At 42.1% G+C, this 72,089-nt stretch overlaps 1 protein-coding gene across 1 annotated transcript; it reads left to right on the forward strand.

Annotated features, from left to right (window-relative positions):
- Nucleotides 1-10,931: 10,931 nt before the first annotated feature.
- MDFIC2 (MyoD family inhibitor domain containing 2) lies at nucleotides 10,932-52,454 on the forward strand. The gene is made up of 3 exons (XM_053378740.1): nucleotides 10,932-11,022; nucleotides 41,949-42,164; nucleotides 52,038-52,454. The coding sequence occupies exons 1-3, from the start codon at nucleotides 10,932-10,934 to the stop codon at nucleotides 52,295-52,297; spliced, it is 567 nt and encodes a 188-aa protein (XP_053234715.1). The 3' UTR covers nucleotides 52,298-52,454.
- The last annotated feature ends 19,635 nt before the right edge of the window (nucleotides 52,455-72,089 follow it).

The raw sequence follows: 72,089 nt of genomic DNA on the forward strand, positions 1-72,089 counted from the left end.
GGGCTGCATTTGGCACTTGATATCCATTATGGCTCCTCATTAAATGGTGTACATCTGCAACATACTAAAACAATGCTTAAAAGTGGATGTAAGATACCCATGACTGGAAGACCCATTTTCCGTGGACAACGCTGCACTGTAGCAGTGACTAAAGCAGACCATGGGCCTCAGTATTGGAAAGTATGGAAATAATAATAAAATCATAGAATGATATAATGGTAGAGTCGGAAGGAACCCTGAGGGTCATCTAGTCCAACATCCTGCAATGCTGAAAATGCACAACTAAAGCATCCATCACAGACAACCACCCAACCTCTGCTTAAAAACCTTCAAGGAAGCAGAACTCACCACCCTCCAAGGGAGTACATTCAAGTGTCAAACAGCTCTTACCACCAGAAAATTCTCCCTGATGTTTAGTCAGAATCTCCTTTCTTGTAAGTTGAAGCCATTGGTTCAGGTCCTACCATCTGGAGTAGGATTAAACAAGCTTGTTCCCTCTTCCACGTGACAGCCCTTGGGATATCTGAAGATGGCTTTCATATCTCCTCTCAGTCTCCTCTTTTCCAGGCTAAAGATACCCAGCTCCTTCAACCATTCCTTATAAGGCTTGGTTTCTAGACCCTTGATCATTTTGGTTGCCTTCATCTGCACCCGTTCCAGCTTGTCAATATCCTTCTTAAACTGTGGTACCCAGAAATGGGTACACAGTATCCCAGGTGTGGTCTGACCAAGGTAGAATAGAACAAGGACTATTGAACAGGACCAAGGCAGAATAGAACAGGACTATTGTTTTCAGCAGTCACGAAATTAAAAGACGCCTGCTTCTTGGGAGAAAAGCAATGACAAACCTAGACAGCATCTTAAAAAGCAGAGACATCACCTTGCCAACAAAGGTCCGTAGAGTTAAAGCTATGGTTTTCTCAGTAGTGATGTATGGAAGTGAGAGCTGGACCATAAAGAAGGCTGATCACCAAAGAATTGATGCTTTTGAATTATGGTGCTGGAAGAGACTCTTGAGAGTCCCATGGACTGCAAGAAGATCAAACCTATCCATTCTTAAGGAAATCAGCCCTGAGTGCTCACTGGAAGCTGAGGCTCCAATACTTTGGCCACCTCATGAGAAGAGAAGACTCCCTGGAAAAGACCCTGATGTTGGGAAAGATGGAGGGCACAAGGAGAAGGGGACGACAGAGGACGAGATGGTTGGACGGTGTTCTTGAAGCTACTAACATGAGTTTGACCAAACTGCGGGAGGTAGTGGAAGACAGGAGTGCCTGGCGTGCTCTGGTCCATGGGGTCATGAAGAGTTGGACACGACTAAACGACTAAACAACAAAAATGTTTTCTTTATCAGCTGCTTCCCCCATCCCTCCCATGGTGGCAGGAGAAGGTTGAGCTGCCAGCTATCAAAGCCACACCATGCCCGGCTCCATGTTTGCCATCCTCCACCCTCTGAACATTGGAGGGCTAAAACCCCTCAAAAACAAAACAAATCAACACCCCCCAAAGTGCCTCAGCCCCTAGGAGTTGGCACTTATACTGTTGATTCATCCTAAGCTTTTTGAAGATGGGACCCACATTTGCTGCCTTCAGCCTGTAGGGTCCTCACCTGTTCTCCAAAATTTCCCAAAGATTATAGACAAAGGTACCTTTTGGGGCAGCTGTACCTTACAGGGTCTGAGTTTTCCTGTTTGTTCATTTCTTTGTTTAATGAGTGTGTGCACTTTTTCGGATATTGGGAAGAATTGTGTATAATAATGTGCCATTACAAAAAAATTTAACCTGGCAGTTTACCTTTCTGGATACATGGGAAGAATATCAGATTTCACAAAGAAATCTGGAGTTTTTAAAATGTAGGAATAACTAAGATTCTTGTTTCGCCTGCAAAGAGTTAAATAAAACTATGCCATCTTCCTGCTAATAATAATAATAATGTGCTTTCTATTGAAATTTGTTCTTTGCATCTTTCCCCCCTTCTCCTTCTCGACATAAGTGTTGGTGTGTATCACTGATAGGAGGTATAAGTTTGCTAGGGCAATTACCCATTACTGTTGAGTAGCTGAGTAGTCCCTTGGGCAAACTCATGCATAATTTGTTTGTGCATAAGATACTGTTAGAGGAGCTGAGGCTGCAGTGACTCCTTCCCTCCTGCTTATGTCAGGGTGGTGGAGGAGGAAATATTATAAGCTTTTCTTCCTTAGCTCCCATGCAGTGCTTCACCTGTTAATTGAACTTAACACTATTTCTCCTTGGCCTTTGTTTCATACACCCTCCTGCACAGAGATATTCTTGTGGCAAGAAGGGTGAAGCTGACAAAGAAGGGCACTAGGGAGGGGAAATATAACACTTCCATCCCTATAAGATACATCGTGGTCATCAGGTCTTGAAACATCAACAGGACATCTCTTTAATTGATTCATTCTGTGTCCCTCTATCTGCATATCCTTGTTATCTTAGCTAAACACTGTGGTCCTCTAAGGTTGCCTTATCTGTGTGGATGTGGAATGAGGCTTGGATTAGCCTGGATTGGTTTAGTTTATAATCAGAATGTAAAATAATTACAAATTTCTTTTTTTAAAAAAACAACAACCCAGCAGCAACTTGCCCTTTAGTGTTTGGCATTTTACCATCACCTCTCAGGTTCCTGCTTCCTTATCTATAACTCAATTCTTTCTCACCCTTTCTTTCAGATAGCAGGCTCTTTCTCACTCTTTTCAGCTTGCCGTTCTAAACACCAGACTCAGCTTGGTTTGTGTGGCCAAATATATTAGCATTTCAATGCAGCTCTTTCTCCTTCTGCTGCCCTGAATCTGATGTTTTGTTTTGCGAAGGGTTGTTTGTAAATAAATAAATAGTTTGAAAATATTTCTTTTTCAAAATATGTTTTTTATTAAATTTTCTGTTTTACAATTTCAGATAAACATACTTAAGATATCAATGACTTCCCTTCTTCTCTTTCCATGGTTCATTTTACATATCTTATATCCCTGCATATTTTACAAAAAACTATACCAATCGGTTTTCCATTATTACATCCATCAAAACTTATTTACACTGTTGAATTTATCTTAATGCTGCCAGCGTTTTCAGCTGTGCACAATTATTTTCCATATATTCAATAAACGTTTTCCAATCTTCTTTAACCGTATGTTCTCTTATTCTATATGTTAAGCCTGCAAGCTGTGAATATTCTGTCAACTTAAGTTGCCAATCTTCTTTGGTTGGGACCTCGCTCATTTTCCAATTTTGGGCTAACAAAACACAGGCTTCAGTTGACCTTTTCTTAGTTTGCAAATATTTCTAGGTAAGGATGCCTGGAAAGTATTTATGGTAACCATGTTACAATACTACACCCTCTGAAGCTGCAAACAAGAGAGCAAATGTGGGATATCTCTGAAGCACCCAGAACCAAAGTGAAGACCTCTGAAATTATTCAAGGTGCTTTGCTGATTCAGACATTAAAAACATGCAGACAGTAACAGCATCCATGTGTTAGGTTGGTGCATGTAGCACCTACTCAGTACAGATTGGAGCAGGGCCATATTTTTGGCTCTACATTCAGTGTCAGGTCTTCTTTTTTTAATCAACCACTTGTTGTATGCAGTTGTATATATAGAAGGTAACTTGTGTGGTCCTCCTTGTATGTAGGAGTTCCAGGCAACTGGGACACCTGCACAACCAAGTGTCCCAATAATGCAGAGCCTGTATCTGTGAGCTAGAATGCTTGTGCTGATGGAAGAATTGCCATAATGCCATTATATATCATTTATACATTTGGAATAGTGCCTGCATGTGGAGTTGTAATTTAGGAGTAAAGGGAAGATGACTAAGGCTGCAATACTAAGCACACTTAATAGGGGATAAGCACCATTGTGCTGGGACGTGGGTGGCGCTGTGGGTTAAACCACAGAGCCTAGGACTTGCCAATCAGAAGGTTGGCGGTTCGAATCCCCGCAACGGGGTGAGCTCCCATTGCTCGGTCCCTGCTCCTGCCAACCTAGCAGTTCGAAAGCACGTCAAAGTGCAAGTAGATAAATAGGTACTGCTCCGGCGGGAAGGTAAACGGCATTTCCGTGCACTGCTCTGGTTTGCCAGAAGCGGCTTAGTCATGTTGGCCACATGACCCGGAAGCTGTACGCCGGCTCCCTCGGCCAATAAAGCGAGATGAGCGCCGCAACCCCAGAGTCGGTCACGACTGGACCTAATGGCCAGGGGTCCCTTTACATTTACCATTGTGCTATACATCCTTAGGACTGGGCTATAAAGCTGTGCACGAAATATCAGGAAGGAAGCTCCATTGAACTCAAGGGAGACCTAATATCTGCCTCACAAACTAATGTAATTATCATTTGGATTTTGCACTTTTATTTTTTTTACACAGTGGTTTGTTCAATAAATGTATGAGAATGCATTAAACATCAAATTTTTATGACTTGTTGACAGGAGCACCTAACCATCTTTGTATGAAAGATCTTGCAGTATCTTGGCTGCAGACATTTTGGAAGGTGCAGATTGGTCTTTCAGAACCAACATGACACCTGAGGTCATTTCAGTCAGTTTGAGCAAGAAAACTGCTATTGGAGTAGATTTGTAACAATGCATTAAACTTGAATTTGGAGGCCTACTAAAGAAGGCACTTGATAAGGGTAATGGAATTACAATGAACCACAGTGACTGCTTTGAGGAAGAGGTCTGTGGTAGGGCACATGCTTTGCACCCACAAGGTCCCATGTTTAATCCAGGGTATCTCTAGGTAGGATTCAGAAAGATCCCTGTCTGAAGCTACCACTGACAAGTCAGTGTTGAACAAGAGTAGACAACACAATGCCATCCAGATGCTGTTGGATTCCAACTCCCACCAGTCCCAGCCAGCATGGCCAATGATCAGAGTTGATCTGGAGGGCACCACATTGGCTACCACCACTGGAGACATTTCTCAGATAATATATATTTTTTAAAATTGTATTTCAATTTTCAAAAGTTTACAAATGCACACCTTACAATCACATACTTTCAATACAAATGCATATTAGACTTCCCTCCCCCCCTTTTGTAGTTTCTTGTCTTATTTAAATTTTTAACACTGCATTTTCCACTTTACGCCATTTTTTAGTTATTCTACAATTTATCTCGATAATGATTTTAACTGCTTGATTTAAGTTAACCCTACTAATGCAGTTACTTGCATACCATAATTTTTCAGATATTCCACAAATGTTCCCCAATCTTTAATAACCCCCCTCCTTGGTTACTTGTTGTTGTTGTTTAGTCGTTTAGTCGTGTCCGACTCTTCGTGACCCCATGGACCAGAGCACGCCAGGCACTCCTGTCTTCCACTGCCTCCTGCAGTTTGGTCAAACTCATGTTTGTATCTTCGAGAACACTCTGTTGCCCTCTTCTCCTTGTGCCCTCAATCTTTCCCAACATCAGGGTCTTTTCCAGGGAGTCTTCTCTTCTCATGAGGTGGCCAAAGTACTGGAGCCTCAGCTTCACGATCTGTCCTTCCAGTGAGCTCTCAGGGCTGATTTCCTTAAGAATGGATGGGTTTGATTACTTGTTACTCACTACACCATTTCAGCACAATTCGTCAGTTTAATCAGCCACTCTTCCTTGGCTGGTTTCTCTTCAGAGCGTATAAATCTTTCACCACTCCTCAGATAATATTGACAAGTCAGCATGCTCATCTCTGATCAAGTCCTGGGTGGCCACTGTTGTCCTCCCCAATAGCTCAGCCAGAATTATTCAGCAGCACCTTCAGGTTTAACAGGTTGATGATAGGACAGACAAGATGCCCATGGAGAGGAGAGGAACAGGAAAGGTCCAGCTTTATTTCTGCTCAACTGTTGTGTAATTGTCCCGCCTTACCTTTGTTATGACGATACTGACTACATAATGTGCTGCAGCAACGATATTTGACTGAAGAAAAAAGTTATTGCAAACCACTTTCTCCGCATCAGTAATAGAACTCAGAACAAACATGAGCCTTGGGAATAAATTGGAAAACACAATTTGCTGTTAAGTCATTGATCGAGAAGTAGAGTAGTGTTTCCTCTTTGGAAGTTAATCAGACACTCAAAAGGAGTACTCTGGAAGCTCTTCAAGATGTATGTGCAAAGATAGCTGCCCCACCCCACCTCAGGCACATTATCAATATATTTTAACTCTGAATTTCCATTAATTATTAAAAGATATTCAGACAAGCCAAGCAGATATTCTAAAATGCACACCTCAAATATTTCCCACCTAAAATAAAAAAAGCTTGAAAAATGGATGGTGCTGTCCATTAGGAGGCTGCTTCCATGGACCAGGAATATTGATGGCAAGAGTGCTAATGATTGGGATTTTGGACTTCGATTGCTAGGATTGTGCTGTTCCACAAGCAGAATGTACCAGAAAATGGTACCGCAAAGCAGGTGCTGTGCTTGGGATTTCAACTCAGTTGCTGCATGCACGGAACAAGGTCCACTTAAGCAATGGGACTTCCTTTACTCCCCCCCCCCTCCATGTGTCCTATATATCTGCTTTGGAGGGTTGGTGGCAAACCCATAACATGGTGTGCTTTGTTTTGTTTTGTGTGTGTGTGTAGAGAGAGGAGGAAGGGGGGAATGTCTCAGAGAAGGAAAGCGGAGGGTAAAGTACACATGCGCCAGAAATTCATTCATACAACACTTAATGATAATTCAGCACTACATCTGAACCAGGCCAAAGTCCGCTTCTAGATGCTCTGCAAGATACCACATCCTCAAGGGAGGGAGGGAGGGAGGGAGGGAGGGAGGGATCTGTTTCTATTCCTATGCTCCATTTTCACCTGGTAGAAGAGCATAGGATCAGTCATTTGCCTTAATCCTAAACACATTTACTTGGAATTAACTTCCATTGATCTAAATAGAACTTAATTCCCAGTAGGTGTGCTTAGGATCAGGTTATTATCTAACTTGGCTATCATCCATCAACTCAGTCCAGCTCACTTGAGCAGTCGCTGGTACAGTGGTAAGTCGGGTTACGAGCTTAATTCGTTCCGGAGGTCCATTCTTAACTCGAAACCGTTCTTATCCTGAGGTGCATTTTCGCTAATGGGGCCTCCCGCTGCCACCACCATGCTATTTCCTTTCTCATCTTGGGGCAAAGTTCTTAACCCGAGGTACTACTTCCGGGTTAGCGGAGTCTGTAACCCAAAGTGTTTGTAACCTGAAGCGTTTGTAACCCGAGGTACCAGTGTACTGGGTACAAATGAAAGAAAGAATGAGAGAGCAAGAAAGCACAAGTATCCTGCAGGGACTTATATTACCACAGGCCTGAGTTTGAACAAATTGTTCCCCTGTCAAAAATGATACGAAATAAAAATTCAGCTGCTCTAATGTTTTCACCACACACACACACACACTTCACTACTAACCAGAGATGGTAGGTTGCCCATGAAGTTATAGAAAGAAAGAAATAATGCACACATACACACATAGCAAAAACATTTTTTCCCTGCAAGTGAGAATGACATGTGATGCGAGAGTAGAAGCAGCTTCTGTCATAACAAAAGGAATATGTTATTATTTATTGGACAAACATGAGTACATGGATCTGGGATTACAATATTGGGCGGCAAATGCCATACAGGATTTTATAAATATTGCAGGAAGATAACACTGAATTTATTCTACGATAAATAGTTCCAAAACTCACATCTTGCAAAGGAGAATTGGTACTTGCTTTCTGTTTGGCTGCACTTGATCCAGCTCCTGTTGAATTTCAAAGAAGGTGTAAGAGTAGTCCACTATATATGACCTTGAATCTGACCTTCAAGGAGTCATCACAGATCACAAGAGACTAGCCTAATGCAAGCAGGAGGAGAAGGGAAAGAAACTGGAGAATAGTTAGGTGCAACATATTGGACTCTGCTGCTGAAGCAGAATAGTTTTTTGTAAGCAGCCAAAGATTATTATAACTTGAACCTGTTAAGTCTCATTTAATTTTCAGCTTTAATTTTTTATTTTTAAATCATTTATATACCTCTTTATACCCGGGGGTCTCAGGGCAGTTCACAGAAGAAAGCCCCCAGCCAATTTACCTACATCCATAAGATGAACCACGATTGGCTAGATTTCTATGCAGTTGTTCAGTAAGAAGTAAACCCATGGCTGGCTTCTAGTTTTCTGTCCAGAGTTCAATAGGTATGGGTTGAATATGCTAACTGGATTTAATAGAGCCGAGCCAAAAGGCTTTTTGTTTGGATAATTCTCGAAATGCAAAATGTGCACTTTCAACCTCCACAACTCCAATATTGTCTATTATTATTACCGTATTTTTCGCTCTATAAGACGCACCAGACCATAAGATGCACCTAGTTTTTGGAAGAGGAAACCAAGAAAAAAAATATTCTGAATCCCAGAAGCCAGAACAGCAATTGGGATCTGGCTTCTGGGGTAGCCTCTTGCTGTTCTGGCTTCTGGGATAGCCAGGCAAAGCCTCTTCAGGGCAGCGGGATGAAGGCTCCCCCAAGAGCCGCACTCCCTTTAAAGAGCGCACGGAGCATGTGTGCGGCTCTTGGGGGCTTTTCCCTGAGGAGGGAGAAGGTAAAAGCCCCCAAGAGCCGCACACACGCTCCATGCGGCTCTTTAAAGGGAGCGCTGAGCACAGCCTCTCGCCTGCATTCACTCCATAAGACGCACACACATTTCCCCTTACTTTTTAGGAGGGGGAAAATGCATCTTATAGAGCGAAAAATACGGTATTTTGTCAAAGGTGCAGAGACTAGAAAGAAGTGAGAGGAGAAAAGCACCACAAAGCTAGTTTTTAAGGCCACTTGTGCAGCCCCCTAAACTAGCCCACAGAATTCAGGAATTGAGCTGTGGGGGGTAAAAGAACCATCCCATCTGCAACCATTGAGAAGCTCTCCAACCAGACTGCTTAGATGGACTCTCTGTAAGCCCCTTCCTGCTCATGTGACTGACAATGGTTCCATCCAAGCCCCACACCCATCTGCCTTCTTGACCAGTAGGGCTGCCTTTCTTAGAAACAAACTCCAGCTGCTTCGGTAAACTCAAACATGAACAGCTTTATTGAAGTATAGTAGACAGGGAACCCTGCTTTCTCTTAGGCTGGAGAAACCCAGCCAGATGGACAGGGTATTATTATTATTATTATTATTATTATTATTATTATTATTATTATTATTAGCCCCCAAGCCCACATTGGCTTCCTCCTCCCACACACTTCTACAGGAAGTTCCCCTTTCAAGCACTTCCTCTCAAAACAGGAACTAACTGTATACACACCTTTAGTCATACTGGCTGCATGAAAGGGTTGCAGATAATCCAGGTCCAGCCTTGATTTCAATGGTGTCGTGCAAATATACAACAGCTTGATACTTGACTCGATCAGGACCTTTGTTTTTCAGATAGCTGTTCAAAGAAATATCACCCATTTCATTTACTTTTATTTTTTACTCTGTGAAAACAGGAGCCTCCAGATGTTGCTGAACCATGACCCCCCAAGAGCATGGTCAATAGTCAGGGATGATGGGAACTGTAGTCCAGCATTCTCAAGGAGGGCCACAGCTTCCACGAGTGGTCAACAACGTTCAGATTGGGCACAGCTGATCACGTGTCTCTTCCTTTATACAGAATCACTGCCAGATGAATTGCAGTTTTTGGACTGTTCTTAGCGTTGTTATGTAGTTTCTTCAAAAACCCAACTTTTTAACTAGAAAAGATTGTTTTTTAAAAAAATCATTTTAGCACGAAGTTGGCTGATTCTGGCTGCAAGTCAAATCTGACACTACGCAGCAGAGGAAAGAGAGACTGCCGTGCTCATCTTTTTAGTTTTGTCAGTGTAAGGGAATGCTGGACATTACACAACCTGGGAGGTTGCAGACTAAGCAAAGGCTCCTGGACCTCATTATCTTCACCTCTTTTGCTTGGAATGTACAAGTAATCCTATGGCAATGGTTGAGCTAATTGGACTCTGAGAAGATGAAAATCAATTAGAAGAAGACTGGACAGCCCAGTGTTATTGTTTTTTCCTAGCTATCCGTGGAGGTAAACTACAACAGGAAATCCAGATAATACTCAGCAGGCTAATGTACACACATAACACTCCCAGGTACTGTAATTTTTCATGCTTTGGGGGCTGGTGATTTTCATTAGGAGAGATAAATGGCTGGGGATGGTAGTAAAGAAAATTTTGGTTACACTTTAGCTGAACTTCTCTTTATTGATATTTATTTGTGAGAAGCTTAATAGCTTGCTTTATTGCTGTTTAGAATCACATTAAGCAGGCAGAGGGGTACATCCTACCCAAGCACGGCATATCTGCGTGCTGTAATTTACTCGTAAGTATTATTAATACAACTCAACGTGAAATTGATAGGAGTGCCATCGAAGAACGCATGTAATATTAATAAAGCGCTGCGAAAAGGCATATTGGTTTAATGCAAGAGATGTTACAGCATACAGCATCTTTAGAAAAATAAGGGGAAATGTGCTTTATTTAACATGGCACAAACTTCTTAGTATATAAATATAGGGAATGGGAAAAACCCACCCAAAGCTAAATTCTTTTAAGGTTGCAGTCCTGTATGCACATACCTGAAAGTCAGTCCCATTGGAACTTACTTCTGAGTAGACATGCAGAAATAAGGTTGTGCTGTACAACTGCCATCCTAAACACAGTTGCTAGGGAGGAGACTATACTGAACTGAGTGGGACATACTTACTTCTGAGTAGACATGCTTAGGATTACACTGCACATTGCATGGATTGTCGTGGGATATAATTAAGTCTTTAGTCCTATACCTGCATACTGAAGAGCAAGCACTGCAGAGCTCAGTGGGACTTTTGAGTAGAGAAATCTCTGAGGCATAAAGTGTTTTAACTCTGCAGGGATTGCTTCCACCATGTTCAAACTTCAAACTTACTGATACTATCTTACTTCCGTAGATGTCAGAAGCAGAGACAGACAAAGCGAAAATTAGAACAACACCGAGCTTTGAAAATGACCAGCAAAATACTTCAACGTTGTTGAAAGAAGGTGAGTTGTACTGTTTATCACTGGAAATACTTCCTAATAACAGTAATACTCCACAACAGAGTCTAATTCAACAGTGGTTAACTCCTACCTCCACAGCAGTGGCAAGTGAATTTTGCTTATTCTGGGGCTTGGCCTAAAGTTTAGAGAGTCCTGTTTTTCAGTAATCAAATTTTTCATCCTGAGTAAAAAAATAAATAAGGAACGTTTCAGGTGCCCCATTGGAAGTGGGCCTAGTTTCTAGATATAGTGATATAAATCAGTCAAAATGAATTTTTGAAGCATCTGACATAAAGTAAGGATGCAGGAAAGAGAAATGCTATCTGCGAAATTATGCTTGGCAAAAGTTTATGGCTGGAATGCAAATAACGACGTTAAAAGATTTAATGGAAGATGGCTGCATGTCTTGGTGGCATTTGGTTTGCTGTTGCTCAGATTCATTTGAAAAATACATTAGAATTAGAAGGAGCAAAGGAGAAGAACATGTTTTGTCTCAAAAATACGCAATGTTTCGACATAGCTGCATGTTGTTCTCACATCTGCATGATAATGGAAACAACAGAGTTTTAAACTGTGGCTGCCAAAAGACTAACACATTTAGTCTGAGAGGATGACAGCGCTATCCTGGTTGTAAACTGCAGGCAGCAGCATTGAACGTTCATGGTGCACATAGTATGAAAACGTCTTTTGTCTATGAAAAGTAATGCCATGATGTATTTATTTATTTCCAGTATGCAGGGCCGGATTTAGCTTTGATGAGGCCCTAAGCTACTGAAGGTAGTGGGGTCCTTTATATAGCAGGTGGGGCCCATTACTTACATCATAGGAGCCTACACAATACAAAATACTGTTGCTGTATGTTGGCTTTATTTGTTTTTTATCTTATATTTTGGAAATGTACATCTAGGTTTTTTTCCCTTTGAAATTTTTCAAGAGAGTGGGGCCCTAAGCTATAGCTTGTTTAGCTTATATGTAAATCCGGCACTGCCAGAATGTATAGACTGCCTTTCACCGTAGACAAAGCCTAGTCTTCAAAATGCTACAGGTCTCTCTTGTTTTTGCTACAGTGGCATTAGCGCAATTACTCCTGTGCAATAGGTATACTAACTAAGAGAGCAACTCCCATTATCTTTGCTACTGGAGGGCGAATAGCATTTGGTGGAAGGGCCTGACCACCGGCAGGGGACTCCACCACTGTAGGGGCTTTCACTGTGCCAATGGGAAGTGCAGCACATGGGAATCTGCTGCTGATGGTGCTCCAAAACAGGTCAGTAAGGTTATAATATTGAACTAAGACCTGGGAGACCAGGGTTCAGATCTCCACTCAGCCATAAAGCTCACAAATTAACCTTTGGTCAGCCATTGTTTGCCAGCCTAACCTACCACACAGGTAGTTGTGGAGGTGTAGAACCATGTATGCCACCTTGAACTCCTCTGAACTGTTGGTCCCCCACCCTTGATGAATGTATTAGCATTGCAGATCAGAGTGGTCATCAGTAACACGTAGCTGTTTTCAGTTTGCTTAGTTTGTAACATGAAATGTGCAGTGTACCACCTCTGGGTACCAGAGTTTCTTACCTGGAAGGTTTTCCTGGATGCCTACAGAGGCTGATTTGGGCTTATTGGTCTTGAAACACATATGACTTGTTTTAGGAACATACTGAATAAGAGATTGGTCCATCCAGATCTTCAGGGTTTCAGATAGGGGATGTATCCAGGCCTACAAGGAGATGCTGGTGATTGGACCTGGGACTATCTGCATAAACGGCAGATGCTCCACCTCTAAGCTTTGGCTGTTCCCATAGTTCTGTGGTGTGATGGGAAAGGGAGATGTAGTTCTGGCTTCTCTATAGACAGCAAGCTACCAGTCATCAATGTGAAGGCAGGGATAGAACCAGACGATTTGGGGCACTGGGTGTGTTAGGAAGCAACTAGCAGAAAGATGAACAGGATTCCCCTCTCTGCTGCCCCAATGTTTTATTAATGGTTTTTATGTTTATTTATTTGTGCTCCACACCACTTAAAAATATTAGTTTTCAGGTCTCTCAGCAAAAAGAGTGAGTTGCATAGTAGAACCTGATCCTGTCTGCAAAAGCAAGAAAGCAGTATGTTCTTTTAGCATCCAGTTTTAAAGGAAAGTTATTTTTATTCCTGGTTTTGTATTGATTACTTGTGCCTTCTAAAAACAACAACCGTGAACCACACAGTGGAAGAAATATGCCATAAAGATATGGCGTAGTAGCTCTCTTTATATAGTGCCTTGCGCCCTCAGAGCTTCCAAAACATTTTGCAAAATAATACGTTATGTGCTGCGAGTGCCATCATTGTGTGCACTAGTAAGAGGTTGTGATCTTTATAATGTATCCATTAAGTGTTTATTGGCTATAAGGTCATAACCCGCTTCATTCGTGGAGGAAATGCTGAGCCGAAGACAGAGCCATGCACTTTTTGAGGAGGTTGTTTGATATTTGATTCCAGTAGCATCAGCCCCTGAAAGAAGAAGGAGAAGGAGAAGGAGCCACAAATGTAGGACACGATCCAGCCAAGGTTAAGCCCTTTGAATTCCCATCGGCACAAGCTGTTGTTGCTGGAAGAGCAGATTTTAAATGGGGGAAATTATAGAGACTAGGTGTTTTGCAGTCCGTCTCCTAACAAAGCACTGGCATGTGTTATTCCAGGAGCAAGCAAAGTGTTCCCTTCCAGATGTTGTAGGAATACAACTACCATAAACCCCAGCTACCACGACCAATGGCCAGGGATTATGGAGGTTGTAGTCCAACCACACATGGAAGGCACCCCTGTGCTATTTTAAAGGAGGGCATGCAGTAGAAAATTTAGGAGGACCAGCAGCGTTGGGATTTTTACATATGAACACCAGAAGCTATCTTATCATTGGCCCACCTAGCTCAATAAGACAATGACTCTTTCCCAGCCGTACGGGGAGATTCTGGGGATTGAACCTGTGACTTTCTACATGCGATGCAGATGCTCTGCCACTGGGCTATGACCCTTCCTGACAAAATGTGGTGACCTGTGGACACTGTTGGAGCTTTTTGGAAAGTATGTGTGTGCATGCAGCCAGTCATTCAGAGGAAAGAGCCAGGTCTTTCCCCCGTTTTAAACCAGCTTGCTTTCTTAGTTAACTGAAGTTTGGAGCAGAGATGTATTTTAGCAAAAGATTGCTAGTGGCAGAGTTACTTATTCACGGGGGCATCAGGTAAAATATTTAAACCACAAGTTGTGTAACCTTAGGTGACTCCTCTCCACTTTAAAGAGCAGGGCAAAATGTGACCGAAAAGTGATGATGCCAATCCCAGAGGGCTAAAATCTCTGGAAGATGCCTTGTCAGCTTCGGGCCTATGATCAAGTGAATTAATCAATGCAACCCTTCCTTTAAGTTGTAAAAAAGCAGATTTAAAGACTCCCTTCCAGTGGGCACAGAGTCTATCAAATGTAGCATACTTCCAGCTTGCTGCTATTAATTGCAGTTTTATAAGCTGAGTGGCTCTTGAACTCTGCAATGCAATCTCCTGGGAAGGGAAGGATTTCAAATGCACTCAGAGAAACAATGTTACAGTAACTAGGGAGGTGTAGGAAATGCTTCTGTTAGGACAGCACCAGCCAGACAGCTGTGCTGTCCAGCCTGATAACTTCCCAATACTGGCTGTCTATTTTAAATAATGTTTCATTGTTAAAACTCTTTTGACTCCATCTAACTCTCACTGACCCCTGCCCACCTAGCAGTTTGAAAGCACGTCAAAGTGCAAGTAGATAAATAGGTACTGCTCCGGCGGGAAGGTAAATGGCATTTCTGTGCACTGCTCTGGTTTGCCAGAAGCGGCTTAATCATGCTGGCCCAGTGGCGTAACGTGGGGGGTGCAGGGGGGCCCGGCCGCACCGGGCGCAACATCTGGGGTTAGGGCAAATCCACGGGTTAGGGGGCGCAAATCCACGGGTTAGGGGGCGCAAAATACTTGCCCCCTCAATTTGTTCTGGGCTTCTCCCCAACCACCTTGAGCAGATTGGTGGAGGGTGGGAGCGCATGGGCGTAAGGCAAGCAGAGACAAAGCAGAAGTTCTATTGCACAAATGGAAATCCCTACACTTGCTTTTTTGGTTATACTGCCCATAGATTCTTGTGTTTCCTTTTCCTTTCCATTTCCCAGGCTCTGCTAAATTTCTCTGCTTTGTGTGTGTGTGTTTTTTTAGAAATGCAAAAAGGCCACCGTAGTGCCTCCACCCTCCCCACTCCTGATCAGGTTCAGTGCTCCAGGGTACAGATGGGGATTTAGCTAGCCCACTTGCCATGGTCCCTGTGAAAATTTTCCAGACCCTGGGATCAGACTCCCCTCTTTGTGGCTAGGAACCAGTGGGAGGGGGGATTCCCCTTGGGGCCAGCCCTACTGGGAACACTTCTGCAAGGAGTGTGCATGGCCACTACCCCTCTGACCCAAAGACAACTCAAGTCTTCCCCGCTCCATAGGAACAAGCCTCTGCTACCAATGACTGGGCCCTTTTTAAATGATATGCATTACATAGTGATACACATCTCAGCTACTGAGATGGAGCTGTAGCTCCTATATAAGGCTCAGTCCTGAAAGGAACTGCTTCTGAAGCAACATCTGGGCTCTCTTCTCATGCCTGAGCCTTGCATGGAGCTGTCCAGTGTGCTTTTCTCTGGCCTTGCCTCATCTCAGCTTCCATCAAAACACCATCTAAGCTCCCATTTTCAAAAACATTTGGCCCTTTCCAAATCTTTAAACTTCCTTAGTAATCTTGCCATTTCCAGCAGAACAAGGAACCAGAGGAGGCCTGAAATAATTAATCTTCCCAGTAGAATATTTCTGCTACAACTGAGGATTTCACACAGGTTCCCTGATATTACCTGTTACAACTTTTTTAAAATGGTAGGCTTGGATAGTAAGATATGGGAGGAAGTTTGGAGAAGGAAATTTTCTCCTCCCGCCCACATTGTGAAAGATTCTTCACATGCATGGCAGTAGCGGTTAGGATGACGCTTAACTGACCTCCCAACACCAGCATTGCTGAGGCCTACTGGGAGGAGCCAGGGATGCGAGTGGTGCTGTGGTCTAAACCACTGAGCCTCTTGGGTTTGCCAATCAGAAGGTTGGTGGTTCGAATACCCGCAATGGGGTGAGCTCCCATTGCTCTGTCCCAGCTCCTGCTACCCTAGCAGTTTGAAAGCACACCAGTGCAAGGAGATAAATAGGTACCACTGTGGCGGGAAGGTAAAAGGCTTTTCAGTGTGCTCTGGTTTCTACCAAGGTGTTCCATTGTGCCAGAAGCAGTTTAGTCCTGCTGGCCACATGACTCGGGAAGCTGTCTGTGGACAAACGCCGGCTCCCTCGGCCTGAAAAGCGAGATGAGTGCTGCAACCCCATAGTTGCCTTTGACTGGACTTCACTGTCCAGGGGTTGTTTACCTTTTACCTTACTGGAAGGAAGATGGGGAGGTCAGAGTGGCGACAATGCCACTGACTGCTACTGTACTCCGACATAGCTGCACCCCATTCCACATCGTTCAGGAGACACTTTTAGGAGGCTTGTGGGGCAGGGAAGGAGATTAAAAACATCTCTCTGTACACTTATCAAGCTGTAGTACTTAGAAGATGATACACTGCAACTAAGTGAAGGATCAACCAACATTTACAGACACAGTATTTTCAGAATTGGCAGAGATGAGGCTTAAAAGTTGGGTTTTTTTCTTTTCAGGATGGGAAATTGGGATGAAATAGACCACACACCACTATGGGAGCAATGTGTGATTCAAAGCTGCTGATGCTACTATTGTTGTTGTTGTTATTTTGTCACTTTTGACGTGGAAGCATCCCAAAGCTACTTGTGATCTAAGAAGAGAAACAGCAAGTAAACAAATATAGGGACAAAAGTAAAAGAAGAACCTGAAATTGACACACACACACAGAGAGAGAGAGAGAGAGAGAGAGAGAGAGAGAGAGAGAGAGAGAGGGGAGATCTAACCAATTCCACTAGAAAGACAAGGGAAGTAGTAGTTGGGTGTTTTGGGCTTCTCTGGCCAATTTTTTTTCTTAAAGGCCTCATGGCTGACAATGCATCTTTGTACTAATTACTAGCACAAATTAGACTTCACTTCAGCTTTGCTGGAAAATCCCTGCAAGCAGTTTGAATAGGAAGGGGAACACTTTCTTTCGACGTTGATGGAATGGCTCAGGTGCCAAGTTTCTTCTGCTAGATTCCAGAGATTACTTAGTGGAGACAGGAACACAATTTAGCAGTGTTGCCGCATCTATAATTAAGAGGTAAATTTGTAGCCTGGCTTCTTATATTATTTAATCATGAATTACTCTCTAGACTATAAATAATAAAGATGATATTAATCTCTTACCATTAAAATAAACCAGTCTGAAATAAAACTCCTGTGTGTTTGTGTTGTGTGAGAGTGAACTTTTGCATCAGACTCCGACTCTGACTCAGTCCAAATCTAACCAAACACAGGTGAGGTTGCACCATCATGCCCACCACATGGTGGTGGTAAAGCCTCTCCTCCTCCAAGAGGGGAGGTGTTGTGGGCGGGATGCGATTTCTGTGTCACACAGGGGGCGTTACGCCCCCTGCCCCACTCACCTGGCTGGTGCACCACGCCCACAGGTAAGCGCCCAACCGGGTGGCTTGGAGGGGGTGTGGTTTGCAGTTTAACTTACTGCTGCACCAGCCATTCCACCTCATTTTCCGCCTTCTCGTCGCAAGTCACCCACCCTCCACTCCCTTAGAGCTTAGGGCTTAGTTTTTCTCTTGACCTTGCTATGGACCTTAGGTTGGTCGCCCAGGTTGCCCAGGGGGCCTGGTAGGAATTTTTCCAATTAGCATTAGGCCTTTTGGTTTTTTCGCCTACCTCGTAGCAATCGCCACAACTTTCTTGGTATTGGCGGTTAGGTTAGGCATTGGAATGTGTTGATCGTGTGTTGAAGGGCTAGGTGTGGCCATCGCCTACCCCTTCAAATTTGGGTATTCCGTTAAAGGAATCCGGCGGTCGTGGATCCTGTCCGATGCCTGTGTGGTGGGGGGCCATGGCACGACCCTCGGTGACATCAGGGGAGAGCTTATAGTTGTATTAGCATCAACAGGCTTCTGTTGAATAAACCCCCTTTGGGCTCACCCCTCTCCGAGTGGGTGGAGTCAATCTGTCGTGGTCCAATGCCTAAGCCAATTCTCCCTTGCTGTAATCAATAAAGTTGTGGCCTTTTATTGCCCATTAACCTTATACTCTGTGTTTGTGTGTCTTCATTCCACAAAGCGGGGATCGGGTCCTCAAACCACAAATAAAACTTACTTCTCTGGCACTGTTGCACCTGCAAGTAGCCATCCAGCAGAGCTTTTTTCAGTGGTACATGGCCTTTTGTCATCTAGCTAAAAGAGCACTGTTCTGACACCCTGTGAGGCCTATTGTAACAACTTTGTGAGGCATAAAACCACTCAGATTCAGACAGAGCTGGATGCCACAGTTAGAGCTAGCCATATGGCTGAATGGGTGAGTCCAGGGAGGGACTGAATGGAGAAGAGGGAGCTACCATCTGTCTTGAATGAGGCAGTGGTGTGTTGTCTCCTTAAGATGACTTCCCAGGATATTAACAACTTCTTCTTCTCCTCCTCCTCCTCCTCCTCCTCCTCCTCCTCCTCCTCCTTCTTCTTCCCCTCCTCCTCCTCCTTCCATATAACCTGTCCACCTCACTGGGTTACCCCAGCCACTCTGGGTGACTTCTAATAAAATATAAAGGGATAAAACAAAAATCAAACCACACTGAAATGTGGCTGCTTGTAAGGGAATGCAGCTGATAAATGTTCCCTGCCACTGCACTGCAGAGAACCATAGCTGTACTTTTGCTGGCCTGTGCCCAAAGTTGGGGGACAGCCTATCGAGTACAGTACAGTTCACTGTTGTTGTGCAAAGCCCGCCTGTGCTTATAATTTGGCAGCAACTGAAGTCCTGGCTTGACTTATGCACTACTTTCCATATGTTCCTGCCTGGGCGTTGTAATACGCTTTATACCGGAGAAAATTACATTCACAAAATAGGTGCAGCAGTAGAACCCAGGAGTGTGCACTTTCTCACAGGCTGCTAGGAGCCATGACCCAGAGGGGACCTCTGGTAGGGCTGTGATGCACTAGTTTTTAACCATCATATCTTAAAGTACAACCATGTAAAAATAAATAAAGTTGAAAACTAAGCAGTGGTTTTCCAGTATGACGCAGCAGCATTACTTGAATTAGGCCAATTTACCACTTATGATAGCAGTAATGGGACTAAAAGCCAATAAAAGTGGTCTGTTCGTTCAGAGATTGGCTTTTATGGCTTACTCCAAATATTATCAAGCGAATCAAAAGCTGTCATCATAGTGTCTAAAAAGCCTTCATACCTTGTAAGCAAACAGTGTGACTTTGACAAATAATCATTAATATGCCTGCGTGACGCCAAAGCCAAGAAGAAGGAATAAAGGGAAAACCTGATATTTCACTTTACGTAAGTCATTAAAATAATTTTAACTAGATTTCAAATGAAACAGTTTTATGCGTAAAATGACTTAATTTGTACCTTTCCGTCCCATTGTATATAATACTCAGACAGTGGAAAATGTCTGGGTCCCAGAGCAACAAAATGGGTACTTCGATATCCCTTATAGTATCGCTGCCAATTCTGGAAAACGCAGCAGGCACTACTGACAGAGCCCTTTCACAGTGACAATGCAGCATAAACAATATTAATGCATGAAGTTTTGTACCTTGCAGATAGTGGCTGTGACAGGGAGAATTGCAGGCACACCCCTTCCTCTTTGCTGGTTAGGGACAGCAATGTCTTCCCCCAATACCCTTCCTCTGCTTATTTTCCCAAGTACCTACATTCTTCATTCTTCCTTCCCTATTAGGGATGGAAAGATGTGTCCATTTTCATTCCTTCACTTCCTCCTCCCCTTCACACACACTTCATCCCTTCCCTTCTCAAGTTTTGGGGGCTTCACCAGTCAGCTTCGTTTTGTTTTGAGGGGGACTGCTGTGGAATTTTGGAATCTTAGGAAGTCTCTAATCTGCCCCCAAATGTCCTGTTAATGGTACAATTTGACTCGGAAATGTGAGCACCTTCGCCACTTCCCTCCAATTAGCCTTAAATATATATATATATATTTGCATTTTAAAAACCAAGCAATTATCCTTGTAATTCAGGATATGCAGAGAGCCGGTGCGCTCTTCTAAAATACGGCCCCTTCTCTTTCCATTGTTCCACTGCGCATTACTTTCCTCAGATTTCTCCATCAGCTGAAGTTTTGACACTAATGTAATACTTGAAAATATTTTCCATTTTTCATATTGATATTTTTGACCCGTGCACTCTGCATTTATTAATGGCAAGTTCCCTTCCTCAAGACATTGTGATAATGGACTGAGAGATATATGCTTGTTATCCTTAAAAGAACTGCCAACTTTAATGGATGAGAAAAATCTGAATATGAGGGGTTTGGAGTTTGGCAACACAACCTTTTTCATAGTTTCATTGCCCCCCCCTCCCCAGTTTCCCAAATCGTTTTGTTGACGCCAAATTCAAACATTGCTATAGGGAGGGAAGGAGAACTTTCAGCTCCAGGTGTTGCAAGACTCCAGTTCCTATCATCCCTGAGCTGGCTGTGAGCTGGACCTGGCAGCCATTTAAATTTCCCACAATGCCATGGACTGGCACTATGTCAGGGGCATAGTTTAGAAATGTAAATGGCTGAGACAAACACCAGATACTGGATTGGCTTCAAGGCAAATCCCAGCACTGGTAGAACTGGCTGGGGTTTGGGGGCCTGGCAGTTGCCAGAGGCTGGTATTGAGAGTGGGCTCCATAGCTGTGCGAGCTCAGAATGGGATAATACCATCTTTGGTTCCCTGAGCTCATTGGAAGGAGGGAGACCTACAGATGTATGAAAAACATTGTCCTAAATAAGCTAATTTTAAGTACATGCACATGTTCCTATATATGTTTGCTGTCTCCTCTTTTAGCTGCTTATTCATATTATAATTTGCTAGAATACAAGAAGCTTTACAAATAAATAATTGCAGCAAGTGATTAAGGAAGCAGTTTGAACCAGGTCCCCACCAATGCCATGTACACATGTTCTCTCCTTCCTTTCTCTCCAACAAATAGATGTTTTAAGTAGTTTTAATAGTATCCCTTTAATATTGCCATCAAAATTCACCAGAGTTCAAGAGCAGAGCAAATTTACATCTGTTTAAATAATGGACTTGACACTGATATTACATCACAGCTATTTTAAATATAATCATTCTTCATAACACCACCTTCCATGTCACTGCTCGCAAAGAAAGGGCTTGATCCTGCTTCCATCAAAGTCAACAGCAAATCCCCCCCATTCGCTTCATCAAGAAAGGGATTGAGCACTAAATGTGAGATGCAAAACTGGCCTTGCGTTGACTCTTTGGGCTTGACATTGTTCACTGATGCACTCAGCGATGTTAATTCCCTCCACTTCAAGAATTACTGGATGGATTTCTATGCTTTGTATTATTTAGCCATTGAATCAAATGATCACTATGGTCTTTCTTCCGTCTGTAAAAACATGCGAAGCCACATATATTATTGAGATTCTCTGGGGAGGAAAGGCTAATCAAGTGCAGAGCTTTGTGTTTGCTGGACTTGGGGTGGATTATTCTGGTGCCGTTCCGATGCCCTGTTTCCTGGACTGCCTCTCGCTTCAGACTTGGCAGCGACAGAAATAAAGGCATGACACCAAGTCTATGGAGCAGCAGCAGCAGCAGAGGCAGCTGCAAACATGTGGGGTGGGAGCCATAGAAGAGTGGTGCAAAACTCTATTCACACAGTGAAGCTTTCCTCTTTCCTCCCTCCTGAGTACCTGTAGCTGAGCTGAGGGGCAAGGGAGACTCTAGTCTAGGGGAATGGGGAAATCAGAATGATTTAACAGGGCTGCCTTGCACAAGCACAAGTGCTTGCTTGTACATGCAAGGCATCTTTGAGACCAAGCCAGTGGCAGCAGGAACAGGGTTTTCCAGAAGCACAGATGCTTCTTCTGCCCACTCCTGGCTTTTTGCTGCTCTCCTTCTCCCGGCTGTTCTGAAGTCTTCAGCGGGGTTCTTATCAACACACAGGAAGCAGAAACTTGAGAATCCTGTTTTACTCACCATTCCCAGGTTGCCCCTTTTCTTATATCGACTGTGCAAGATAGATGTAGAGCTTGTTGCTATGAATCACACGGAGAGTTCACATAGGCTGTGATTCAGAGAAGTCAGTTGTGTGCAAGAGAACTGTGCTTGTTGAGTGAGGGGGATGTAGGAGTGAAAATACAGACATTTCTACATGCGTACATGATTTCCTTTGTTTCTTCAGATGCACTGAATCTTAGAATTGTAGAATTGGAAGAGACCCTGAGGATCATCTAGTCAAACCCTTTACAATGCAGGGATCTCATGTAAATGACTTTTGAATTGCAAGCAAGAGTAAGAATTGAAGGGCCACCACTCAGTGGCTAAACATCTGAAGAAGGACCAGCATTCCAGCAGGTAGGGGCTCTGTCTGGAAACCCGGAGAGTTCCTACCAGTTTGTGTAGACAATACCAAGCCAGAAGGACCAAGAGCCTGACTCAGTATAAAGCTTCTCCTTATGTTTCTTGTGTCTCAACTTGATTATACTGAGGGGGGAGGAAATCATGCCAGAGGCTAATTCAGATTTCTAAGAAGGGGTGGCGATACCTGACTGTTAAGCAGCATGTCTTAAAATGTGCACCCTAGTCTCTCACACTTTGCTCTTTTTAATATGGAAAAAAAAATTCAGTAGCTGGCACTGATGAGCTGAGATTACCAATTTTGCACATGATGTTTTAGAATTTATTTCCATTCCTCCATCAGAAACACCTGGTCTTGTGCTTATTTAGGAAACCATTTAGCTTGGATGGTGGAGGGGGCACATGTCTCAAGTGCTCAAATGGAATGGAATGGTGGTTATCGGAATGAAGGACCTTGCTCTCTGTGCTGGGCTGGTGATTTTGTTGCACCTGTGGTTTGTTCTTTTTGCCATTATTTGGAAAAGTCATCAAGCAGGCACCACCAGTCCCTGTTTATGACTTTGGCTCCATGCAAACTAATCCAGTTATAGGACCCCAAAATGTTGTTTTTCTCAGTCTGGAATCATTCTCCACTGGATACTTTCAGTCCAGGTTGGTTCTAGATTTTGCTGTCCACATGGATAGGTGTGGTTAATACACATTTGAAAACCCTTCCCTGATTAAGTAATCCACACCTTTTTCTCCCTGCACATGTTGCAGGTGAATGAAGAAGGAAGTGGCGATTGTGATCTTGGTAGACGCCCACCCACAACACCATTGGACAGGTGTGGAGACTTGACAGGACCATCTGCTTTCAAATGGACACATTATGGAGTAATGCAGAACCAATCTGCTATCTGCTTACATTTTTGAAATAAAACGAGCTTCTTATGAAGCACTTTTCAGGGGCAAAAAGATACGCAGTGGATCTTGATTGTGTATATAGAAAAATCAGCCTTCGTTGATTCTAGAACAAAACGTGCGTATGCAGCCTTCAGCACCCCACAGTATTCAAGTCAGCCACTAGTTTAGAACCATTCTGGCTCAATTCATTTTGCGCTTGCAAAGACATTTCTATTTTCTGAGGCATGTGGCTAGATGTTTTGTTGTTCTCATGATACTGTGATATAAATTTGATTTATTGTTGTGCTGGCTGGTTTTTTTTTTTAAAAGGTTGTTTTATTTTATTACGTGTTATATATTTTTATGTTATATCCTGCTCTGGCATTGATTCTAATGAAGAGCAGGTGATAAATTACCAAAGAAAGGTAAGTAAATAATAAATTATAGCAAACTAAAATTACAAAACTGACATTATGCGTATGTACTATGCAGGTAAACATGAAAATGAAGGCAATTTAGTCAAGTGACTGACTGCTTTCACTCTTGGAAATAACCTTTAAGTTGATTAATTGGGGGGGGGGGGAGAGACTAAGCTTTTAAAGGATACTCTTCTGGTACATTGTGCACAGAAGGAAGAAATCCGAAAGTTAAAAGATTCACACCTTTATAAAAATTCTAGTAGAATGGAAGACTTGGGGCTTGATGACATGTGGTATTACTGAAGTGATTAAATACTAGCCATGTGTAGTGGGAGATGATTGTCTCCAAGAATGCAGCCTACAAGGAGGAGAGAATGTAAGACTACAAGAAGAATCTGGAGAGATCAGGCAAAAGACTCATGCCCTCCCTGCCCCACAGATGACTGATTGTGGTGCTCCGGTAGATGGAGAGATTGGGCAATGGTAAGGAATTCAGAGAGTTGTAGTCTAAAACACCTGAAAGTTAGGGAAGGCAGACCTAACCGCATGCCTTAGTTACTTCTCTGGGTGTTGCCAGCCTGTCTGTTTTTTAATCTATTCTTGCTCCTGGTCTGCCAGATCCTTGACTGCTGCTCTGGAACTTAACCATGCCTAGTTTTGACTGCAAACTTGCTTCCAGTTCATCTGAGCCTTGATTGCTTGTTTTGGAACTTCTGCCCATCTGAGACCATACACCTGCTTATGGCCCCCTTAGACCAGCAGCCAGCTGTCTCTGGATCTTGGAATCCCAATTCCTGGAATCCTGCAAAGACTTGACACCCATAATCACATCCCACCCCCCTTTCTAGCACAGCTACTTTCACCCTCTATCTAAAAGGTTTCCTTCGAAAAGTGAAGGATACTCAAGACTAACTTCTGCTGCAGTACAAGCAGCTATGACCAGATGAAAAAAAATGTGGGCACACCTTTGCGTCAACTCACAGTCATATCCTGAAGACTATACCCTGAATATCACATCATATTCAGCCCATATCCTCTTACTCTAGCCAGTGTGGTGTAGTGGTAAAGAGCAGTGGACTCGTAATCTGGTGAACCGGGTTCGCTTCCCCGCTCCTCCACATGCAGCTGCTGGGTGACCTTGGGCTAGTCACACTTCTCTGAAGTCTCTCAGCCCCACTCACCTCATAGAGTGTTTGTTGTGGGGGAGGAAGGGAAAGGAGAATGTTAGCCACTTTGAGACTCCTTAGGGTAGTGATAAAGCGGGATATCAAATCTTCCTCTTCCTCCTCTTCTCACATCCATCAATTTTTGTTTTAGAACAACATTATTTGTGCAAATAGGGTCCAATGACAAACATGCCATAGAAAAAAAATGTCGACACTACCAATCCTTCCACTACTTTTTAGAAAAGGAAAGAAAAAGTTTAAATATAGATTACAAAATGTCACTGTGATGGCATTGCTAGCAGAAATAAAACACTTGGTAAATATAGTGTTAATCTTTTCTTCCTTAAATGAATCATTTTAAAAAGCTATTAAACTAAAGAGAATGAGCATAGTTTTCTAGTAATGACTTCTCTTCTTCAGAATGAAATTGGTAAAAACCCTGATTGCAGATCTATATCCCAAAAGGCCTAGGAGTTTGGGGGACTAGCTGGCTGGCGGGAGGTGATGATCTATGCTATACTGTATATCTAAGTGCCACATCCTTATATACTTGCTATATTTACAGATATGGTTGTATATGTATCTTTATTTAAAATCTCATCAGGTTTCTTCACCCTCCCCTTCTCATTCTGATGCTTAAAAACAATGTTCTCTCCTTTTCTTAATATATACTTTGATATATGTATATACACACACATATGCTAAATATAAGTACAATTTTATTCATAAGCTCACATAATGATTCAGGCTGTGATTGTTAATAAAAATGCATTTCTAACCATCAAATTTGAGTCTATTATTCTAAGTTAATTGCATTTGCCCTAAAGAGACTTGAAACTGGCTGTCAGCCTATTTGTGTCAGTTTCATTTTATTCATCAGTCAATCTTGTCTTTTCTTTTCCTTTTCTTTTTTTACATCCCATATATTGATCAAATAGATTTGTTAGCATGCCTGTGCAGCTTTGGGGAGGTGTGGGGGGAGAAAGTTTATGTTATCCATCAGGTTTATTTGATTACTGTATTACTTTGCATATTATCTTAATTGATATTTCAGTAGCAAATAAATGCCCTTTTTGATGGTCCCATAAGATTCCTATTAAATATAAATCACCTTACCTGTGACTTGGATGTGGATACAGTGAAAGGGAAAAGCACACGCAACACATAAAATATATTACATTCAACCTGCACCGTTTCTGCAGGTTAAAGAATAACAAGCTTGTGCTCTAATTTGTGGCACAGAAGTTTAGTTCTTGCCAGTTGGCTACAGAGAATAAAAATATGAAGTAGCCCATGTGTAACCTTTAATTAAAGCTCTGTAACCAATTAACTAATTCTTAATTTTCCCAGCTGAAGCGTTCTTTATATCTAACATGCTAACATGCTAACACACAGTGGTAACCCTTTCTCTGTTCTGAATTTCTTATGAACACACCATTAGTAAAAATCATAGCAGGAAATAATGTTGGTGTAAAGAATATCAAATGTTGTTTCTACTGAATTTAGAAACATAGAAAAGAACCACTTCACACAAAGTAGTATCAATCCTAACTTCTCCTCCATGAATTAAGTTGAGTTCACCTTCCTCTTTCCTGTGTCCCTTCCCCAATTTCTGGGAGTTGCAAAAGGAAACACATAGGAATTATGTGGGATGTATTGGTCTGCAGATGGAGAGAAGAATTGACACCACTTGCTCCCCACCCCCCAACCATTGCATGAATGGAAGAAAAAAAACCCTAGGGTGCAAGCCTTTTTATCAGGACCTGGGGTAAACACAAATTGATCTCTTTGAACAAAAACAACAAAAACCCTTCCATTTCTCAATAGTATACATAATATGTTTCATAAGGTAAAGATGTAAAGAGACCCCTGACCGTTAGGTCCAGTCGTGGCCGACTCTGGGGTTGTGGCGCTCATCTCGCTTTATTGGCCGAGGGAGCCGGCATTCAGCTTCCGGGTCATGTGGCCAGCATGACTAAGCCACTTCTGGCGAACCAGAGCAGTGCACGGAAACACTGTTTACCTTCCCGCCGGAGCAGTACCTATTTATCTACTTGCACTTCAATGTGATTTTGAACTGCTAGGTTGGCAGGAGCTGGGACCGAGCAACGGGAGCTCACCCCATCGCGGGGATTCGAACCGCCAACTTCTGATCGGCAAGTCCTAGGCTCTGTGGTTTAACCCACAGCGCCACCCGCATCCCATAATATGTTTCATATGCCTCCCTAAAATGGTGGCTTTATTTACTGAATTTGGAGAGGACTCTTCATAGCGATCCCAGGGCACTTCCCAATGTTACAAAATATGCAACCATGTTAATTTAAAAATGAATAAATAAAACACAGTGGAGATCCCCCACTCACCATTGTGCAGCAGCCCAAGCCCACCAGCACTTCAGTGACAACTGCACCCCGTCCCTGCCCCAGTCGAAAGGCCTGGGGTTGTTGGTATGGAAGAAGGTGCCCAACCTGGTGATAACAGGAGGTAGCTGTAGCCCAGGGAAGTCTGGAGTGAAATTCCATCTAACCACATTCAGTTGAGCATGAAATCCAATCTCTGCAATTGGAGAAGCGTGTTCTCCTTCATGGAGAGCACGTGTTGCGGTGGGGGCCGCCAGGACACTCCAAAGTTGGGGGCGGGCTAATTGATCGTTGGCCACTGATGCGATTGGAGCTTCCCTTGTTGTTGGGAAGAAGTTAATGTTGCCATTTGTTGATTGACAGCCAGAAATGCTAAAACTTCTTGCACGAGGCTAGGGCTTCCTCTTTTCGCCCATGCATCGGATTGCCCGTCCCCCCCCCGAATTAGGGTTGTTCGCTTTGACCTTGCTATACCTGTCATGGGGTCGTCTGCTCTTGGGGCAGGGGCCCGGTAGGCATTTTGTCCATCTGGCTGATTGGCTGGGGCCATTTGGGTTTTGCCTACTGCGTAGCAAATCGTCACAATGTGTAAGGTTGAGGTTAGGCATTGCTTTATGGTTTGGTTGGTTGAAGGGCATGGGTTGGCTGTGCCTGCCTCTCTAATGCTGCTGCTGCAAGGGATTCCATTAAAGGAATCAGGGGCTAACTATTGCTTGTCCACTGTGTCAAGGGGGCTCAGGCCATAGCAATGAGCTCCTGGTTGCATTTGGGGAGAGCTGAGGGCAGGTTCCCTGCTCTGTCGCTACCCCCAAGTGTATTCCCCTTTTCTGACTTTTGCATCGTGCGGAGGCAGATAGTTGCAACCAATGCCTAAGCAACCACTCACATTTTTTATTTTAATAAAGTTGTGGCCAAAATTATGCCAAAAACCTTTTTAAAAAATTCTGTGTGATGTGTGAGTTATTGGGGTGGCCCTGGGGACCTCGACATGCAATACTGAGCACTCAGGATTCTAATCATGTTCAAAATCTTCCTGCAAGATTTTGTTTAGTGAAATGGTCGTGGAACCAGCCAACATGCATAGGATTACTGGGGGCAGTGCACCAGAGCTTTCCAAATTTTTCAAGTTGGCAACACACTTTTTAGACATGCATCATTTCGTGACACAGTAATTCAGTTTTACTAGCAAACCGGGGGGTTAAGCTAACCCGTTATAAGACACGAGGAGTGTTTGTGTGACACACCTACACGCTGCCGCCGACACCCTAACATGTCGCGACAAACAGTATGAAAAGCTCTGCCCTACACAGTTTGAGCCCTCACACATTATTTTGAATGGCTACAAGTGACTGGTTAATTTGGAGCATCATAGAACGCTCAAGGTGGAATGCTGATATTTTGATCCATGGAGAAAGGAGCCTTTAGTGAGTGATGCAGCCTGCTTGTGAAGCAAAAGCAATATGCCAGAAATACGTGTTCTTTCCCCCATGAACAAGAATGAATGAAGATCTTTAAGCAGACAAAAATTCACATAATAATTGATCTGGGTATATGTGTGTTTGTGTGTGTTCCCACTGAGCAATGTATTTTCAATAGTCACTTATAAATCTTGGTTCATGCAGAGAGGCTCAGATGACACTCTGCCACACAGATCTATGAATGCAGATGGTTTTCTGTGTCAATCTGTGTGTATTCTTCAGTGTGCCAGTTTTTAGAAGAGTTCCTGATCTTTTACTAAGCAGCCTCAACCAGCACAATCTTCATTTTGTTTAAGGTCTCCCGGTTTTTTGTCAGCACCCCATTTCAAGGGAGGTACATTGTCCATATATTTTATTTATTGTATTTTTAATTACAACATTTACATGCCTCCTATTTGCAGAAAGTTCTCTGGGTTGTTGTCATGGCACTGCGAGGCAAGGGATGTCCAGAGTGAGGAATGAAAAAAAAAATGGTCAAAAGATGATAAGTTAGGGAAAAGGCATGTTTATCAGTCCTACATCTCCCAGCTACTCCTAGGTGTGCACTCAATGAGGCAGTTACAACAACAGAGAGATCCCACCCTGACCTCATTGAATGTATCTCCCCCACCTGAGCGGTGCACAAGCAGGCAAATACTTCACCTGCGTGTAACCTGTTTCTGCTCCTCTTACTTCAGTCTTCTTCTGGTCCTGGGAGACGGTGGAGCAGGAGAGGTGGGGACAGGAGGAGGAGGTGTGCAAGCCCTTGACTCTGTACCAGCCTGATCTTTGTCTCCCTCCGCCGCCACCTGTTCTTCATGCTCCAATCCTGCAGTTTCTCCTGCCTCTGATTCTCATCTCCTGGCTACTACAGGGTCCCCCAGCTAACTGATCCCTTCTTCCTAGTTAGTCTCCAAGCCCCCTTTCCCAGTGCCCGCTCATCAATATCCATTCACTGCTCCTCAGGGTCCAGGCAGTCCCTCACAGTGGTTCCCCTGTGATATCTTAAGCCTCAGAACTGCTATGGAGAGAGTGGGCATTGGAATGTCGGCTCTGAACTCTGAACAGAAATCGGAGACCAAGCAATGAAGAGTCTTGCCGTTTATTTTCAAAACCTTGGACCATCTAGTATCTACTCTAAAGAGGAACAGCTGCAGGCGGTGGGGAGGATACCACCTTCACCATTTCAGAGCAACAAAGGAAAGGGGGAAATGATTGCTACATGAAAGGCATTTCAAAGACCTCCCACAAAACGCTGGTACAGAATCCCTAGTAGATTCATGGCAAGAGAACTGTCACACTAGTAATCCTCAACAGACTTTAGCAATACATTCCCATGAACAAAAGGCACACACAAAAACAACCCCAATAAAGTCTCATGTAAGATTTTGAGGCAAGAGATCGATAAAAAGGGTTCCTCAATTCTGCAATCTAAAAAACCCCCCATGTTTCCAGCAAAGACAACGTTGAAAACTGTTGTCACTGTTATTCTTGCACCTTCTCTGCTCCATAAAAACTGCTATTATCTTCAAAAATATCCCATGAGATGCACTTTGATGACCATCCAACCCCATTTGTGCTATCCAGACCCCAAGCAAAGCACAGACTGGCTTGCTGAAGAGGGTTAGAAAGAATGTGGTTTGTTCCAGTGAGAGAATTTGAAGGCTGCTTTTGAGCTGTGTTTTGAGGGGTTATTCCTTTACATGATACCCTGACACCCCTGCTTCTCCAGGTGCCTTCATGTTTATAAACATAGTAATTTTTCTTCTCTTTTCCCCCCTCCCCCTCCATCTCAAGGATTCACCAACCCTATTTCCCAACCTCTTCGGAGACCAAAGTAACTGCAGATTTTAAGCATAAAGTGCAAACTAGAGGTGAATTTAAGTGATTCCAAACAGTTTCCACAGACAACCCCATGTTTTAGCACATCACAATAATCTAACGGGTGCTATCTGTGAACAGATAACAAAACTCTACTGAGCTGAATAAGACATGCTCTCATGCTGTGTGTGTGCAGAAATACATCATGAGGTAGCAATATGCAAAGCCAGTGTAATTTAAGCTGTTTTAATTTAAACTGATGCAAATTATAGCAGATCCAAACTTGATTCAACTGCAGAATTGCTGCTCTACTGCTGACTGAGTCGACCTAAGTTTGGTAGAGGGGAAACAAGCCTTTAAAATGGTAGAGGGGAAACAGAATGGCCATTTTTTCAAGGCTTAACACAGTGTAAGATCTGCTAGTCTCAGTTTAGCCCTGGCTGAGCTATGATCAAAGAGTCATGCTATCGTATCTCTGGCTGAGCTGAGGTTGGTGTCTTATACCAACATAGCCCAGCTGAACCTGCTGGCTGAGGTATCCTAACATGGCAGATCTAGGGTTAGGATTATGCCCTTAGTCTAAACTACAACTCTTTTAAGTAGCATTCAAACCAACTGATGATCACCCATTGTGCTCATAGCAGAGGCAAGATGTGAACCAAGAACTTCCAGGACTGCACTATCTTGCATGTGTGTGTCTTACGAATCGCCCCAAGAGAGGACCAAAGTGGATGCAGATTTGCATAGGAATGGCATCTTATAATTGTATAAATACCGTGCAAATATATGATTAGCATGATTTAAACAGAAATGCAATGCATCTCACCATAGTGGGGAAGAGGGTGACCAGGTAATCTGTGTGCTAGCTCAATCGGCAAGGCCTCTGCTCTAACTTTCTTACGGTTCTTTCTCTTTAAACTGGACATGGACCAGACCAACCCATCAAACAGAGGACTGTCCTCCAAGCCATTAAAATAGAAGGCTGTCTTTTATAAAGTAGGGAACATGGTTATGTTTACTTGACTAATTTCACACTTCCATTCTGGACTTTTTGTTTGTAAAGCAGGTCTAACACAACAACCTTCCTGATCAGCTGCAACGAAGCAAATCCTACGGTGAAATGGAGGCAACTCAGACTATATTTTTGGAACCCCCCTCCCCCTTTCCCAACACACCTCTTTTGTTCTGTCAATCTGAACAGAAGTGCTCATGTGATGTAATTTAGAACGGAGCTCGCTTTAAAAAAAATTTTTTTTCAGAAAAGCTTTCAGTCAGGAAAAGCTTTGGGAGCTCTGGGGGTATAGCTTAGCTCGAAGAAAGAAAAAGAAAGCAAGTTTGCATTGACAGCTTGATCCCAGAGAGAGGTGGCTGGCTGCTTGTCTAACAGGTCCTCTGGGTCTTGATGAGGCAGAGACAGAGGAACAAGTCATATTAAGTGAACGTGTGCTGCCAATGTTAAAGGAACAATTACCATTATTCTGCATAGTTCACTGTTTGCTGCTGCGATTTCCTTCAATAAAACCTCTTTTCACTTGCCAATTGGAGCTTGTCATGTAACAATATTTCTCATGCACAATACACATCGTAAAATGCCCTTGTGTTTTTAATACATTTGGAGTCGTGAACAATAGCAGTATACTGACAGCAAAAAGTGCTTGCTTTGAATATATAGCAGATACGAAAAGAGGGAGAGGGAGAGCAAGATCCCTCTTTTCAAGTGGGAATAAAGGTGGGTTTTGCCTAATTTTGATACAGAAGCAGAGTTACATCTTATGCATGACTCTCCCTTGGCGTTACAGCTCTATACAGGCCATAATTTAAGAGACGCCTTTCTTCCAGTAAGAAGCTGGTACACCTTCCTCTTAGAGAGGTCCTCAGAAGGACTACTTCCTGTCAAATAAGCACACCCCAGCCAGACGTATAAATACCACACAACGAAACAAAGCCTAGTTTAAGACAATTTCAAGCCTGCGCTGTGAGTAACTGCTAAGTTTCCCATCAGATTTTTCAGCCCAGTTTTGCACATTCAGGATAGATGGTTTCGGCAAGCTTCAGGGGAAAAAATATAGGAAGGATTGATCAGATCCATTTTTATCAAGTAGACAGCCATTTAAGAAAACACCTTCCGGCAGGCAGAACTAGCAGTTCAAATGACCTTCAGCTCAATTGGATTGCAATACTGGGTCAGTTTGTACTGCAGCCATATGTTGAGCAGATTTTGAGTGACTGTAGTACCTGCTGTCTGAACTGATGGCTATAGCCACCAGTTGCGCCTTCTAGCAATCTAAGCATCAGGGCTGGTGCCAGCACCAAGCATACTCAATAATGAATATTTTCCAGCTCGACATTCCAAGCAGTGCCAAGATGTTGGATCTTTTTATTTCCCACAATGTTGCTAACCAAATTGCATTCTGGGACATCACTGGAAACTGAAAGAACAGCCAAACACTTTTTGCTGTTTGGGGTGCTGTCACCGCAGCCCACCAGCAAGATACTTTGCCCAGGGCAGAGGAGGAACAAGGAAATCACTAGGATTTCTCATTGCACCTTCCTTGCACCTCTTTACAGTCAGACTAGGCCGGGCCTCCCCAGCCACTCTGGGCAGCTCGCAACAGAATATCAAAAACACAATAAAACATCAAACATTAAAAGCTTCCCTAAACAGGGCTGCCTTCAGATGTCTTCTAAAAGTCAGATAGTTGTTTATTTCCTTGACATCTGGTGGGAGGGCATTCCACAGGGCATTCGAGACAATATAATCCAAAATAGAAAACAGATTTAACATAAAGTCAAATTAAAAGATATAAATTAAACAGCAATCAACACAAGAATTTTGAAACAGAAACACAATTCACAGTAAAGCCAAAATTCTTGAAAATTGTCTTCACAACCTAAAAAAAAGCAGGAATGAAGCCAGGCATCTTTCTTTGGGGAGGTCATTCCAAATACCAGATGCCACAACTGAAAGGACTCTATCATGTTGTATCTCAGGTGGTGGCAGTACATGAAGATGCAACAATCTCTTTAAGGTTATATCTTAACCCTTATTCCACACAAAGGAAAGTGAGCCCTCCCAGCTGTCACCTGGGAGTCCCCCCATACTCTGCCCCTTCATCTTCCACCCATCACCTTCCTGTGTGTATCTTCATTAACCCAAAGTAGGAAACATTTAAAAAACATAAATATAAGGGTAAAAGGTAAAGGACCCCTGGACAGTTAAGTCCGGTCAAAGGTGACTATGGGGTTGCGGTGCCCATGTTGCTTTCAGGCTGAGGGAGCCGGCGTTTGTCCACAGTCAGCTTTCCAGGTCATGTGGCCAGCATGACTAAACTGGTTCTGGTGCAACGGGACACCGTGACGGAAACCAGAGTGCATGAAATGCCGTTTACCTTCCTGTCACAGCAGTACCTATTTATCTACTCACACTGGTGTGCTTTCAAACTGCTAGGTTGGCAGGAGCTGGGACAGAGCAACAGGAGCTCACCCCATTGTGGGGATTCAAACCACCAACCTTCTGATCGGCAAGCCCAAGAGGCTCAGTAGTTTAGACCACAGCGCCACCTGCATCCTCTTACATAACTATAGATAGAGTTAGCAGAAAGGAAAGAAAAACAGAAGTCATAGAAAAGGAAAAGAAAAGAAAAGAAAAAGAAATGAGAAGGGTTTCCGATTCTCCGCCTGCCAACTATGTACATAATGATTATTCAAAGTATTCAAAATATACACTCCAGGATAACCTCTAGCTGTGTTCCAGATAATATCCAGCTGTTCCTTAATCTGCTGGGCTATGTTCTCCCAATCTTCAATCCCAGGCATCTCAAGTTCATTCATTGTTGGGGGGTTGGAGGAAAATGTTATTTCTGAGGCTCACCATGGCCATGATAACCTCCTGACCCCACCCCGACCCCTGGCTTGCCCCAGATAGCAAAATGGGGGAGAAAGAAAGACAAGGACCTGGCGCCTCACAATAATAAGTTGTGTTTGTGAAGGTTTGCATTAGAAGAAGAAGCCAGGGGGCTCTCAAGAGGGTGAGCAACAGCCGTATGTACCTGCTTGTGGTCAGTGTGGACAATACTGAGCTAGTTGGAGCAATGGTCTGATTATGTGAATAGCAGCTTCTTATGTTTCTTCGCCTCAGGCAGCAAAATGTCTTTGGCTGGGCTGGTCATGTATGCATTCACAAACACACACATGCACTACTGCAAATCTTACTCCTTCCTTTCTTAACTCTGTGCTTGTTAAAAAATTCAGGTATTTCCCCCCTAAATGCTAAGCTTTATTTTTTTATTGTTAAAGGTAATTTTAAAGGAAGAAAAAGAATATAAACAATATATAGTGACTTTTGACACTCCATTGCTTTCTTAAACGAGAATAATAAAAATTTGCAAATGAACAAAAGAGTGGGAGGAAGCTATCTGATTTACAATGTTTTTGAGATAAAGAACACTATAAAAAAAGATCAATGTGAATAATAAAGCATTGTTAACTGAGTCATGACATTTCTATTCTCAGGGAAAATCTGAAGAGTAGAACTCTGCAAATGAGCACCTTCTGCCATTTTCAAAGTGGGAGGAAGACATATAATTATAATTTTTGAAGTGATGAGAGTTTTATTTAAATTGCAGGGGGGAAATTATTGAAAAAACATATCGACATATCAATATTACGTAAATTGCTTTAATTTTATTAAACTGAATGTGGGAGAGAGAATCTTTTCTTAACTTCCCTTTCCTGCCATCCTCTCTCTCTCTCATCTCTCCACTTTTTATTTTGTAGGAAGTCTGGCTACAAAATGTCTTCCAAGAGAGATATTTCTTTATTTGAAAAAAGGGGGCGGAGGAGATGAGACGAAAGAGCTCCAAATGTCAGCCCTACCATATATTTATTCTAATACTTCCAGTAGCTGAGACCTATTAAAAAGATACATATTTTCAAAATAGGTTTAACCTTCTGTGTCTCAAGTGTCTACCTTTAATACTTTTAACATGTCACATTGTAATATGTGCAACGTTAACATGCTCTTTTAAAAAAAGAAAAAGAAAAAGAAAATGTATGCAACAGAGATTACTCCAGAAAGTCAAAGTTACACACGTGGTATCTAATGCATATTGTCTGTCGGAGGGTTTTAACTCATGGGACAAGAAGTGATAAGTGACCAAAAAATAGAAAAATCAATTTGTAGCTAAAGCAGCCATATAGGTTCACATTCGGCTTGGTTTTACTTGCATGTTGGTCATTGCACATTACTGGCATTACATATTATATGAACATTATATAATTGAGGTTTTTGCATACAGATGGGCAATGCTACACAATGGAAAATCAGAGTTGAACACTTATCTGTTTAATTTGAATTTCAGCTTTTCATACATAGAACAGAGATGAAATGAACTGAATTTCTTAATAAAATGAAGCCTTTTTTGTCAGACAATTTCTTTGCAATCTATTATTATTATTATTATTATTATTATTATTATTATTATTATTAAAAAAACAGCAAATTTTATTTTGCCAAAAATGGCTATAGTGCTCTTATCACATACAAAAGCTGGGACCTTTTCTCTTTGGAAACTAAACATGCTTGGGTTATTCATCAGAAGGATGGGAATAATTTGAAAGGCCAAGTTTTATATGGGGATGGCAGGTGGTTTCTGAGGATACATTCATGTGCACAGGATATAGTTTAATAACAATGACGTTAATGGAAATGAATGGGATGTGAGATTTGGATGGGGACAAAGTGCCACCCTGTGATGCCTGGATGAAGGGCACTATAGAAATTTAATAAATAATAAAAATTAAAGTTAAAAGTCCACCAAAAACATTCTAATCTACCCAGTCACTCATATATGAACTTAAAAGGTGACATCAAAAATTCACTTCCGATTATATGTTCCTTACATCAGCTCTTCCCTGTTACTGCATTAGCAAATCCAGTAAACTCAAACCAATGTGAATTACTCATACATCATCATAAATCAAAAGAGAAGGGGTTTGCATGGCTTAATGATGTCATAAGCAACTCATAGTATATTTATAGGCTGGTACAGTTTCCTGCTTCTATGCTAGTAAAATAAACACTTTCCAACCCCCTTAACATCCTTTTGCTTCAATATAGGAAACAGAAAGGTTGCGAGTGTATGAAAACAAATCACAATTTGTTTTCAATTTCAGATCACAACCACATCTTCATTTCAGTCTTCTAGTTTCTGTTGGAGTTTGTTTTTCTATTTTCTTTGCACCATGACAAATATGTAGCTTACAGAATTTCACAGGTATTCAGTCTGAAAATGAGACCAGGGTGCTGCTTATGTGCTTACACACATATGTCTTTCATCTCTTTCTCACACATGCACACTACATGCATACACACTTGAATTGTAATTTGTTGTAGCCAAGTATTTTCTGGAAACTTGGTGTATCCACAGTGGTTTGCTGGTTTTCTGTGAACATATGTCGCAATCTGACAAGTGGAAGCAGGTGGAAGCAAACTTGCAGGTGCAAGTAGAAGTGATTTTGAGCCCAAGCTAGGTTTGACTTATAAAGCCTTATAAACAATACCTCACAGATCACCTTTCCCTGTATGAAGCTACTTGGACACTGAGATCAATATCTGAAGTCCTGCTCTGTATCCCTGCCTCAAGAGAATGGACCGTTTCCATGGTTGTCCCCTGATTGTGGTATGCTCTCCCAGGGAGGATTTATCATCCCTGCTATTGGGCAATATATATTGATTGATTGATTGATTGATTGATTGGTATCAGGCATTTGGACAGCACTATTGGTCTGGCTTTTGGTGGTTGAAAAATGCAAGTAAGTGTGAATTTCAAAGGACAGCTGTGTTTTGACTCACCTGCTGTTTCAAGAAGTGCAGCTTTGATAGATTTGGCTACAGATGAGAGCTGAATCAAATCAGATGAGACCTCCCATCTATAATCCAGAAAGGTCTAGAGTCTAGAACAGGGGTGGCTAAGCTGTGGCCATCTATATTTTTGTAGAATCAAAGAATCATAGAATTGTACAGTTGGAAAGGACCATGAAGATTATCTCGTCCAATCCCCTGCAATGCAGACATTTCAACTAAAGTATCCCTGACACATGCCATCCAACCTCCAGTGAAGGAGAGTCCACCACCTTCTGAGGGAGTTTGTTTCACTGTTGAATAGCTCTTACTGTCAGAAAGTTCTTCCTGGTGTTTAGCTGGAATCTCCTTGCTTGTAACTTGAACCCATTGGTTGAACTCCAACTCCCAGCAGTGTAGCCAATGCTCAGGAATGATGGATTCAGCAAGATCTGGAGGGCTACTAAGCAGTCAGTCCTGCCCTAGACAAAAGTTCCCATGGGGTTGTTATTGACCTGGCCAAAAGTACTTTCCCTTTGAGGAAGAAGAGTTGCCCCAGAATAACAAAATGAATGTGCTGAAGGAAAATTAATGAGTGTAAAAATAATATTTCACCCAATAAGCCCTCCCTGTCTTATTACAAATACTCTGAAGTATTATGTTCTTAAGGAATGACCCCTGAATAGCATTTGTTGATTGTATCCTTGTTTATTTTTCCACCAAGACAGTTGCACCAGCTCCCTCCCTCTGCAAGTTCTCCCTATTGTAATTCTGAATACAGCAGATCATCCAGGTAAGATTCTGTTTGTGGAAACACATGAATAATTGTGTAGCATTGTCCCACAAATAATGTCACCCATACATACCTTTTTTTTAAAAAAAAAATATTTTTATTAATATTTTCCAAGAAAATTTACCATAATCAATACTAAATAAAAAACAAAACCAGAAATTGCATTTTACATTTCTATTCCCGCCCCCCCCCCAGCTTCCCCCAACTTCCCTTTTTGGTTTATCACTTATTCATTTCTTCTGTGTGTAGTTTTATATATTGAAATTATATATTGAAATTGAAATCATACCTTATTGACATATTCTTAACATTTTACCCTCATATTTATATTTTCTATTTCTGTTTGTTACTTGTAAGTGTCTTAATCAAATCCTTAATCACTCATACATAAGATTGCATCTATATCAATCTTAGGACATCATTGAAACAGTTGATTGTTTTCATACCTCCTGCTTTTTAGCTACAAAGAAGGTAACCATCATTTTGGATAAACATCTGGCAGAAGAGAATCGTACTCTCAGTAAAGATTGATAGATGATATTGCTGCTGCAGTCAGACAGTAAAAAATTTCTAAAGTGTGGAATCTTTTCGAGAAGCGTTGCAAGCTTAGTTGTCTCAGAGGCTGTTCACTGGAGGCCTTGAAGCAATATCTGATGTGAAGTGCATTGCCTCTCAACATCCAATTCTCAACTCATAGATGAAGAAAGTATTTAGTTGTTGTTAGCTACCCTCTCTTCACCCTAAGGTCCCAGGGTAAAAGGTAAAGGGACTCCTGACCATTAGGTCCGGTCGTGACTGACTCTGGGGTTGCGGTGCTCAACTCGCTTTATTGGCCGAGGGAGCCGGCGTACAGCTTCCAGGTCATGTGGCCAGCATGACTAAGCCGCTTCTGGCAAACCAGAGCAGCACACGGAAATGCCATTAAGGTCCCAGGGTGGGTCACAACAATTAAAACAAAATGTTAAAAACAGTTTAAAGCAACTTAGATATAAGGTGATTATCCCTTTCAGGCATGGGCTCATGGCCATCAAGCATGCGCTCCTAATCCTCTTCTAAAAGTGTCCTTCTGGCAAAATTATTTGCAGACTAGGCTACCAGAAGCTGAAGACAAACTAAGTGGTATAGATGTTCTTGGTTTCCTATAGTCTTAATTTCCAAAGGAAAGGGAGTGGGGAGGCTGTCTTCTTCTTTGGCGATCACTTGTAGCCGAGTAAGATTTTAAACACGGTTTAAAAAGTGAGTCCGTAAGTGACTGTGGAGGCCAATTCTGGATCCACATGTCCTTCCACAGTGGGGACATTGGTTTCCGGGTTGATCATGGTGAGGATTTGCCAAAAGTGCCTTCCTCTTAGCACATTACTCCCTACTCCCTTTTCAAAGTCCATGACACCTTTGGTAAAGGCTGTTCTCCAAGTGGAGCACTCACAGGCCAGTGTTTCCCAGTTGTCAGTGTTTATACTACATTTTTAAAGATTTGCCTTGAGAGAGTCTTTAAACCTCTTTTGTTGACCACCAGCATCACGCTTTCCATTTTTATGTTGCATAACTCTTTATATTAATTTGTTTACTTATTTACTGCATTTCTATGTGGCTCTTCATTTTAGCAGTCACATTCAAGCAACAATTAAAATAGACAAGAAAACCATTCATAAAACTATAATTCCTATTAAAACCAACCAAACTTCTCTAGCAAATAGGTTAACTCTACTTTCAGCTGGACATAGCAGACCTCAAAGTCCAGGGTGGGGGGAAAAATATGTGTGCCCCAGTAAGGAAGGCTTTGAAATACAGTGGTACCTCAGGTTACATACGCTTCAGGTTACAGACTCCGCTAACCCAGAAATAGTGTTTCAGGTTAAGAACTTTGCTTCAGGATGAGAACAGAAATCGTGCTCCAGTAGTGCGGCAGCAGCAGGAGGCCCTATTAGCTAAAGTGGTGCTTCAGGTTAAGAACAGTTTCAGGTTAAGAACGGACCTCCGGAACAAATGAAGTACTTAACCCAAGGTACCACTGTATGCTTAAAGTCATATCAAGGTGCCACTTAGTTTCAGTATTGTTTTGCTGACTCCTGTCAATAGCAGTTGAAGGGAAGCTGATCTGACTCCTGAGTTTGCAGACCGTTATTAATCTGTATCAGTTAAGCCGGACTGTGTGCTCTGATTGTTAGAAACTGGCATTTGGAATTGGACATCCTGCCTACATTTAATTGTAACTTAAACTGTTGTTGAGCTAACATTTAACTGTCCATTAATAATAGCAACTAAGCATTATATATTTTGCATGTTTATTAGACTTCATTTATTTCATCCCCCCATCCCTCCGCACCTATTATCATAGCCATAGAATACCGGACTCTAAATGAAAGAGGTAACCATGTGATTTCATGCTGGCCCGCTTCCTTTATATTTCCATAGGCACGTTCTGCAAGCATTAGATTGATAAAAGACACAATGTAGATGGGCCCATGGCTGAGCTGAGGGTAATTGCATTTTTAAAAAATATGAAATGGAGACCTATAATTGTGCAATGCTTTCTCTCGAATACAATGTTTTCTGGAAGACAGGATCCTGCTTGTCATAGCAAGTTGCTTGTTATGGTGATTGTACTAGGACTTGATCTTGCTCTAACAAGACACGTATAACATTACTTAGTGGAAGCTTTTCAGAATAAGAGCCTGACAGTAAAATGCACTCTATTTTCATTCTTGAACAAACAAAAGTCCTTGAATGACAGCTTTTTTTCTTACCCTTTTCTTTGAGGGTGTTGTAATGGGGAATTCAGGTTAAATCTATGCCTTTTATACTTCTCATTTTGATTTCCTCTCCAACAGCACTTGAAGGATAAAACTCACCTTGATGCACAGGGCAGCTTGTGGATATAGCAAATGCTAATCTAGCATTTACTGATTATTTCCTTCTGATTCTCTCCGTCTAGTGCCATTGAATGCTTAAGTGCATTTCTTGGGCCATAGTGGGAACACTGGAAATTGCACAGAATTTGAGCGTGTGCTTTAAAAGGGGGGGGGGGGGAGTTACACTTTAAATTGAGTGTTGCTAAATTTTCCCAGAGCCAAATTGTTCTTACCTGTGCATCTTCTAAAAACAATGATGGGAAGGGTCTCTGGGACTTGGCCTCAAAGGAACAGGAGCAATATATGACTGTGTGCAAATGAAATGGATCTGAGGGGAAATCTAGTTGAAGTTTCCTTGCTTAATTTGTAAGAGGTGTCTGGTTAAGAGCCTGAACTTCTGAGTCAATTCCCTGTTTCCTAATCCCAGGACATCTCTAAGTCAAAGTTTGCTAGCCTCATGATCTTTGTCTATATGTCAGTGAGTAACAAGATTTATAGATTATTGTTCTGTTGTGTTTTGTGATGATGATGATGATTTAAATAAATAGCCTTGATTTTTTTTCAATAAAAGTGCTGCATTAAAATGTTTCTGAATTACAAATATATATACTTGAGCCCATTACACTATGTTAGCTACAGCAGCAACTACCTGAATCTTGTCATTTTGTTGATGGCATTGGGACTTTGCATACGACATGTGTGCTATATATTGGAGCAATCTCTAAATGTCTAAGCTTCCTGACCATTTTTATTATCTTTTCCACTCTAGAAAATCAGCTAGCAATTAAGGATGAGAAGCCTATGAAAGGTATTGTTCTCAGCTCAGTATCAGAATTCGGCATCACGGACGTGCCATCTAAGGACACCAAAAATGAAAGAAAACTGTCAGAATCTAGTGCATCTACACTGTCGTCCCTGGAGAAATGCAGGACACAGTTCAGCTACCTTGAAGATGATGCATCTGTCCACGAGAGGGACAGTAATGGTACGTTTTGAAAACTGTGCAGAGCCCTAGACGTAATCCATTTAAGTGCTCTGTATACACACACACTCATGAGGAAGGGATTGAGATTGTGAGAGGGATCATGAAAGATGACATTTTATAAGCAAAGCTGCCACTGCTTACTAGGAGAGGTGAGGCAGCAGCAACGTCAGGGCTGCATGGAGCCAAATCAGTGTTTCTGCTGGGGCGCTGTGCAGCCCTGACCTCACTGCTACCTTTCCCCTTTCTGCCAGGAGGCTATTGCTGCAGTTTTGTCCCAATAATAGATCCACTCTTTCCACCATTAGAAAGAGTAAGGCAGCCACCTTAGGTGGCAAGTGCTTAGGGAACATGCATACGTGTGTGTGTGTGTGTGTGTGAGAGAGAGAGAGAGAGAGAGAGAGAGAGAGAGAGAGAGGCTTTCCATCTGCTGCTCGCCAACACATGAAGACCTCACGGCCAAAATGGTTTCCACCCCTTCTTAAGATGTTATCATCCTATCTCCTGCCATCTCCATTGTGAAAAGAAAAGTGGTATTATACTGAGTTGGGGCTGCATCTGACTTCCTCTGCTCCTGGCTGGCCCTACATTTCTGGTTCCTGAGGCTACATTTCCCCACCAGGTTCTTCTTTGCAGTATACCCCGCGGAGGACCTTAAGGTCCACAAATAACAACACTTTGGAGGTCCCAAGCCGCAAGGTGGTTAGATTGGTCTCAACTAGGGCCAGGGCCTTTTCAGTACCGGCCCCGACTTGATGGAACGCTCTGTCACAGGAGACCAGGGCCCTGCGGGATTTGACATCTTTTTTTTTAAAAAAAGATATTTATTAAAGTTTCCAATTTTTTATACAAACAAAAAAACAAACAAAAAGATTAAAAAAAAACATATAGTTCAAAAAACATACTTTTCAATAACAAATTTCTCTGACCTCCTCATACCTCCCCTTCTTGTATTCCATTTCAGGTTATTTGTTCAGCAAATCCCTAACTTAAAGCATTACAGCTTATAATATCACCTTATTTTCCTTTTTTTTCCATCCATGTTCCTTTATATCATTACAGCTAGAAACCACACAATTTCAATCCAACATCATTTAACATTCCTTAATTTTGCAATATTTCTGTAAATAGTCCTTAAATTTTTTCCAATCTTCTTCTGCCGACTCTTCTCCCTGGTTACGGATTCTGCTCGTCATTTCTGCCAATCCCATACAGTCGATCAGTTTCATCTGCCATTCTTCCAGAGTGGGTAGATCCTGCGTCTTCCAATACTTTGCGATGAGTATTCTTGCTGCTGTTGTAGCATACATAAAAAAAATTCTGTCTTTCTTTGGCACCACTTGGCCGGCCATGCCCAAGAGAAAGGCCTCTGGCTTCTTCAAGAAGGTGTATTTAAATACCTTTTTCAATTCGTTATATATCATTTCCCAGACACGTCCACCAAAGGTGAAAGAATGTACCTTCATTTTCCTTACATTTCCAACATTTATTATCGGGCAAATGATAGATTTTTGCAAGCTTGACTGGGGTCATGTACCACCTATATATCATTTTCATAATATTCTCTCTTAAGGCATTACATGCCGTAAATTTAATCCCAGTGGTCCACAACTGTTCCCAGTCAACAAACATAATATTGTGTCCAACGTCTTGTGCCCATTTAATCATTACAGATTTCACCGTCTCATCCTGGGTATTCCATTTCAGCAGCATGTTATACATTTTTGACAAAGTCTTAGTTTTGGATTCTAACAATTCTGTTTCCAATTTAGATTTTTCCACCTGGAAACCAACTTTCTTGTCTAAATTGTAAACCTCCATTATCTGGTAATAATGAAGCCAATCTCGCACTTTATCTTTCAGTTTCTCAAAACTCTGCAATTTCAGTCTGTCCCCTTCTTGTTCCAAAATTTCCCAGTATTTTGGCCATTTGGCCTCCATGTTAAATTTTCTCTGAGCCTTAGCCGGGATTTGACATCTTTCCACAGGGCCTGCAAGGTGGAGCTGTTCCGCCAGGCCTTTGGTTTGGACTCAGTCTGACCCTTATGTTTCCCTCCCCTTATGGTTTTGATTTATGGGCTACTACTAAAATGAGGCTGCATTTTAAATTGTATTTTAACCTGTATTTTTAACCCGTATTTTAATTAACTGTTTTTCTTTTTCTTTTACATTTTATTGTAATTTTATTGGTGTTAGCCGCCCTGAGCCCAGTTCTGGCCAGCGAGGGCAGGGTATAAATAAATAAAAATTATTATTATTATTATTATTATTATTATTATTATTATTATTATTATTTGGTACTTCATGTTCTCACAAGCATGTTGTGTGGGAACATTGGGTTTCCATATTTTTGCTCAGCCGCAAGAATTGTGCTGCCATTCTCTGGTGAGTGAGTGATGAGCTCAGCCTTGCTCACAACCCTGGAGCTGCAGGGGGCATGGAGTTCTTGCCCACGGTTACAAAATGCTCTCCGCCCTGTTTCCACCTTCAACAAGCTTGCCACCAGGTGTATCAATGAGGCAGGAGGAAAGGGCTGAGTTTATACCCCATCCATTTATACCCCGCCCATCTGGCTGGGTTTCCACAGCCACTCTGGGCGGCTGCCAACAGAATATTAAAAACACAATAAAACATCAGACATTAAAAAGTGCCCTAAACAGGGTTGCCTTCAGATGTCTTCTAAAAGTCAGATAGTTGTTTATTTCCTTGGCATCTGATGGGAGGGAGTTCCACAGGGAGGGCGCCACTACTGAGAAGGCCCTCTGCCTGGTTCCCTGTAACCTCACTTCTCGCAGTGAGGGAACTGCCAGAAGGCCCTCGGAGCTGGACCTCAGTGTCTGGGCTGAACGATGGGGGTGGAGACCCCTCCTTCAGGTATACTGGGCCGAGGCTGTTTAGGGCTTTAAAGGTCAGCACCAACACTTCGAATTGTGCTCAGAAACTTATTAAGACTGATTTAACAGTTAAAAATAAAAAATAAACAAAACATCCAGTATTTCACTGTATTTACTGTTGGCCATTACCATGTGATCTGTGTCTCAATGGGTATTGGATTGCTCCAGGATGTGGCATCAATCCTGACTGCCTTGTTCCTAACTTTCCATCTGACTTTCACTTTTTACCCATACCCCGAGTTGCCACCCAAAATTATGTAAACCCTTGTCTGGACCCTGGAAGTCCTCTGCCAGTCAGTGTAGGCAATACTGAGGTAAATGAACCCATGGCCTCACTCAGCATAAGGCAGCTCCCTGTGTTTCTGACACCTACCGTATTTCCGCGAATCCAATGTGCCATCGAATTTATGCGCAGCTCAATTTTCAAAACCTTTAAACCAAAAAAGTATTTGCTATGCCAGCGGTGTTTTTCAAGCTTGCAATCGAATCTAATGTGCCATCACATCTAATGTGCACCCTGATTTTCACGACCTAATTTGGCCCCCCAAAAGGTGCACATTACATTTGAGTAAATAGGGTATAAAGATTCAAGTCTGTTGTGCTATGGAAGCCCAGTGCTCCTTAGCTCCTGCAGAGTGGTGTGCCTTTGTTTATACTGCCTCTAATTCCTCAATTTTAAACATTCACAGTCCAGAGGCATAAAATGCCCCAGTATAACATCTGGGATGTGTTTGGCCCTTGGATGAAAAGTTGCTGATGTTGCACTTTATAAAGCAGCCTTGGAAGGGATTGCCATCAAATAGATGGATCTTGTCACATCCATCATATTAATGATCCTTGAACGAAGAAGTACTAAGTACAGATCAGCACAATAAACCACAATGCTCCAAAGCAACCATTAGGGTCGCATCTATTTTATGACTGATCTCTCGCAATAATTGGAATTCTCCTATCTCCCGTAACAGGAAAACATTTAACCATTGTGGCAACTATTAAGGGAACGGGCTCAGCAAATGTAGATGCCCTCTACCAAACATAGCCTCGTGGACCGCTTAATTTAAACCACAGCAAAGATAATTATCAACATGTTCAGCTTATCTAACGTGGATCTCTGGCTAAAACATGTTGCCTCTGAATGCTTGCAGCAATTCACACATACCTGAAAGCACCTATCGATTTCCAAAGAGAGCTTGTGCACACGCTTCGAGCACTGATACATTGCAAGGGGTGGGGGCTTAGAGCCTTCTCTGCCTTTCACTTTAACTTAAATTGAAGGGACAACTCCGTACACACAAATGGACACGCATCTTTACCGCTGAATAACATTGACTAGTGAAATCCGTTTATACAGAAGTACTAGGAAAGCACCAAAGTGTGTGCGTGTGTAAGTAACTCTAGATCAGGAGAATTATATAAGGCTCTCAGTCGCATTCAGCTGCTCTCACTTTAAGTTGCAGCAAGTGGGGTGGAAATCATTAACCATAGGCATGTGACAAATCGATCAGGAGGCAGATTTAGCCTACCTTTAATGAAACATGGGGATAAATGATAATTATCTTGAGATAAAACATTACCTCGGGGTTAAACCTTTCAAAATTGCAATGCATGCAGAAGAAGAAGGAAAAACTTAAATCTTTGTTTTAGAGACAGTCACTAAAATGCAATTAGTGCACAACACAAGCACCGAAATAGTTCATTTTTGTTGAAGTTGGGCACATAGCCCAGTGCTACAATTGGAAGCTAGAAGGCAAGTCACTTTTCAGCCCAGCAACATCACTGGAAAAATCCTACATCAATGTTGTACGTTTGGATCAGGTTACATAGCAGCACAAATCAAGCATGGATTGACAGCCAGGAGCCACCGAGAGCATGGAAATGTAGGGTGAAGTCAGACCAGCAGCATTATTAAATATACTTCTTTTTGTAATAATTAATCTACCAATGGAGAGGTGAGGTCATTGTTCTTATTGAGATAAATGCAATAACGTCTTCCCTTTTTTGCGAGCAGTCTGGAAAGCAGAAGAGAAAACAGAAGGGTTGCATCTGCGTTGCTGTAATTTGTGGCTAATTTATTTTCAAATATATATAAACGAATGCATAGAAATGAATGCTTAATTGCTAATAACTATTATTTATTATACATCGCCCACTTAAAATGAGGGGAAGGGGGAAGCAAAAAGGCTCATACATGCAGATTTTGCAAAATATGTTCTCTCCATTAGCACGGTTTCATGGCGTGTGCTCTGATGGGGATTTAAAAGCATCTTTAGTGTACGGCACGGTCTATGTGCTAAAACATTACTTTATTATTAAAATGTTGTGCTTTTTGTGTGGTACTTTCCCCCGAATAATGGGCAAAGTCTTAAGAGCAATATCCATTCTCTGATTAAAATTATGCAGATGCCAACAAGGTTAATAAACTGAAGATCGTGCATATTATTAGGAAAACAGAGCTTACATTTCAAGTAAGAACTGAAAAGATCCCTAATTGATGAGTAATTTCAAATTTGATATTCCTTCTATCTTGGTGCAAAAGGGTGTGGGGGAGGGAAGAATTTCATAAATATATAGTACCTAAAAGAGAAGAGCCTTAATTACACCATGGACTACTGGATAAAATGATTACATTTTCTACACTGTAAATTCATACAATTAAATGCAGCAGTGTCACCTTATAAAATGTTTCAATTTGATAATTATTTCAGTTCATTTACTCAGAAAAAATACAAGCATGAATTTACTAAGTATCTCCCAAATCTAGTCATTTTCATTCTCCGGGACTGACTTGGAAGTTACTTTTGCTTGTCTGAACTTAAATAGATCCCTGACAAATTTAGATAACTATTAAAATTGATAATATTATGGGTGATAGCTTACTAATAGAAATTAATTCAATGCTGTGCTTCTAGGGTTATTACCTGATATTGTAAAACTACATTTTAATATAACATTTGGGATGTTTAAGGAAGCTTTTGCATGGCTCTTATTATTTTTTTAAGTACTTAGGGGTGAAATTCTTGTTTAATACTGCTCGCTGCGTTAAAGAGATTGTGATGTATAATGAGACTTCTATGCATAAATGCACATCAAAGTGTGATTACAGATCACAATTAACCAAGTGGCAAGACAGTGTAGTCTGCATATCGCCACTTGGCAATCTCTATAGCCCTGCAAGCAGCAGGAGACTATACCATTTGCCTGCTTCTTCAGTTGCACAAAGGTGCAGGTGTGTGTTAAAATTCTTCTAACCACTTCGCAGGATAGTGCAGATTAGCCAACTTAACAGAACATTAATGTGCCCATTATGGCGGTCTCATTATTGACTCCTAAACAAATAAATAAGATGACTTGACATTTTCTCACTGATGTGAGAACATGCAGTATATACACTCTGTCTATGTAGAGCCAGTGGAGTAGTGGTAAGAATGGCATATTAGGACCTGTGAAACGAGAGTTCAAATCCCCTCTCACCCATGAACCTCATGGGGTGACCTTGGGACGGGCACTTAATTTCAACCTTACCTACCTCATGGGCTTATTGTGAGGATATACTGGGGCGGGGAAAGAACAATTTTATTTTATTTATTTATTGAATTTATACACCGCCGGAGGTCGCTGGGTGGTTCACAAACAAGATCACAGATTAAATCAGATTAAAAACAATAACCCAATACCCCCCACAAAAGAGCCACAATGTAAACCACCTTACATTAGGTGGGATGCAATTGCCCAGGCAAATGCATTATGTGACCCATGAGAGCAGCAAAATAACCAGACTGTACAACATTGATGCAGGTGGTGCTGTGGGTTAAACCACAGAGCCTAGGACTTGCTGATCAGAAGGTCGGTGGTTCGAATCCCTGCAACGGGGTGAGCTCCCGTTGCTCGGTCCCTGCTCCTGCCAACCTAGCAGTTCGAAAGCACGTCAAAGTGCAAGTAGATAAATAGGTACTGCTCCGGCGGGAAGGTAAACAGTATTTCCGTGCACTGCTCTGATTCGCCAGAAGTGGCTTAGTCATGCTGGTCACATGACCCGGAAGCTGTATGCCAGCTCCCTCGGCCAATAAAGCGAGATGAGCGCTGCAACCCCAGAGTCGCCACGACTGGACCTAATGGTCAGGGGTCCCTTTACCTTTACCTTTGCAACATTGATGGGATAAAATCAGGCCAAATCTTTATTGACAGCGTGCAAGGTAAGGGTTGGCATGGCATTGGGTCCCAGGATCAGTTCCATCATTCCACAAGCCCCATGTTGATAGAATGGATCTGCCAGGTTTGGACAGCTCCAAACCCGTAACTTGGGAGTTGGTCAGTGCTGAACTTTGCCATGGTGCAAGTGAAGCAAGCAAGGTCTCACTGGGTGACCAGGGTGCAGATTCCAACCAGGCAAATACCACAACCCGAGCTTGGGAGTGTCATGGTCAATTCTGCCCTCAGGCCACTTATGCCTCTGCTCCCCCCCTTCTATGTTGATTCTACTCTCCCTCATGCAAACAATGTTCTTCTGCCTAACAAAGGAAGGCCATAATTTCATTGAGGGAAAGATGGAAAAACCCAGCCAAGTGCCAATTGAGATGAGCAAGAAGAGAATCCTTTCGGGCCCTGTCAAAACCAGTGACCCAAAATTGCTCAGTGAAGGCTCTAAGCCAAGGCCGGGCAGGCGGGAATCTCTCAAGGCAAAAGCTTCTAAAGTCATACCTCAGGTTGAAGTAGCTTCGGGATAAGTAGCGTATTTTTTGTTCTATAAGACTCACTTTTCCCCTCCTAAAAAATAAGGGGAAATGTGTGTGCATCTTATAGAGCAAATGCAGGCTGCACAGCTATCACAGAAGCCAGAACAGCAAGAGGGATTGCTGCTTTCACTGCGCAGCGATCCCTCTTGCTGTTCTGGCTTCTGAGATTCAGAATATTTTTTTTCTTGTTTTCCTCCTCCAAAAACTAGGTGCGTCTTGTGGTCTGGTGCATCTTATAGAGCGAAAAATACAGTATTTTCGGGTTGTGCACTACGGTGACCCGGAAGTAACGGAGTGCGTTACTTCCGGGTTTTGCCACTTGCGCATGCGCAGTCAAAATGACGCCACGCGCATGCGCAGAAGCGGCGAATCGCGACCCGCGGGCGCGGGTTGCGTTCGCTTCTGGATGCAAACAGGGCTCTGGAGCAGATCCCGTTCGCATCCAGAGGTACCACTGTATAGGCTTTCCCCTCCCCTTTGCAAGGGCTCATGGGACAGCTTTCCCCCCATGAGCCTATGGCACAAACAAGATACTCATCTGCTTGTGCACACACAGCGCTTCCCTATATGAAAAAGTAAGTAACATGCAGTTCAATAGGAATTATTTCTAGGTAAGTGAGTATAAAATAAATAAGTAATAATAATAAAACAGTAGCGCAGTGGTCTGCTTCCATTTCATCCCACCTGTAGCTGCCTACCCAGGCACAAAAGCTAGATGGTTTTGGCAGAAATTCCAAATGCGTAAACTCCCTAAAATTGCAGAAAACACCTTTTCTTGAAATCTGCACCTCTCCAAATTTTGTAATGCAGCTTTTAAACCAAAATAAATGTACCAAAATGCATTGGGGGGGGGGGAAAGAATGGTTAAAATGCATGCATTAGTGAGAATAACAGGAAAATGCAAATTTGGGGAAATCGCTCGCAAAAGATGTGTATGTTAAGAGAAATGCACACTAAAATGTTGATGGTTTTTTGTGAGGACTTTCATGGGGAATTCAAAATCAAATGCCAAAATCTTGAAGAAGAGTGGGGAAAAGAGAAATGAAGAGAGATCAAAACTGATTGGTTCATCCATTCCTAGTGAGAGAACCAAACAGATGTGGGTGCAATCTAGTGCACATTTCAGCAAAATTAAGCTAATTTAACTGTGCCCTGGATGCCACCCTTAACTGCAAAAGATGGGGTTATTTCTTCCTTTTGTGATAATCCTTGTCATCGTATCAGTCACAGCCCTTTAAAAAAAAAGTTACAGTGGTACCTTGGTTCTCAAACTTAATCCATTCCGGAAATCCATTCCAAAACCAAAGAGTTTCAAAACCAAGGCACGCTTTCCCATAGAAAGTAATGCAAAATGGATTAATCCATTCTAGACTTTTAAAAACAACCCCTAAAACGGCAATTTAACATGAATTTTACTATCTAATGAGACCATTGATCCGTAAAATGAAAGCAATAAACTGCAGTCTCACAAACAATCAATCAGTAGCTGAAATGGGTTCCACACAGTCACAAAAACTAAACAAAAAAGAGCTGCAAAAATGAAAAATAAATAGCAAAAACAGACAGACCTCAGCGTAACACTCAAAATGGAAGTGTGGCACTCAAATCAGAAGCGTATCACTCAAAACGGAGCACGTTCGGCTTCTGAAAAAAGTTTGCAAACTGGAACACTTACTTCCGGGTTTGCAGTGTTTGGGTTTCAAGTTGTTGGAGTACCAAGGCATTTGAGAACCAAGTTACCACTGTAATGGGCCCATTTAAGCTGCAAAGTGTACTGAATTTCTGCTCCATCCCTGCTTGATCCACCCCTCTCAGATGCATGTGCAGAGTGCGGCATAATTACTAATCAGGTTGTGATCATTTTAACACACTGAAATGTTGCTAGTGAAACATTCCTTTAAATGCCTATTACTATTTGTAAAAGTTTGAGAGGGTTTTTTGCTTTAAAGAGGTGATAGATCTGGAAATGCAATGGAAGCGCATTATGGTAAGAAAAATGTGAAAGTAACACAGAACAGATAGATTTGGACATCCCTAATTTGGAATAATTAAGGGGTATATGTGCATGTATACATAATAACACCCACAAGAGGCGCTCTGGATATCTGGAGCCCATATTAATTTAGTTTCTGGTTGAGTTCAGGAAAGTGCGGGAAGTCTCGCTTTATCATGCACTGGCTGGGCAACAATGTTCATGGATTTTTGCCTCCTGTGAATCTCACTCCTTGCTCTTCTCCTTTTGAAAACAGATGAATGTGCCACACTCATCTTGGCCTGCTTGTTCTGCCAGTTTTGGGACTTTCTGTTCATGTTGCCCGATGTCTGTGAAAATTGGTTGACCAATGTGTGCTGCCCTTCCCATAGATATTACCAAACCTCAGGCGACGACACAAACAACGGCGACTGCAGCTGTGATTGTGACATTGATTGCAGCATCCTTGAGTCTTGTCATGAAACCAGCGAGTGTCTGGAGCTGGCCCTGGAGATCTCTCAAGTCTGTTATCACTAATGTAAAACAGTTGGCGGCATGTCCAAGAACCATCCCTGCTGAAGCAGACCTAGTTCCCCGAAGGATATACTCGTTTAAGGCAGAATAATAGCAGTAAATAATAAATAAACAACATGTATGAAGAGATCCTGTTTGCTAGCCGGGGTTGTGTCAATGCATCTGGTTATAAATCTTGTACATTCTGTATAGCAGCACAAAGAAGATTCCGTTTCTTTAAGGATTTCCTAACTGCGGCGCATGGAGGGCATGGAGGAGAGAACAGAAGCCATGAAATTGCCTTCAGAGTTTTGCAACAGATTTTATGAATTGTATGTTTGTTTGTTTTATTTAGAATGTATTTTGGCTGCCCAATCAGTGCATTCTGCAGGGTTCTCAAAGTGTTCAAACAATATACTAAAACATTGCTAAAAACCCCCCCACACAATCAGTTCAATTTTTTTTCTAAAAACCAGTGCAGGTAGCATTACAGATTGTTACTACTTAGCAGGAAGTCGGGTGCGGCATCTCCAAAGGGCCTGGTGAAATAAAAAGCTCTTCAATTGGCACTAGAAAGATCTTAATGTGGTGCCAGGTGAGTCTTTTTCAGGAGAGCATTCCATAACAGGGGTACCACCACTGAAAAGGCCCTCTCTTCAGCAACCACCTGCCTCATCTTTTGAGGGAGGTGAAGAACATCCCATGCCTTTAGCAGGAGGTAAATTTTCAGGTATATGACGAATTCTGGCAAGTGGTTAGAAGTCATCTTTTTCTCAGGGTTACACAGTGAGGCCAATTGCTTGTTGTTTTAGGGTAGACAAAAGAAAATAGTTCTTTACCCAACACTTTATTTATTTGTATTTATTAGTTCTGGCTACCTTTTGTAGCATAGCCCACCACCCAAAGCAACTCAAGCATAATAAACACACACAGACAAAAGAATTCAAACCCTAATAAAACACAGCAGCTAAACAGTAAATTGACACTTGAGCTAGATGTGGCAGCAGTGTGAATTTCAGCAAAGCTATGCAGGCAGGCTATGAATTCTAAAATAACTTTTTTAGCTGTAGAACGATAACTTTTTAAAAATTTTGTTTTCTTATTTTTTACAACAATCGCTCCTCCTCCCCCATATGCAGGAGAAATTCTAGCATTATTTTTAGGACTGGAGTCAGCTTATCTTCCTAATGGATTTTATATATAAACACATATTCCACATTGTTGGTTATTATCAATAATGGATGATGTTACATCCTTTGATAATTAAAGATTTATTCATATGACCTTTTACAACACACACATACAGGCTTTGTTTGGGTCAAGGAAAATTAAACAAATTAGAAACCAGGTACTCATTACAGCAAAGGTGTCTTCTAAAGTGAGTTTTAAAGAATGTGCTTGGGTTTGTTTCTTTTGCAGAACGTCAACCGTGTTTTCACATTAGAGGTTTTCACTGTATTATAATGTGTCATACCTATTTGTGTCTTCTTAGTGGAGACTGACCTTAATAGAAAATGAGGCCACATTTAGGGAAGAAGTTGCTCTAAAACATTTCGCCAGGTACCGCCCCATCCTGTCCCCCATGACCATATGAGCCCTCCAAATGTTTTGGGACTACAATTCCCATCATCCCTAACCTCTGGTCCTGTTAGCTAGGGATGATGGGAGTTGTAGTCCCAAAACATCTGGAGCGCCAAGTTTGGCCATGCCTGCCATATGACACACAACAAGAGCATTCTGGGTGCCAACATATTGGTGGGAATTAGACAAAAGTTTCCAGATATGAGCAGAAGAAAATACATTTTGTTTACTTTTGTTGTTGTTAAAAACGATAGTCTGGAGAGATTTAATTGAAATTCTTATCCCCCCCCACAAAGGGTCTTGGAGCTGCGAAAGAAATGAACCCACGAGAGTCACACAAATTAAAACGCTAAAATCCTGTGAAATACCAAGCAAAGAGAAATGCAAAGTTAGTTGTTCCGAATGCAGATTTATAAACTGCTTTGCAGATGTTGTTTACTTTTCAGGTATCTAGATTTCACTGAGAGTATATAACCTGTGTTCATAAAACACCTGAAGTCTATTCTCTGGTTGATAAAAAGGATATGGCAGCAACTGGAATCTCCTAATCCAAATCCATTCTCCTAAAAAGCGCTGACTGAAATTTAGCAGCCAACCCAGAATAGGGGCAAAGTGAGCAGCAATTGTGGCCTTGCTACATGCTGACAGGCAGCTTTGGGGATGTTTGAGGGGCCCCCCTCCACGGCTTTTCAAAATTGCAAAACTAGCTGGAAAAGGGAGCATATTAGGAACAGAATACTGGGCTAGATTTCTTACATGTTTCTCTTAATGGAGTTGAATTGATTTAAAGCACTTTGCCATGGGGGAACCCACAACTTAAATGATTTAAGCTGTACAATATCCTGACACAAACAGATGTGTTTTCTTTTCCAAATATATTTTTTTAAGTATAGTTGCCATGTGAAGCTAATTGTGAAATCTTTTGGAAGCGGTATTAAGAAGATGATTGCTCTTCTTTTTTCAAAAGTAAAATCTATATGGGGAAAAAATATGCATTCCAGTTGGGATTTGAATAAGCGCATGAGGAATATCTTGAGCAGCCCAACCCCAACCCCTTTTAGCAGTTTGGCTGGGAGACAAATTAAATGGAGCAAAGGCTTCGATCTTCTGCCCATTCTGGGAGCAAGCACCACCAACCTCAATGAGACTTACTTCTGAGTACACGTTTATAGGATTGATCTTCAACTGTATTAATTTATTAGATGGAAAAGATCCTATTGTCTCTTCTTAAAAGATAAATAAACAGTGTTTTAAGACCACTGTGTATGAGTCAGATGTGCTGGGGTGTGTGTGTGTGGAATGGCCTCCTCAGAAATGGATTCTTAAAGTGACCTTTGCCAAACTTCCTTTGTTTGTGTGAATTTTCTACTCAGTACAAAGAGCTCTGGGAAAAACTGACAGACTGTCCTTCTTAACTGCAGTGATTTTGGAACAAGCCAGAGGGATATTTCTGGCAATGTCCACACTACAGATAATCACACCTTCTCTATAAAAAAAAATCCAATCTCTGGTTCCCTTTGGTTTCATCTGCAAGTTGAAGCTAGCAACAAAATAAATAAAGCTCCCATAGTTGAATTATACCACATGTCACCATGCAACAGATTCTACCACCTAATCTATAAATTCACCAAAAGCCCACATAAGACTCCCTATGCTGCATTTGTTGACTACTCCTCAATCTTTGATTTAATAGACAGGGAACAGCTGTGGAACAAACTGGCCCATTCAAATATCAGTAAAAGGTTTCTCTGGCTCCTCCAACAACTACATCAAGGGAACCTCATGCAAGTGAGACTGGGCCTTCAAGGCACCCTCTCACAGGCAATGCCAGGTAACAGAGGTGTCAAGCAAAGATGTATACTGGCACCCTTCCTATATAATTCCTATATAAATAATCTCATCCCTGATATGGAATCCCTCTCCTTTTTCACTCCCACCCTTGGGAATCATAAAGTGCCAATTCTGCTCTATGCCAATGATTTAGTTTTGCTATCTCAGAATAAATTCGGACTTTGAAGGATGTGGGTTAAATCTGGACAGCTGTGTAAAAAAGAGCACCTAAAAATTAACTACGATAAAACCAAGGTCACTGGATTGGGCAAGAGGATTACCAAGTCTGGGTCACTCTAGATGGCCACACCCTTGAGCAAGTACCCAGATTTAAATATCTAGGATTACTTATTGATGGGAAGTCACCATGGAAACCCCATCTGGAAGCTGTTAAGCTAATAGCTGGCCAGTCTACTAGACAGCTATATAGGTTCTTCTATTCAAAGGGTGGGCAGTTAATCAACTCAGCTATTAAAATCTTTGTCTCTAAAATGCCTTTGAATGCCAATTGCTAGAAACTGCAGGAGGAGGGAGTGTGTTTGTTTGTTTGTTGCATTTATACACCACCTTTCCTCCTAAGAAGCTCAACTTGGCACATGTGGTTCTCCTCCTCCTCAATCTCCACAACAGCCCTGTGAGGTAGGTATCGCTCAAGGTCACCCAGAGCAGATTTGGGGGCAGCATGGAAGACATGTGGGGAGAGGGGAAAGGGGGAAATCCCATTGTGCAAGCAGAAGGCATTCTGCCCACACATTTATTTATTTGAATACCACCCATACTTCCCCCAAAGAACTTGGCGCTTGGAGAGAGTGCTAAGAAATTTCTGACAGCCTCCCCCACCATGAGAGAACCACAGTTCCCTGAGTTCCTGTTAAACCAATTTCAGGCTGTGATGTAGATAATCCCATCCAAAATGGGACACCATAAATGTCCCTGGATATACCTCAGGTTAAGAACTTAATTCATTCTGGAGGTCTGTTCTTAACCTGAAACTGTTCTTAAGCTGAGGTACCACTTTAGCTAATGGGGCCTTCTGCTGCTGCCATGCCGCCAGAGCACAATTTCTGTTCTCATCCTGAAGCAAAGTTCTTAACCCGAAGTACTATTTCTAGGTTAGCGGAGTCTGTAACCTGAAGCATCTGTAACCCGAGGTACCAGTGTAATTCTCCTTGTGAGGTCTGCGGAAGAAACTTATTCTTTCTTCTTTCCAAGACCCATTTCTACAACACTTGCTTTTATGAAGCTACAAGTATGACTCCCACAACCCACAGAACATTATTGCCGGTCGGCAGTGGATCCAACCCCCACGGCAGGCCACCAGGAACGGATAAGCAAGGGCGGAGCTACCTGCCCCAGCACCCGGAGCAGGGGGGGGCGGGGCTAGCTGGCCTGCGGGGGCAGGGCTAGCCGCCTGCATGGTGAGCGTCCTTAGCCGTCTGCCGCCCACGTGGCAAGCATGGGGGGCGCCTCTAGCCGCCTGCGGCAGCATCGTCCCTAGCAGCCTTCCACCCGCACTGCAGGTTTCCGGGGGCGCCGCCTGCCCAGTGAGCGGTGGTGGGTGGCGCGGCGATGTCACCCACTCTCACGGCTAACACTCAGTGCTCACCGCACCCCCCGCAGCCATCTTCCTCCGCCAGTGCAGATAAGACATGGAAAAGTTCTTACCAACTGCTTTTTATTCAGTATTCACGGAGAGAGGCTTGGAATGCAGCCTCTTGGAATAATGGTGTTGCCCCACAATATAAAAAATACAAAGTGAGACATTAAGGAAATCCAAAGTGAAAATATGAAGAACAGAGGTTCTGACGAACGGATTATTAAAAACGCGTGAGGTAAACGGAAGTCTTTTTTTAAAAAACAACAACAACACAACAATTTATTTAAGGTAGATAAGGACAACATGAAATTATACAATTGAATATAAATATGGATGGGAAACGGCTATGTATTGTGAGTACTTATCTACTTTTAAAAATTTTCACTTATGATCTTTTTCTTTTACTTCTTTATTCTTTCTTTGTTCTTTTTTTCTTTTTTCTGATATCTTATCTTTCATTTCACTGCTTTATTGTGAATAGCATTTTATAGAGGTATAAATAACTGTAAATATGAAAAGAGACAAAATATTCTCTAATTCTTTTTCCTTGGTTAGATGTATTTTCTTTTTCTTTTGTTGTGAATATGTATGTTTTCTAATTTGTACTTAATAAAAATATATTTAAAATAAAAGGAATAATGGTGTTGCCCCAAGTGAGTCTCCACCCCCTTCCTCTCTCCTTTCATGCGTCATCACTATGGGTGCTGAGAAGTGCCCTCTGCCTCTGAGCTCTCTGCTCTCCTACTTTCAATGCTCACCAGATTCGGGGGGCGGGGTCTGGAATGCTTTCTAAAGACATTGTGTCTGTCAGCTGTCCCCCCTCTGGTGCTTCTTCTTTGTCCTCTCCCATTATTTCCCAGCTTTTCCCCTCATCTGCCTCTAAGCTGTGATCTCCCTCAAACCCCTGTTGTAATTCTGAACTGTCTTCTTCTCTGGAAAGGTCAGGCTGGGGAGGCTGTCTCCACCATTCCTCCTCTGCCCAGTCCCTGACATTTATGGACGATATTTGATATAATAATAATAATAATAATAATAATAATAATAATAATAATAATAAATTTTATTTATATCCCGCCCTCCCCAGCTGAAGCCGGGCTCAGGGCGGCTAACAACAATAAAACAATACAGAAGTACAACACAAACAACACTCTAAAATCATTCATTATAAAATTAATTAAATTCAAGCCACTGGCCACCATTGGGCCAGAGCTCCACGAAGATTGCCGAGGGAGGGAGTCAGGCTGTGCCCTGGCCAAAGGCCTGGCGGAACAGCTCTGTCTTGCAGGCCCTGCGGAAAGATGTCAAGTCCCGCAGGGCCCTAGTCTCTTGTGACAGAGCGTTCCACCAGATCGGAGCCACATAGGTTCCATATAGATATGGAACCTATCTCATAGATTTAAAATTTGATTTTCCCACACTTGTTTGTTGTTGGTATTGTTCTATTTGTTTTACTTTTATGTACCCTAAACTTGATTTAAAAAAAGGATGACTCCACCCACCCATTCTTCTTTATTTACATCACTAGTGAATGTTTTTAATCCCAAAACTATGAATGGGAGTGGGACTCACTCACAACTCTCTGAGGCAAGGGTAACCAATGTAGTGTCGGAATCTCCACTCAGCCAAGCCGATAAGGCCTCATCTTTCTCCAAGCCGAGCCTTTGAAATCGCCTCCAACGTGTTTAATGACCTCGAGCCTTTGATGAGGCTCCAAGGCACATTCTTCCATTCAGCAGAGTTCCCAGGACAGGGAAGAGACGAGAGGTTTGGGCTACATTGTAAAGAGTTTTATTTCTAAGCTACGCAGTCAGAAAATACATCCTCTCTCTATGAAAACAGAGAGCAACCGAACAAAGGAACAAAGGAAAAAAAACAGGAAACCACCAATGTCACATCCCGTCTCCTTTCCTGTGAGACTGGAAGGTCTCTGGAATGTAAACAGAGTCCTGTGACTCCAAGCAGCTGCTCAGTGGCAAAACAGAAACTAACATGTAGTACTCTCCAGATGTTTTGGACTACAAGTCCACAGCCAGTATGGCCAGTGTAGTTCAAAATATATTGAAAGACACCTATCCCAGCTCTGAGGCATCTGAAATGTTCACATTTTGAAAGGGCATTTTAGACTAACGGCATAATTCTAATCTGTCTAGGTTAAAGGGAACTCAAGGAATTACTTATGAAGAGATGAGCACAGGTTTGCAGTGTTAGTGAGGAAGGAGAAGTTATATAATAGATGCTTTGGCAAAACAACATGTCCCCATACGCATTTGAAGTGATCACAATACAAATGGAGATGCAATTTTGTAAGCAAACAAGAAAAATTACCATAGGCAACAATAGAAAGATATTCACAATGAATATCCCTCCCTAACTTTGCTGTGCATTTTCCCACTTAGAAATAGAAATAATGGAAGGGGAGAGAGCAGCAGATATTATTAGATCAACTGCATAAAAAGGATTCCATTAGTATATCGCAGATGAGAAATGAAAGGATTTACATCCAATATTAGTATCATAAAATTGTGCAGTTAAAGTAACATCCACTTTGGAAAAGGCTAAGAATTGTTAACAACAGTGCAGGAAAACAGCTGTAATTTTTGTTTATACTTTCAAAACTCATGCTTCATTGCGTGCCGAATTTATCCCTTTGTGGCTGAAAATACTTGTATTTTGTATTGAAAGCTAAGCAATTTGTGCACAGCTGCCTTACGGTAAACTCCTTTGTTCATTTCTCTTCCAGTGAATTATCATTGTCCCCCTCTTTTTTATTTGAGTAAATATAGATGTTCCAAATAAACTATAAAGCTGCAAATCCACCTACCTGGGAATGAGCACAATGGGGCTTACTTCTAAGTAGGCATGCATAGGATTGCATTGCTTCTCCTAAATTAAAGTCTGTACTAGGCTCCAATCCATTTACTTCACAACATTGCATAAAAGTGAATAATAGCAAGTAAATACATCTTTAGTTAAAATAATAAATTTGAGGCTACACCGTGTGACTTAGTGGAGTATGATGAGGTATATGGATAACTATCATATATAATTACAGCAACACCACTTTCTATCAGTTTCTCCCCACACAGTCTGGTCCTGCTTTAAGGCATTTGCCATAGCGTGATAAAGAGAATGTCATTCTCCCCTCATATTTTTTTTAAAGAAGAAACTCAACAAAAGGGGGTGAAGGGGCCCAGATTTATATGTATCCTGCAGTCTTTGATACCACCCTAGCCAGTGGCTACACTATTGTGGTGACATGGAGACCTGGATATCCAAAATATCGGCCCCTCCTCAGAAACTGGAAGAAATATCTCCCATTGTGACTGCTGAAGAGTTACACTCAGACTGAATCAGATAAGCATTGGAGATCAATGAGACTGAGGGTATGTTCTGTCATATGTGGTGGACCTGTAAAAGGGTAAAAGAGTACTGGGAAATAATGCATAATGAATTGAAAAAAAATGTTTTAAAGTACTTTTCAAAACAACAACAACAACAGAGTCCCTTTTGTTGGGGATAATTCAGACGGAAATTCCCAGGTGTCAGAAAAGGTTATTTATGTATGCCACTACTGCAGCTCGTGTTTTGTTAGCCCAATGTCAGGAATGAGCCAGCTCCAAGCGAAGGATTGCAGCCAACAGCAGAAAGCAGCCAGGAGCAGAGAGTCTTCAGAAAGGTCATCTTGAGTAGTGATGCCGGAGGCTTTGTTAGAGCCGTCCGGAGCTATCTGTTTGTTTTTGCAATAAATCCTCCTTTTTAATACCTACTGTGTTATCAAGCTGGGAACCTGGACTCCTGACACCCAAAAATGAAAAACAAGCGAAGTCCCAACTAAAGAAGAATGGCAGCGTAAACTGATGGAATATGCACATCTTGCAGACCTAGCATATAAAATAAGAGAACAAGAAGAACATTTGAAGAAGATTGGAAAATGTTTATTGAATATATGGAGGAAAATTGTGTATACAGTCATACCTCTTATTACGTTTGCTTCAGGTTAAATCTTTTCAGGTTGCGTCCTGCGGTGACACGGAAGTACCAGAAAGGGTTACTTCTGGATTTCGCCACTCGCACATGCACAGACGCTCAAAATGGCATTTTGCGCAGAAGCGGCAAATCGCAACCCGCCCACGTGCAGACACGCAGACGCGAGTTGCGTTCTGCTCATGTTGTGAACGGGGCTCCGGAACAGATCCCATTCGCAATCAGAGGTACCATTGTATTTGAAAACATGGCAAGCATTAAGATAAACTCAACAGTGTAAATAAGTTTTAGTGGATGTAGTAATGGAATACTGAATGGTTTAGTTTATATAAAATATGCAGGGATTTGTTATGCAAAATGAACCATGGAAAGAGAAGAAGGGAAGTCATTGATATTTTAAGGTTGTTTAAATGAATATTCTAAAATGTAAAACAGAAAATTTAATAAAAATTATATATATATATATATATATATATATATATATATATATATATATATAGAGTTACGCTCAAGGTCCAAGAAGCAGAAGACACTTTGAGATTTTGGTGGAAATGTTGCAGAAAGGTGAGGAAGATATTAATCCCTCAGGGTCAATTATTGGACTGTGTATAAACACTGTAAATAGGGATGTGCGTGTGATTGGTGTGAATGAGTGTGAACATAGAAGTGTGTAAATAGGGTGTATCGGGAATGTACAAAAGGGTGGGAAATAGGGATACAGTGTTGATACATAATGGGAAAAGCAAGATATTTCTCAAATTCTCATGGATGCCTGCCTGTCTCTGTCCTATTTCTCAACTTGTTAAATTGTGTGTCCCCATAATGCTAAGGACACTTCATTGAGCCTAATGAAACTAAATCTGTTGCACAAGTGCAGAAAAATCACTGGTAGGATGAAATTTACCCCAGGCTGTCCACAAGAGACCAAAAGACCAAATAACTGACAGAAATCTGACTTCATTTTATAGAAATGAGTAGGCTGTTCTTCGCAGGTTTCATCTTGTGAATCAAATGTACCTTTTCTTATGATATAACCACCACTTATAATTCCACATTTGAATCCGGACTTCTATTATTAAAAGAGAGTTTCTTGTAACCAATACACATCATAAAGCCATTATCAAGTGACAAGGGAACTGGAAAGATCCAGCTACTTTCCAAACGTATATGCGCAAGGTATATTTTTAGCTACATTAAGCCAGCCATATGCAGTTCCACACACTTATGCAATTCCAACATAAAAAAGTAATCCATAATATTCCAGAGGAACAAATCCAATTCTTAGCCGCATACATTTTCATACAAGTCCGTCAAAACCCATTCCAAAATCCTCTCCATCTCCTTGACAGCTAGTGTTGGAGCAAAAGACCAGAGTCCTCTTAAATGGTCGTTGAGCTTCCAGAGACTTTAAATCTAATAGTCCATAGCCTAGCACTGATCCACAAGCACTGAAGTCATGCAAAAAGTATTCTACCTTTATGAAAGATATACTATGCAGAGTTTAGCGTGGAACACAGTATAGTCCAAATCGATTTCCACCCCTCTAATGGATTCCAGCTGGGGGGGGGGGCGGGAAATCACATTGGTAGCCTTTTTTCAGTCATCTTACAGGTTGATACCTATTCAGCTGACAGGGGTGTTACTTTTGTATTAAGCAGATAGAAATGATCACAGTTGTGGGAGCTATTTTCGAAGGTCTGCAAAACAGGAAAAGATTTGTATCTTTTTCAAAGACCAGCTGTCTCAAAATGCAAGACTCAAAACATAGCAAGCCTCATAAAAAGATATCACTACTACAGTGTCCATTGCAGCAGTTGGTGGTATATATATTTCTCCTTTTGTGGTCTGTCTGTGGTGGTTAGATCTATGTTAAGGGCTGCTTTATGACCTGAATACCTCATACTGTGCTACTTTTTAAATTCTAATAGGCTTTATCCAACAAAGTCATTTCATAAGCGGAACAACATCTGGTGGCCCCTCCATCTTCTCCATGTAACGCCCGCCCCCCACAACCCCACATTCGTTCTGGAGGTTTGGCAGAATCCAATAGCAGCTTTGGTGGCGGTGTAGGGGCACCTTAGGAGAAGAGCGAGAGGAAGTTCTGTTGCACTAGCAGAAGTTACTCTTCTCGTGCAATTATTTCATTGGATAAACTGTTGCGTTGTGTATTTCATTCTTATTTGTAAATTGATTTACAGTGGTACCTCAGGTTAAGAACTTAATTCGTTCCGGAGGTCCTTTCTTAACCTGAAACTGTTCTTAACCTGAAGCACCACTTTAGCTAATGGGGCCTCCTGCTGCTGCCGCCGCCGGAGCATGATTTCTGTTCTCATCCTGAAGCAAAGTTCTTAACCCCAGCTACTATTTCTGGGTTAGCAGAGTCTGTAACCTGAAGCGTCTGTAACCTGAAGCGTATGTAACCCGAGGTACCACTGTATTTGTGTAAAATGACCGAGAAGCTTGATAAATCGGGTCCTCCTCACAGAGGGCACGTGTTGCGGTGAGATCATCAGAAGTGACCTCACTGTTGTGTGGGTAGGAACGATTGGATAGCCACAACAACCCGATTGGAGGTCCCTCGGTTGATGGGCAGATCTGGCCAATGAGAATTTTGTGTATTAACCGAGGGATCTTTATATACCGCTGCACGTTGCGTTGAGCTTCCTCTTTTTGCTTTGTGCACCGGATCACCCACCCACCCTTCCCTATATTTAGGGTCTAGTTTTGACCTTGCTTTTCCGTCATGGGTCGTCTGCTTTTGGGGCAGGGGCCTGGTAGGAATTTTCCCATTTGGCTGATTGGCTGGTGCCATTTGGGTTTAGAAAATCATCACAACTTCGTAAGGTTTGGCAGTTAGGCATTGGTTAAATGGTGGTGTGGAGGGGAGGTCGGAGAACCAGACCCTTCCAATGGAAAAAGGTATTCCATTAAAGGAATCAAGGGACTAGCCATGCTTTTGTCAACCCCTTTCAGGGGGGTAGGCCCACACAAGAGTCCCTGGGAGCATTTTGGGGTGAGCTTGAGTTACGTGCATGTACCAATGCTCCCCCATGGTGTTTTCCTGCACTGACAATATGGTAGGGCCCAGTCGTCAGTGCTGCGTCCTGCTGAGGTCAGGTGCAGCCTAGTCGAACCGAGGCCTAAACAAACCACTCACTAATCTGTAATCACAGGGACGTGGGTGGCGCTGTGGTCTAAACCACTGAGCCATGGGCTTGCCGATCAGTGGTCGGTGGTTCGAATCCCCGCAACGGGGTGAGCTCCCATTGCTCCGTCCCTGCTCCTGCCAACCTAGCAGTTCAAAAGCATGTCAAAGTGCAAGTAGATAAATAGGTACTGCTTCGGTGGGAAGGTAAACGGCGTTTCCATGTGCTGCTCTGGTTTGCCAGAAGTGGCTTAGTCATGCTGGCCACATGACCCGGAAGCTGTACGCCGGCTCCCTTGGCCAATAAAGCGAGATGAGCACCGCAACCCCAGAGTCGGCCACGACTGGACCTAATGGTTAGGGGTCCCTTTACCTTTACCTAATCTGTAATCAATAAAGTTGTGGCCAAAATTATGCCAATAACCTAAAACTAAATTCTGTGTCATGTGTGTAATTATTTATGGGGTAGCTCCTGGGGGTCTTCACACACAAATAGTAAAGATGGAATACAGAAGCCGTATTCTGTTTGTAGGCCATCGGAAGGCAATCGTTTCTGCAGAGCAGCTTTTCCCAACTTGGTGTCCTCCATATATTTTGGACTATGGCTCTCATCAGTCTCAGTCAATACAGATATTGGGGACTACAAGAGGCAGGAGAGGAAGAAGAAGTCCCATCCCATCCCCTGGATATCACCCAAAAAGTCTACTGCTCAGCAATGGTACATTAATGCTATGAACAAGATGCCACACAAGTGCAGAGCCATGCCATTTCCCCCTGATATAAGGAGAGAGACCGGCATGTAAGCAAAACTAAATGTATTTTTTATATAATTATCCTGTTAACATTGGAGGCTGTCCATTCTTTCACAAGTGGGAGATTGGAATAACCTCAAAAGTGTGGTTTTGGGAGTAGAAACAGCTCTCTTTTCTACCTGTAGCCTGTACTACAGGCAGCCGTCAGGATCATATTCCTAACACCTGAGATCTGGCTCCCCATAGCTACCTAACTTTACATCTTGTTTCTGCAAGGCTAGAGCTGTAAAAGGGAACCCTTTCGTCTCATTTTATTTAATTCTCCTAATTCATTTTGCATGTGTTCGGGAATGAGCAAAACTGCTAACGTGCAGTGCTTGATAAAAGGCACGCTTGCCTCTCTCTAACTCTTTCTGTTTCTCCAATGAACTTTTCTAAGCTTCAGAGCATAAAGACAATCTTTACTATGTGGGGAAAGTCACCTTTCACACAAGCCACCTTTCCCTATTTAACAGCTATTTAGGCCCCCAATCAAAGTCCAAGCGTTAGGTCATTCTCTCTCGCTTGTACCCTCATTTCTAGCTTTACACTTTAGCAGTTTTAAACCAAACTTGCTGATTGAGTTGGGGTTTTAGGGCAAACTATAGTAATATTGGAACTCTGGCACTTGTAAATTCCCCTTTAAAAATACAGGCGACCATGCTAATGCCTACTGCGCTATCAATAAATCCATTGTATGTTGGTCCTGAACTTGTTCTTTGGAATCTGAGATGGCCCCAATGCCCTTGGCAACAATAAAGAACTAGGAAGATACAGCTGCTAAGAGCGAGATTTTGGAAATATGTAGAAAGTGCAAAGAAAGAAAGATGGTATGGACAGTACACTGGCCATAGTGAGAAACTGACCCATAAACACACACACACACACAAACACACACACACGAAACTATTTGGCAAAACTATTTTCCGTGCCAATGCTGAACACATCTGTGTGATCCCAGTAAAATGGACCAGCATCTGGAACTTGTAACTGCCTCTCAGTACTAGTAAATATGTTCATCTGAAAGACCTCCAAATATCTGGGTACAAAGATAAAATCAGGCTCATGAATTCTCACTCATACTCCAACCTATGCCCTCTAGATGTTCTGGACTACAACTTCCATCTTTCCTGACTCTTGGCCATGTTGACTACATCTAATGAGAGGTGTAGTCTGGAGGGCAGCAGGTTAGGGATAATAATAATAATAATAATAATAATAATAATAATAATAATAATAATTTATTTATACCCCGCCCATCTGGCTGAGTCTCCCCAGCCTCTCTGGGTGGCTCCCAATCAAGTATTAAAAACAATACAGCATTAATTATTAAAAACTTCCCTGAACAGGGCTGCCTTCAGATGGCTGCATTAGATTATTAACTTACTTATTTGATTCATTTCTAGACCACTCGTCGATTAAGTGGTTTACAAATTTGTTAAAAATACAAAATACAACAGGGAAACATTAAAAATATTACCAACAACAAAGCCAACCTAAATGCAATCATGGGCACATGCATCATAAAATAAATATAAAGCAAACAAAATAAATTAGTGCAAGAAATTAGAAAGCACCAAAAATAGGAAGGTGTGTTGTTAGGCACTTAAAAGTATTGGGAGGCACACCTATAACAACAACAAAAATTGAATGTGCTAATTTATATGCCAATAAGCTTTGCCAGCTATCTTTGTATTTATTCACAGCTGGGCCAAATTAGGGGAGTTTTACTGGTAATTTGGTTGACAACAGTAAACATCTAGCTCATGTGTGCTATGGGAATTGAAATCAAGAGACAAGTTTGAGATATTGCATCTTCCCAGATGGCTAGCTAACATTAGCATCATTTCTGAAGTAAATGTAGCATATTGCTATGATTTCTTGCATCCTAAAACTTCACTTCACTATCCACTTGTATAGAGCTAGTTTTATGCAAACTGAGATGGAAATTTCATTGGATTATTCTTCCGTTGCAGGAGGGGTGGGAAGGAAAATTCAGCTCATTTGGGGAAGGAGGATAAATATTGCACAGTGTTTAAGGGGCAGTGCCATACATCTTAGCGGATTTTGTTGTTGTTGTTCTTACGGTTGGGTATGAGACCCTATTGCATCTAAAGGGGTTTTAAACTGGTCTAAAGTCTTGGTGTCAATGCACACTCAGCACAGACGATAGAGACCAAACTTTTCTTGCCAATACAGTCTCCCTGCTCTCCACTCGGAAATATATTGATGTTCAGCGTTGGCACCTCTCTAAGTTGTCAAAACATGATAGGCCCTGCCAGAACATTAGTAACATATTCTAGATCTTCTATACATCCATCTTAAGAAAAGCAACAACATGTCACCACTATGCCAACTGCAGGCTATACCAGCGTTGACGTATTATTCTGCTCACCACTGATTGTTATAAATACAAGACAGCTGCTAGATTTATGCTGATACTACAACAATGGGGAAACATGAAGATGACTGTATTCTTTTTGATACAGGCAGTCAGGGTCATATTTTGTTAAGAGTATTTCCAGGAAGCTTGGGAAAGCGCTGACCCACTGGTGCAACTAGGCCTTGCCAAGAAGCCAACTCAGACCTTAGCTTGTAACATCCTTCTACATAAAATATCACGTAAAATAAACCCCATAACAGCCAGTCTAGCTCTTGCCCCCAATCTTTAAGTGAGTCTTTAAATCACACAAAGTTTTAAATCAAGAGTGAGCTCCCCCACCCCTCCATAAATATAAGAAAAGCTACAGGTCAAGCAGAAATCACAACTCGCTATAGGAATGGCGCCATGGCATTTGTAGGCCATTGTTTTGCACAGATCCTGACATAATAATAAAAAAATGACGCAGTGAAATAAACAGGAGTTCTTATCATTTGTCCTTCTGATGCTAGGGAAAAGGGCCTGTAAAAAAAAAATACAGTGGTACCTCGGATTAAGTACTTAATTCGTTCCGGAGGTCCGTTCTTAACCTGAAACTGTTCTTAACCTGAAGCACCACTTTAGCTAATGGGGCCTCCTGCTGCCACCGCGTCGCCAAAGCACGATTTCTGTTCTCAACCTGAATCAAAGTTCTTAACCTGAAGCACTATTTCTGGGTTAGCAGAGTCTGTAACCTGAAGCGTATGTAACCTGAAGCGTATGTAACCTGAGGTACCACTGTATGGAGTAAAGCTATGACAGTCTTTGAGGGAGAGAGTAAGCCTTGGATTGTAGAGTTACTGAGTACGTTCAGTTGAATCCAACCAAGCCATTCTACTTGTGCAACAGAATTTCACCTTCTGCTCTTCTGCCTGATCCCTTTCTTCCCCCTGCCAAATCAACTCTTGAGGGTTGGGGAAAACACCAGATCAGATCTGGGTTTGTGGGATGCGCAGAAAGAAATTAGAGATGTCATCCTGTTCATGCAATGGCTTTGTTTTTCTCAAACTTCCAGCGAACCAATTAAAAAAGTTAACAGCCACAATAAAGAGACTGTTGCAAACAGAGGCATGTGGCACGTCTGTGTAGGGGATGTGACATTTGAACAGCCAACCCACCTCCCACAGCATGCACCAATTACACGGAGAGCCTCTAAACCACAACTACATGCTTATGACAGCTCCTGGGACTAGCGTAAAGAGTCAGGGGTATTCTAGTTGATGAATCTTGGTAAGTAAGACTGGATTATTGTGTATTTGATAAGCAATAATGGCCCAGAGACCTTAAAGTGAGCATACTTGCACTATCCTTTGTAGCAGTTACAAAAGTGCCTGAAATACATCTAAGTACCTTTCAAAATTTTGCAGCTCTCATGTTGAGCTGCTGTTTTCAACAACCATAATTACCATAACCATTAAAATCTCCCGTGCTTTAAGAAAGGGGAAATACAAAATATGCACCCTGAACTGAACAGCTGACTTGATCTCCAATCATTGCACAGAGATTTTGTACCTCAAGTGCTCAAAGTGGCTGGTTTCAATAGCTAACATTTTAATCGAAAGCTCTGATTATCCATAGTCCCTCTCCAAAAATCTCTGTTATCTAATAAAACATGAAACTGTGAAGGTTGGCCTAAAATAAGCCCAGTAACCCTGCAGCAATAAACAGATGCCATTTGTGCTCCTTTTCATGGAATGAACAGGGTATGATTATGACGTTAAAAATAAATTTGTGTTCCCCTTTCCTTTAGATGGATGCAGGTGGAACTATAAAACCTTTCTTATATGAGTCAGAGAACCACGGCTGGCAGGGCTAATGGCACAACTTTAAAAATAGAGCAGTAATTAAATGAAATAACAACTAGAGAGAAAAAATGTCTTTCTTTTTCCAGAAACTGGTCCAATGGCTATTGCTTGAAATTAATTAAAAATATTTTACCTGGACCTCTATCATAAATGCACTTAATGAAAAGTTGGCTGAAACTACCCAAGAACAAACTACCAAAAAGTCTGTTTAGTAAATTCAGTTCCTGAATGAGAACCAACTAAATCGGTGTTATATGTTTCCTCATAGATACTGGATTCTTTAGGCTGAAATTCTGTACTTATGTAACTCAATGGTACTTAACTTCTCAGGAGGTATGTCTAGGACTGCACTGTTAAGCTGCACAAGATTTGTGTGGAAAAGCGGGTAAATGAAGACACTCAATGATTCATCTTAGAGCAGAAATCAAGAGGACACAAAAAGGACACAAGAAGCCGCACAATGCAGGGATGTGTAACTTGTGTACATATGAGCCCGTTCTCCAACTGTCAGATTGGAGTGTGCGTGTGTGTAAGGTGAGGGGAAGTGACTCCATTGATTGCTATCAGGGCTTTCCATGCAACTAGGACTCGTCTACACTTCCACTCAACCCTTACCTTCTAGGCATGGGTCCAAGCAATTTCCCCCTTTCCCTGCTCCTTTCCCAGGGAAAGCCTGCTCTTTTGTGCTAAATTGGAGCAAACATCAATCCAGAGAAAGAGAGAGCCAGTGTGGTGTAGTGGTTAAGAGTGATAGACTCGTAATCTGGTGAACCGGGTTCACTTCCCCGCTCCTCCACATGCAGCTGTTGGGTGACCTTGGGCTAGTCACACTTCTCTGAAGTCTCTCAGCCTCACCTCACAGAGTGTTTGTTGTGGGGGAGGAAGGGAAAGGAGAATGTTAGCCGCTTTGAGACTCCTTCGGGTAGTGATAAAGCGGGATATCAAATCCAAACTCTTCTCTTTTTCTTCAAATTGCTGTTTGCTCCAATTGGGCACTAAAGAGCAGTTTTCCCTAGGGAACAGCCATGGGACAAGAGGCACTGTGGATAAGCCCTACATTTTATTCAGAGCAGGGATGTGGGTGGCACTGTGGTCTAAAACACTATGCCACTTGGGCTTGCTGATCGGAAGGTCGGCCATTCGAATCCCCATGATGGATTGATCTCCCGTTGCTCTGTCCCAGCTTCTGCCAACCTAGCAGTTCAAAAGCACACCAGTGTGAGTAGATAAATAGGTACTGCTATGGTAGGAAGGTAAACATCATTTCCGTGCGCTCTGGTTTCCATCACGCTGTTCCATTGCGCCAGAAGCGATATAGTCATGCTGGCCACATGACCTGTAAAACTATCTGTAGACAAACGCCAGCTGCCTCAACCTGAAAGTGAGATGAGCGCTGCAACCCCATAGTCACCTTTGACTGGACTTAACTGTCCCGGGGTCCTTTAACTTTTTAAATCTTTATTCAGAGCAAACCCACTGAAATGAATGAACATGACTAAGGGTGTGTCCACATTACTGTTCACTGCAGCTCCAGTGCACTTCCACCACTTAGTTTCACAAGATGTTAGCCACAACCCATTTGTATCCTGTAGCTTTTTGAGAAATACTCCTCTTTGAACCCTTCCCTCTCAAACCAGCTTCCATCTAATATGCTGTGGTTCAACTGTTGTGTAAGCAGTTCAGGTAGCATTTGCACACATGCAGGTGACGGCACATGTGCAGATGAAAGCTTCACTGGAGGAAATACTGGGTGCTTGTGTGCATTAGCCTTTGTAAGGGTTTTGTGATAACTGCAGTTTGTTTAACAAGAAGCTTCATGAACATGTTGAGAACAGGCCCCCTCCTTCCTGTAACATTTACCAAATTACTTCGACCAAAATCACCTGCCAACAGGCAAGCGATGTTATTTTTCATCCTGCCACTTTGCGCACAAAGAAAGGGCAAGCAGCTTTTGACAAGAAACCTTTTTTGAAATGTAACCCACTCAGGCTACAATCCTATTCATGTTTGCAGGTGAGTTAGAGCCACTGAAACCAAGTCTTTCTTCTGAACAAGCATACTGATGATCAGCTAGCTGTCAGGATGTATTGTGATTATTATTACCTATTAGAACATTGTGGTATCATCATACACAAGCAAAACATCTGCGTGAGATAGTTTGAGCGACTGAGGGACTGGTCCCGACAAGCAGCCATTTTCTTGAGGTCTAGAGCAGACGCCTATCCCATCTCCTGAAAACTGATCTTCTTGATGGGACGTTTCAGTGACTGAAGCTGAGACCTCCTGCATGCAAAGTCTGGGCTCTCCCAGCACACAGAACTGCACTGCACAGGTATGAAATACAGCTGTCACAGTCAAACACAACAGACAGCTTTCATCTCATCTGCCATCACTTGGAACGCTTCCCCATAGAGGTGAATTACATGCTCATCAGTCAAGTCACACTGAGTGATGTACACATATGTGTGTGAAACTGGCTCCCATTCTCAGCCATGAGCTTTAGCCCTTCACCTTCCTGACAACATGACGTGTTGCAAAGCATTCATTTCAATCCCCTCTAATAAGCTGGATACTACATGGGATTTTATTTACGGAAGTTTACTGCTCGAGGTAATGAGGGGTGAAATAAAAATCTATTGACTGTGGCTCATGAACAATATGAGC

The sequence above is a fragment of the Podarcis raffonei genome, chromosome 2, assembly GCF_027172205.1.
Source record: "Podarcis raffonei isolate rPodRaf1 chromosome 2, rPodRaf1.pri, whole genome shotgun sequence".
Taxonomy (NCBI): domain Eukaryota; kingdom Metazoa; phylum Chordata; class Lepidosauria; order Squamata; family Lacertidae; genus Podarcis; species Podarcis raffonei.

Coding starts and splice junctions, on each gene's coding strand:
- MDFIC2 (XM_053378740.1), top strand. CDS start 10,932: ATGTCAGAAGCAGAGACAGACAAAGCGAAAATTAGAACAACACCGAGC. Junction 11,023..41,948: donor TTCAACGTTGTTGAAAGAAG/GTGAGTTGTACT, acceptor TTTCCACTCTAG/AAAATCAGCTAGCAATTAAG. Junction 42,165..52,037: donor CCACGAGAGGGACAGTAATG/GTACGTTTTGAA, acceptor TTTTGAAAACAG/ATGAATGTGCCACACTCATC.